General features: G+C 44.5%; 2 pseudogenes; one reads left to right on the forward strand and one right to left on the reverse strand.

Annotated features, from left to right (window-relative positions):
- Nucleotides 1–832: 832 nt before the first annotated feature.
- Nucleotides 833–6,930, forward strand: LOC110502042 (annotated as a pseudogene).
- Nucleotides 6,931–8,493: 1,563 nt separating this feature from the next.
- Nucleotides 8,494–57,780, reverse strand: LOC110502043 (annotated as a pseudogene).
- Between the last annotated feature and the right edge of the window lie 14,309 nt (nucleotides 57,781–72,089).

Raw genomic sequence — 72,089 nt, forward strand, 5'->3', positions numbered from 1 at the left:
TCTTTCTGGCTACATTTACATAGGCAGCCCAATTCTGATATTTTGCCAATTATAGGCCAAAGAGCTGAAAAAAAAGAACAGAATTGAGCTGCCTGTATAAATGCAGCCTAAGACAGCTTTCCGAGGTAGGCTACCTATCAATACAACCCTAGGGGCTGGATTCAATCTGCAGCGCAGAAGATCTGCATTGTAGAATGTTATAAATCACGCTATAACACTGACCTTCCACGCTACTGATTGATTTCAGCTCTAACAGTCAGACTCACTTCCACAGTGCAGTTCCCTCACTCATTCCACCACCACAGTATCAATTTTAACTCAGCTATCACCTGTCAGTTCTGTCAAATCACTGGACTGTTCTTAGTGACGGGGATATGAATCGTCAATTTACCATGTGCCACACATCAAGGATCAGAGGTTTATCATTGGCTCAGGTTTGAAAGTTCACCTTTGGTATAAACTGTGTATGGAGGACAACATTTATACAGTTAATATTTCTCTCTCTCTCTCTCTCTCTCTCTCTCTCTCTCTCTCTCTCTCTCTCTCTCTCTCTCTCTCTCTCTCTCTCTCTCTCTCTCTCTCTCTCTCTCTCTCTCTCTCTCTCTCTCTCTCTCTCTCTCTCTCTCTCTCTCTCTCTCTCTCTCTCTCTCTCTCTCTCTCTCTCTCTCCCTCTCTCTCTCTCTCTGCTGCTACTGTACTTACTGGATGGAAAAGTACCCCAGGCACACATGAACATTCAATTGAGAGAAGAAAAAAAACAACTACTTCAGACAGGCCCGTTTCTGTGGGTTGGATTTTCGGGTAAACGACCATCGACCGCGAAGGGGACATCATGGCTTCTCAGCGGCTTTATCAGAGGCTGGTGGAGCTCACTGCCCTGCTCACACTCCTGGCCCTCACAGGTGAGATAACTCTTTCTCTCTTCTTTTTGTCTCCCTCTCTCTCTTGCTCTCTTCTTATTCAAGTCTTTCTTTCAACTCTCCTTCTGTCTCGCTCTGCCCCCCCCCCCCCCCCCCCACACCTTCTACTCCACTAGATAATGCATACAGAAGGGAACAGAACATAGATGAACACAACCTCTGCAGTAACATCTGCTACACTGACATGTTAATTAATATAGTGAAGAACCTCGAGTTGGAAGGTTGGTGATATGTTTTAGGAAGTTTTATCAGGTATCTGGGTTACTTAGGGAAAGTGAAGAAAGCACAAAGTCCAGAAGAAAACAAATGGTAATATTTGCAGAACGCTTTGGCGTACACACATTATACACTGTGAACACTTGACATTCTACTCCCTTTACATGTCTCCTCTCCGCCTCTCCCCAGTGGTGGGTAACAGTAGCACTCCCTCTAAGTCTGGAGTGGCAGTCGCTCCCGCCAAGGCCAAAGAGTTCCTGGCCAAGCTACGAAGGCCCGAGAGGAACATCTGGGACCGCCGCAGGCCAGACGTGCAGCAGTGGATCATGCAGTTCACGTACATGAGCTTTGATGAGACAGTGAGTGGGGACAGTAGGGTTGGATGGGGTAGGACCTTGAGTTTATTCTGTCCCTGGGACCTGACTATGAAAAACTACAGGCTCTACTATGGGCCATTGTCATAGGCTATAGCCATGACAGGGAGTTCATCCTAGTCAGGTCTCAAGGTTGGAAAAACTCCTGGCGCTAGATACAGTATGGGACAGGGTAAAAATAATCCTTTAGCATGATTGTACATTATAATAACATTGATAGATAGAGGAAGGGAGGAAGGGATAATGCCCAGCCTAATTTGTAATCGTTATCAGACTAGATAAGAGCAGAAGGATGATTCTGTCACAGCAGGACCCAGAGACTCTTTTCAAAGGAGAGATAATTATCCTCCAACACTATGGACATCACTGGGCCTGAAACACTTTGAATACACACACATGCACGCGCATACACACACGCAAACATTCTCAAGCTTTCTCTTCTCTCTTGCTATGTTTCTTCCAGATCAATGGTTTCGATGGAGATTTTAAGAAACACCAGGACCAAGGAGAAAAGCTTTGGCAAAAACAAGTCAGAGAAAAAGACAGAGTGGGGGAAATGAGAGAGCATAATTCAATATTCAATATGGGGCCCTAAGCGATATTCAGTTGGGGGCCCCCCAACTTTCTGCAAAACATTTTAGTGGCCCCCCTCTTGATGGCAGAGAGAATTTTTGTTGTTTTGAAGTTAATTTCCTGCAATTCCATACATTTTGCCATGGGTGTAGACAGGCCCGGCACCAGGATAAAGTAACTAAGGGGGCAGTGTACATTTTTTGGGGGTTCTTGCATTGGAATGATATTGAATTACGCTTATATCACGCTATACCACAATAAAACATAGTTAAAATGCAGAGACTCCGAGACCATTGAGTGCCTTTGAAGTGATAATATGTAGCCTATTTCCGCTGTACTGTATCAGCACAATGGACAGCGCCCTAAACACTAAAGCATGGCCATTTTGGTAATGAATATAGGATTCAAGATAGGGTAATTCACCTATTACAAACATCCTATGTGAATGATTCCATACACACAGCCATCTTACCAAAATAATGCAAACTAAATGCTGAAAGTGGTAGCCTAGTTATTCATGCATGCAAACAAAAATGCTGAGTAGTAGTTTGGCTTAGAATACTGACACAACTGCGAATGCGAACAAATGAATAGGAACAGAACAAAACAACGGTACCCAGTAGGCCTAGTAAATACAATATCAGATCGGCGTGACACAATCTATATTTAGGCGAGATACATTAACAGTAAACAAAAGGCAAATGGAGATCCAAATAACCAAAACATAGCCTGCAGGCTACTACAGTGAGATGCAGCCATGCACAGCTGTCTTTCCAAACAAGTAGGCCTATAGGCCCGCTTCAAACATGGAAAACCATGCTGCTCAGCAACACCTTGTGATATGGCACAATACACTTCTGTGGATCAAACTTGACCCACGTAATCAATTAAGCAATACCAGCCTACCGTAATCACGTTTCCAATACGTACAGTTCCATTAACAACCACGAAAACCAATAGCCTACCAAAAAAAACCATCTAGAATGTATTTATTTCTATGATGAAACTATACCCAGGGGCATCATTTTGGTTCTTGCATTGGAATTATATTGAATTATGCTCACATCACACTATACCACACTAAACATAAAAGTTTGAATGCTGAGACCATTGAGTGCTTTTGACCAAGAAGTGACAGGCTGGCGCAAAATCTCTGCTGCAATCACGACTCCAACACCGTCATTAAGTTTGCCGACGACACAATGGTCGTTCTTCTCTGCAGATCCTCTCAAGCTCTGTCAGATTGGATGGGGAGCGTCGCTGCTCAGCTATTTTCAGGTCTCTCCAGAGATGTTCGATTGTGTTCTTCCTCGATCCTGACTAGTCTCCCAGACCCTGCCGCTGAATAACATCGCCACAGCATGATGCTGCCACCACCATGCTTCACCTTAAGGATGGTGCCAGGTTTCCTCCAGACGTTGACATTCAGGCCAAAGAGTTCAATCTTGGTTTCATCAGACCAGAGCATCTTGTTTCTCATGGTCTGAGTCCTTTAGGTGCCTTTTTGCAAACTCCAAGTGGGCTGTCATGTGTCATTCTGGCCACACTACCATAAAGGCCTGATTGGTGGAGTGCTGCAGAGATGGTTGTCCTTCTGGAAGGTTCTCTCATCTCCACAGAGGAACACTGAGGCTTCGTCAGAGTGATCATCTCTGACACCTCTCTGACCAAGGCCCTTCTCCCCTGATTGCTCAGTTTGGCCGGGCGGCCAGCTCTAGGAAGAGTCTTGGTGTTCCAAATTCCTTCTATTTAAGAATGATGGAGGCCACTGTGTTCTTGGGGACCTTCAATGCTGCAGAAATGTTTTGGTACACTTCCCAAGATCTGTGCCTCGACACAATCCTGACTCGGAGCTCTACTGAAAGTGTCTTCAACTGGATATGGTTTTTGCTCTGACATGCACTGTCAACTGTGGGACCTTATACAGACAGGTGTGTGACTTTCAAATCATGTCCAATCAATTGCATTTACCACGTGGACTCCAATCAAGTTGTATAAACATCTCAAGGACTATCAATGATAACAGGATGCCTGAGCTCAATTTCGAGTCTCAGGGCAAAGAGTCTGAATACTTATGTAAATAAGGTATGTTTATTTTATTTTTTTGCAAAACAATTCTAAAAACCTGTATTAATTTTGTTATTATGGGGTATTGTGTGTAGATTGTTGAGGATCCATTTTTTAAAATAATTTTAGAATAAGGCTGTAACGTAACAAAATGTGGAAAAAGGGAAGGGGTCTGAATACTTTCCAAATTGGGGGGGGGGGGGGGGGGGTCTGAGGCTGTCCCTGAGAGAGGTAGGAATTGAGAAAAAGATGTTAGGATTAAAGTAAGAAATGATGGAGAAAGTTGTTTCCTCCTCAGTTTTGCAGACAGTTGACAGCACTGGGAAGACTGGAGCAACATCACATGCACACTAGCGCACAGGGAGCAGCGACGACATCATCACGTCATCCAAAAACATAGCAGACATATTTCATATAAAGTGGTTATATCTTCGGATGTGAGTGATGAAAAATAAGTCTGCCTTAGTGACAATCATTTGAATAATTCAATGGATGTTTTGTGCACAAAGGTGATGACTAAAGTATCTTATTAGAAATGTTCAAATCTGACTTCTCTATGTGACCGTGTATAGAAATTGTCTTTCAGGCGCTAGTTAAACTGCAGTATAGAAACCGTGCCAGGCCCCTTGCTTGAAAGCTCCTGTAAGTCAGTTGGTAGGATTGCTTTAATGTCTTCCTGTGAATGTGTCATTTCCTGTTCCCTGGACTTGCCTCTCTGGCTGTTGGCTCCGACAGCCTTGGCAATTTAAACAATGTTGGTCTATACATAGTGTACCAGCCATCTTCTTTGAGTCATCTCCTCAACATCTGCTGAATCCCAAATCCACCCCATAGTGTCTTACCCACTAAGCCCTCTAGTAGATCTGAAAGGATCTGATGGGTATGAGAAACAAGTTAATTGCTTAACCCTCTAAAAGGCTGAGTATTTTCACCACTGGCGCCTTTCCAATGTTTATGATCTTTTGAGTTGAGGTTGCGTTCTAACTACAGTTGAAGTCAGAAGTTTACATACACCTCAGCCAAATACATTTAAACTCAGTGTTTCACAATTCCTGACATTTAATCCTAGTAAAAATTCCCTGTCTTAGGTCAGTTAGGATCACCACTTTATTTTAAGAATGTGAAATGTCAGACTAATAGTAGAGAGAATGATTTATTTCAGATTTAATTTCTTTCATCACATTCCCAGTGGGTCAGAAGTTTACATACACTCAATTAGTATTTGGTGACAATTCCTTTAAATTGTTTAACTTGGGTCAAATGTTTCAGGTAGCCTTCTACAAGCTTCCCACAATAAGTTGGGTGAGTTTTGGCCCATTCCTCCTGACACAGCTGGTGTAACTGAGTCAGGTTTGAAGGCCTCCTTGTTCGCACATGCTTTTTCAGTTCTGACCACAAATTTTCTTTGGGATTGAGGTCAGGGCTTTGTGATGGCCACTCCAATACCTTGACTTTGTTGTCTTTAAGCCATTTTGCCACAACTTTGGAAGTATGCTTGGGGTCATTGTCCATTTGGAAGACTCATTTGCGACCAAGCTATTCCTTCCTGACTGATGTCTTGAGATGTTGCTTCAATATATCCACATAATTTTATTTCCTCATGATGCCATCTATTTTGTGAAGCGCACCAGTCCCTCCTGCAGCAAAGCACCCTCACAACATGATGCTGCCACCCCTGCTCCTCACGGTGGGATGGTGTTCTTCGGCTTACAAGCCTCCCCCTTTAAACCTCTAAACATAACAATGGTCATTATGGCCAAACAGTTTATTTTTGCGATCTTTGTCCCCATGTGCAGTTGCAAACCGTAGTCTGGCTTTTTTATAGTAGTTTTGGAGCAGTGGCTTCTTCGTTGCTAAGTGGCCTTTCACGTTATGTCAATATCGGACTCGTTTTTACTGTGGATATAGATCATTTTGTACCTGTTTCCTCCAGCATCTTCACAAGGTCATTTGCTGTTGTTGATTTGCACTTTTCGCACCAAAGTACATTCATCTCTAGGAGACAGAACGTGTCTCCTTCCTGAGCAATATGACAGCTGTGTGGTTCCATGGTGTTTATACTTCCGTACTATTGTTTGTACAGATGAACGTGGTACCTTCAGGCGTTTGGAAATTGCTCCCAAGGATGAACCAGACTTGTGGAGGTCTTCAATTTTTTTTCTGAGGTCTTGGCTGATTTCTTTTGATTGTCCCATGATGTCAAGCAAAGAGGCACTGAGTTTAAAGGTAGGCCTTAAAATACATCCACAGATACATCTCCAATTGACTCAAATTATGCCAATTAGCCTATCAGAATTGTTTAAAGCCATGACATCACTTTCTGGAATTTTCCAACCTGTTAAAGGCAGTCAACTTAGTGTATGTAAACTTCTGACCCACTGGAATTGTGATACAGTGAATAATCTGTCTGTAAACAATTGTTGGGAAAATTACTTGTGTCATGTGACTTGGCAAAACTATAGTTTACTATCGAAATTTGTGGAGTGGTTGAAAAACTAGTTTTAATGACTCCAACCTAAGTGTATGTAAACTCCCGACCCCAACTGTAGGTCGTTGTGTTCTTTCCCTCCCCAGACACTGGAGATGGACCTGTCCTACTGAATGGACCACACACAGTCCAACGATCAGGGTCGTCAGCACCATTATGACGAGAAATCTCCCATCGGATCTAGAGACAGAGGGGCACACCGTCATGGAGCCAATGTCAACTATGACTACTACTAACTCCACAGGCTCGCAGTCTCACTCCCCAAACTGAACTTCTCTCTTTATCTCCCCTACCTCTAACAGCAACCTCTACCTTACACCTACTACCATAACCCCAATGAACCTCCCTCTCCTCCTCTACTAACCCCAATGAACCTCCCTCTCCTCCTCTACTAACCCCAATCAACCTCCCTCTCCTCCTCTACTAACCCCAATCAACCTCCTCCTCTACTAACCCTAATGAACCTCCCTCTCCTCCTCTACTAATCCCAATCAACCTCCCTCTCCTCCGCTACTAACCCCGATTAACCTCCTTCTCCTTTTCTACTAACCCCAATGAATCTCCCTCTCCTCCTCTACTAACCCCAATCAACCTCCCTCTACTCCTCTACTAACCCCGATGAACCTCCTTCTCCTTTTCTACTAACCCCAATGAACCTCCTTCTCCTCCTCTACTAACCCCAATGAACCCCCCTCTCCTCCTCTACTACCCCCAATGAACCTCCCTCTCCTCCTCTAACCCCAATGAACCTCCCTCTCCTCCTCTAACCCCAATGAACCTCCCTTTCCTCCTCTACTAACCCCAATGAACCTCCCTCTCCTCCTCTACTAACCCCAATCAACCTCCCTCTCCTCCTCTACTAACCCCAATGAACCTCCTCCTCTACTAAGCCCAATTAACCTCCCTCTCCTCCTCTACTAACCCCAATCAACCTCCCTCTCCTCCTCTACTAACCCCAATCAACCTCCCTCTCCTCCTCTACTAACCCCAATGAACCTCCTCCTCTACTAACCCTAATGAACCTCCCTCTCCTCCTCTACTAATTCCAATCAACCTCCCTCTCCTCCTCTACTAACCCAATGAACCTCCTTCTCCTTTTCTACTAACCCCAATGAACCTCCCTCTCCTCCTCTACTAACCCCAATGAACCTCCATCTCCTCCTCTACTAACCCCAATCAACCTCCCTCTTCTCCTCTACTAACCCCGATGAACCTCCTTCTCCTTTTCTACTAACCCCAATGAACCTCCTTCTCCTCCTCTACTAACCCCAATGAACCTCCCTCTCCTCCTCTAACCCCAATGAACCTCCCTCTCCTCCTCTACTAACCCCAATGAACCTCCATCTCCTCCTCTACTAACCCCAATCAACCTCCCTCTCCTCCTCTACTAACCCCGATGAACCTCCTTCTCCTTTTCTACTAACCCCAATGAACCTCCTTCTCCTCCTCTACTAACCCCAATGAACCTCCCTCTCCTCCTCTACTAACCCCAATGAACCTCCCTGTCCTCCTCTAACCCCAATGAACCTCCCTCTCCTCCTCTAACCCCAATGAACCTCCCTCTCCTCCTCTACTAACCCCAATCAACCTCCTCTCCTCCTCTACTAACCCCAATGTATATCCCTCTCCGCTACAAACTCCTTCTCCCACATCTCCCCAGCCTAACACTAATCTAATGACCCCAGAGTGCAAGACTGGATTCTGATCGTTGTCATGTTTGTGATTCCTATTCTTTCATTCAGGCAAGTCTATCTGCCTGAAAATAAATCTCCCACGGTAGTGTCTCTATGGTGGGACAGTTTGAGTTCTCATGTCACAAACGTCACAGCAAAAAACAACAGAAGATACAGGACATTTATATGTTGTCTTTGTCTTCACTCCTCTGAGGAGGAGAGTCCTGAGTCCTACAGTGACCCAGCAGCCTTTGGGGATGACGTGAACCTTGACCCCCCTTGTGCTTGAAGATGTACTGGTTGTTAGCCTGGTGCTCCAGCTCCCGGCTGAAGTACTGGATGGTCTTGTTCAGGCCTTCCTCCAACGGTACCTGGCAACACAGTAACATACACATGAACACACACATACATAGACACATACACTACATGACCAAAAGTATGTGGACACCTGCTCGTCAAACATCTCATTCTAAAATCATGGCCATTAATATGGAGTTGGTTTCCCCTCTGCTTCTATAACAGCTTCCACTCTTCTGGGAAGGCTTTCTATTAGATGTCGGAAACATTGTGGTGGGGACATGCTTCCATTCAGCCACAAGAACATTAGTGAGGTCGGACACTGATGTTGGCCGATTAGAACTGCCGTTCCAATTCATCCCAAAAGTGTTCGATGGGGCCAGTCAATTGTCTACTTCAGTTTATTTTAGTAAATACTTTAACATTTTTTTCCTTAAAACTGCATTGTTGGTTAAGGGCTTGTAATAAGCATTTCACTGTAAGGTCTACACCTGTTGTATTCAGCGCATGTGAAAAACAAAATTGGATTGATTGATAGTGAGTTTTGCAAAAAAGGACAGATGAGTTTTACGCACTACGAGCTTCAGCATTCGGCGCTCCCATTCTGTGAGCTTGTGTGGCCTACCACTTCACGTTTCCACTTCACAGTAACAGCACTTCACAGTAACAGCACAGGTGACTGGGGCAGATCTACAGTAGCAGGGCAGAAATGTTACGAACTGACTTGTTGGAAAGGTGGCATCCTATGACGGTGCCACATTGAAAGTCACTGAGCTCTTCAGTAAGGCCATTATACAGCCAATGTTTGTCTATGGAGATTGCATGTCTGTGTGCTCGATTGCATGCCTGTGTGCCCCCCACATCCAAGTGCACTTAAAACACAAACAATCATAGTAGTCTCAAAGAACATCACCTGGGGATCCCCTATATCCAACCCCCAGACAGTGTGAAACTACATCCCCCATAATGCACCACCCCTCAACCTCTCTGGGAAGTGTGATGTGACAGCAGTGCATTGAGTAAATGGTGAATCACTGGTGAGAGTGAGTGACAGGCATGTTTCAATATTGAGTGGTATTATACACTCACCAGACAGTTTATTAGGTATACCCATCAAGTACTGGGTCGGTACCCCCTTTGCCTCCAGAACAACCTGAATTATTTGGGGCATTCTACCTGGTGTTGCAAATGTTCCACAGGGATGTTGGTCCATGCTGACGCGATGGCATCACACAGTTGCTGCAGATTGGACGGCGGTACATTCATGCTGGGAACAGCCCGTTCCATTTCATCCCAAAGATGCTCTATTGGGTTGAGGTCTGGGGACTCCATAGGCCACTCAAGTAGACTGAACTCACCTTCATGTTCCAGGCAATGTTTTTCCACTCCTCAATTGTCCAGTGTTGGTGATCACGTGACCAATGGAGTCGCTTCTTCTTGTTTTTAGTGGACAGGAGTGGAACCCGGTGTGGTCGTTGGCATGTGTGCTTATGTACTGACCACAGGTTCCCAGCCTAGCATCATCTTGGCTTTGGGGATGTCGGGCCGTCGCCTCTGAGGGTCGTCCTGCCCCTCTGGAAGGAACTGGATCTGACTGCGGCTCACTGTGTGTGAGTGTGATTGTGTGTGGAGAAAAGTGGGAGGTAGAGAAGGGTACAGTTAGGTACAAGTCCAACCTAGAACAGCAGCAATCTATTATATTTTCAGAGAGAGGAAGAAAGCTTGAAAGAGAAAAAGTAAGAAAGATAAGGAGCAAGGGGAAGGATAAGGAAAAGCGTTGTTGCAGAGGGCTTGTCTGTTGATCTGACACTCACCCACCAGACTCCTGATGAGCTCAGCAAACTCCAATATGGTGTGTTCTTCTGGGTTCCCCTACAGGCAGATTACATGAATCAGCACAGAAAATCAACACAAACACAAGAAGATGCAAACACACACACATACACACACACACACACACACACACAGAAAGATGAAAGTGCACACACCCTTTCAAAAGCAATTTAGTGGAGTGCTGCACACCGACCTCCCAGTGTCAAAGCACAACAATTTGGTTGGTCAGAGCACAACCCTGGTGTGTCTGTTTCAATAATGTACGTCAGCAAGTCTCTTTCTACAAGACCTCTCCTGCTACTGTCACATCTCTAAACATTATGTCAGAGTGAAGTGGCTGAATAGCTACCATTCTGTAACATCCATTGCCTGACAGGTACTATAGAGAACCGTCTGAATAGCTACACAGCTCACAGTATGACTAATACAACAGTAGTCAGATATGTTAGTGTATTTTTTCTTTTTACTAATCATCATCCATTTGCTTTGACATGAGAGACAGAGAGATTCATATCATCAGGCTGTGCGAGTGAACACAGACGGGCAGCAGAGAACACACTCAGAACAAATGTTACACCAACTGCCATGGAGCTAAGATGACTACCTATATATACACTGGTCTACGTAGCCCCTGTCTCTTCCCCTGGGACCTGGTCTACGTATCCCCTGTCTCTTCCCCTGGGACCTGGTCTACGTAGCCCCTGTCTCTTCCCCTGGGACCTGGTCTACATAGCCCCTGTCTCTTTCCCTGGGACCTGGTCTACATAGCCCCTGTCTCTTTCCCTGGGACCTGGTCAGGATAGCCCCTGTCTCTTTCCCTGGGACCTGGTCTACGTAGCCCCTGTCTCTTTCCCTGGGACCTGGTCAGGATAGCCCCTGTCTCTTTCCCTGGGACCTGGTCTACGTAGCCCCTGTCTCTTCCCCTGGGACCTGGTCAGGATAGCCCCTGTCTCTTCCCCTGGGACCTGGTCTACGTAGCCCCTGTCTCTTTCCCTGGGACCTGGTCTACATAGCCCCTGTCTCTTCCCCTGGGACCTGGTCAGGATAGCCCCTGTCCCTTTCCCTGGGACCTGGTCTACGTAGCCCCTGTCTCTTCCCCTGGGACCTGGTCAGGATAGCCCATGTCTCTTTCCCTGGGACCTGGTCTACGTAGCCCCTGTCTCTTCCCCTGGGACCTGGTCTACGTAGCCCCTGTCTCTTTCCCTGGGACCTGGTCTACATAGCCCCTGTCTCTTCCCCTGGGACCTGGTCTACATAGCCCCTGTCTCTTCCCCTGGGACCTGGTCTACATAGCCCCTGTCTCTTCCCCTGGGACCTGGTCTACATAGCCCCTGTCTATTCCCCTGGGACCTGGTCTACGTAGCCCCTGTCTATTCCCCTGGTACCTGGTCTACATAGCCCCTGTCTCTTTCCCTGGGACCTGGTCTACGTAGCCCCTGTCTCTTCCCCTGGGACCTGGTCTACGTAGCCCCTGTCTCTTCCCCTGGGACCTGGTCTACATAGTCCCTGTCTCTTCCCCGGGGACCTGGTCTACGTAGCCCCTGTCTCTTTCCCTGGGACCTGGTCTACATAGCCCCTGTCTCTTCCCCTGGGACCTGGCCTACATAGCCCCTGTCTCTTCCCCTGGGACCTGGTCTACATAGCCCCTGTCTCTTCCCCTGGGACCTGGTCTACATAGCACCTGTCTCTTCCCCTGGGACCTGGTCTACATAGCCCCTGTCTCTTCCCCTGGGACCTGTCTTTTCCCCTGGGACCTGGTCTACGTAGCCCCTGTCTCTTCCCCTGGGACCTGGTCTACGTAGCCCCTGTCTCTTCCCCTGGGACCTGGTCTACGTTGCCCCTGTCTCTTCCCCTGGGACCTGGTCTGGATAGTCCCTATCTCTTTCCCTGGGACCTGGTCTGGATAGTCCCTATCTCTTTCCCTGGGACCTGGTCTGGATAGTCCCTATCTCTTTCCCTGGGACCTGGTCTGGATAGTCCCTGTCTCTTCCCCTGGGACCTGGTTAGTCCCTGTCTCTTTGCATGGATCACACATATTGATTACTACAACCATTTTGACTCAGAAGAAATGCTCTCCATTACCTTGTGTGTGTGTGTGTGTGAGTGAATGAGTGTGTGGACAAGGCATGTGTGCTGATGATCCTGAACAGACTGGTGATTAGGAAATTGTCACATTTGAATGGATGAGACAGAAGTGGAAACCAATGCGGGGTTAACACGTCTCAGAGTAATTAAGACTCATGAGCGCATTAGGCACGGCTTGTTAAGGACCCTGGTTTGCATATGAATTGAGAATGCTGACCTCTCATTTCCCCTCCTCCCCTCCCCTGCATCAATAATTTCCTTTATTCATTAGGCTACTCCCTCCCCTGCTCCAGACACAGCGGTTTATCATAGCGTCAGACATCGTTGTGGTGTGAGGAGGCCTGGTAGAGCTGTGATGCTGTTTCACCATACTGAGGAGTTTGTCTCTATCTCTCTCTCTGTCTAGATGCAGACAGCTAATCTCTGATTATAGTGTGTGTTTGTTATTGTGTGTCCACAGGAGTCATGTATTATCTTTAAACTAAGTTGCTGACATCTTCTCCCCTCAGCTCTCACGGGTCAGAGAGCCTATCTAGGTCTGGGTCTGGTGTTTGGGTCTGGTATCTGGGGCTTCAGTGGTCCATCAACAAAGCAGTCCACTGGCTGTTGTGCCAGAAGAGTCACAGGATGAGCTGAGTGTACGAGGGGAAGCAAGTCAGAGGTTTATTACGGCACTCCATAACACATTGTGAATCTCCTAGGCTCGCATTCTATTAACACAAACTCACTCCAACACACTGGTGCAAGCACGTACATGCTCTCTCTCTCTCTCTCTCTCTCTCTCGCACAGCCAGGGCTTATATACCATCTAGGGATTCAGAGAGGGATGGGATGGAGAAGGTGGAGGGAGAGAGCATATTGATGGGTTAAAATTGGGTTGCCATTGATGGCGCACACACACACACACACACACACACACACACACACACACACACACACACACACACACACACACACACACACACACACACACACACACACACACACACACACACACACACACACACACACACACACACACACACACACACACACACACACACACACACACACACACACACAAACTCTCACAACTAACACATTGGGGAAAAGGCAGCGCTCACTACAACGGCTTTCAACCAACTTTAATGTGGACATCTTTGCCAACCTCTGAGGGTTGTACGGAACACCATTAAAGCCAGAGTTATTAGCCTGGTTTGTGAAGTTCTACTGAGAGATATAAAACAGGATGGAACAGAGAAGCTAACATCACACAGATAATATACAGACAGACACGTCCATCAGAGAGATCCAACACAACACAAAGACACACAGAGGAAAGGAAGACCAAAGGACCATGCGGATGAGAAGAGTGAATGCTTGCATGTGGGGTTCTATAAATGTCAATATGTGTGAAAGAGAGAGAGAGAGAAAGGGAGAGCACACGTGTGTATTCTACTACAGTATCGTAAAGTGGGAGCGTGTGTGTGTGTGTGTGTAAGCCCCCAAGGCTAGGTTAATATATCACAAGCGGCCAAACACAGCATGTCTCGTCTGTCAGTTAGAAAAGCGAGTTGGTGGGCAGTCCCTATAGCACTGAAGAGGCTTTGGGTGGAATTAGAAGTCAGGGAACACAGTCTTTGTCGACAGGAGATTAAAACCCAGCCAGCAACAATCTAGCAAAACAACATTTACCTTTGTCTGCTTATTTATCCCAGGGCCAGAGAAGTACTGTCTGGAAACCAGGCTCACAATATGCACACCTTGTAGCCGGAAGGAGGATCAAAACCAGACCTAATGCAGCGAACATTTTAACACTCCCATTATATCAATGGTGAATGAATTTGAGGCTGTCTAAAACCATGCATCCCCTCCAGGTACACCAAACTGAACCAAACTCCACTAAAGAATCTACGTTTGTCGATTTCTCCTTCCCTACGTTTGTCTCCGAGTCTACAAGTGATGTTGGGAATTAGTCACGGGGAAACATTTACACAGTTACACATCTGGACATTCTTTTTTACGATATATCATATCGTTTTGACAATATCGCAATGTTATTTTTGCGCTAGTTGGCTGTACCTGAACAAAAACTCCAGTACCTTTCCTTCATAGCTTGTCCTCCATCTTCTTAAATAGAGAGACAATTTGTTTACAGCGATGCTTTTATTTCCATGACTGATCAGAACTCGTTCTCATCCAACTGCAGCAGACGTGTGCTGAACAACATGTTTGGAACATCGAGTCGCAGTGAAATCACAGCATCCAAACGCAATACATATAGAATCGTGAGAATCGCAATACATATCGTATCGGCGCCTAAGTATCATGATAATATCGTATCGTGAGGTCCCTGACAATTCCCAGCCCTATTGCTAATGCTGAATGCCTCCGGTGTTGTTCTCACAAACAGGTTTTAAAGAAGAGTCTAACATGATGAAACAATTGGATTGAATCTAGAGTCACCTACATTACAACGTTTTTAACTTACTGCTTCTGCACATTGATCTACAATCAATTTCTAAATGACTTCAAAGACAAGGTTGGGCTAGCTGCAGAGACAAGGTCTAGTGTGCCTGTGTGTGTTTGTGCGCAAGAGAGTGTGTGCCCGTGCCTGGAAGCATGAGCGCGAGCGTGTGAGTGTGTCCGTCTGTGCATGCGTCTGCTTGCACGTGTGTGTCTTGGCCACTGTGATCAGCAGCGTGAGGTCCCTGTAGCTTGCTGCATAAAGAGAAATGTAGTGTCGTGACCTTTGTGTTAATGCCACTGAAGTTCACCAGGCTGAGTCACTAACAACCACTATGCTCCTACTGGGAAGAGAATACAACTGGCTCCCTTCTCACCAGCCATCCATCAATATAGACCTTTTTCTCCACAGTTGTTCTTTCTTTCTTCTTTCTTTTACCAGAAAAGAGACGAGGGAAAGGCGTTGTCGTTTCCTCTCTCCCTCTCAACATCATCCACCTCCACAAGATGACATCAGTTTACCCCAAAGAGGACAGGGTAACAAAGTCTGGATCACTCGTTCTGTCATGTCCTCCAAACTAAATTACCTCAGAGAGAAATATTCTAAATCCCTCATACTAATGTCACAAGCCCAAGCCTAACTGCTGAATCATTGTGCTGTTAGTTTGAATGAAGACGTACCAAGACATGTCCACTTATTGTATTTCCAACTAAATGTATTTGTCTCTCCTTTTATTTTGTTTGGATTATTATCTTCCTTTTGGAGCAACTCAAACTCCTACTATCTTGTATATTCTTTCCCCATTACCACACTAAAGCTTGAGAGCTCGCTGACAAAATCTTTTTTTTCCTGTGCGATTGTGTCTGGAAGTTTGTACTGAGCAAAATACCAAATTGGCAATATAAAACAGATTCCAACAAAGAAAGAAATGATGCTAAAATAATTTGCAAATCGCTCCTGTGTTATTATTCAAAGTGTTTCCTACAGGGCAGTTGTAACTAACCGAGAGACTGAGGCCCTATAAATAAAGACAAAATAATAACAGAACTACGCTGGAGGCATGAATTCAGATTAAACCAAAAAAAACGCTTCAACAGATGAATACCTTCGGGTTCATTGATGAAATACACAGACAATGCTGTAAGCACCTGTATTGATGAGAAAACATTTCCCCACAGATCACAGTTAAACTAAGCAGGGCTAGAGGGCAAGACAACATTCATGGATTACACTGTCAAGTCACTCTTTAGTTTACTCCTGCAAGAAAAACTGGCCTTAAAGCAACAAGACAGCAGACTAGAGAGAGGAGAGACAGAGACAGTCCACAAAAATAAATAAAAGAAAGTGTGCCATGAGAAAAAGAGTGCCCATTCCATTCCATTGGCATAATCATATAAAAAGGTCCACATCTCCCCCTCAATTTCTCAGGGTGTCAATTGTTCCACTGAGAAGAGATATGAGTGACATCACCTCAACCGAATCAGCTCGGTCAGGTGCTAAAGTATCGGAGTTGTCGTTGTCTCCCTCCGGCCCTCTGAGGCCTCGGCCGTGTGGGTGAAATGCACCCTGGAAAGTGATGAGAGGTCTGCTGTCTTGACTTACTGCTAGACAGAGAGGAGGTGGTGATGATGTCCTCAACGTGGGATAGGCTCAGTAGCCGTTCAATCCCGAAAGGTGTTTGATGGAGTTGAGGTCAGGGTTCTGTGCAGGCCAGTCAAGTTCTTCCACACCGATCTCAACAAAAAACATTTCTGTATGGACCTCGCTTTGTGCACAGGGGCATTGACATGCTGAAACAGGAAAGGTCCTTCCCCAAACTGTTGCAACAAAGTTGGAACCTCTGCAATGTCATTGTATGCTGTTGCGTTAAGATTTCTCTTCACTAGAACTAAGGAGCCCGAACCATGAAAATCAACAAACATTACAGTTGGCACTATGCAAATCAAATCAAATTTTATTGGTCACATACACATGGTTAGCAGATGTTAATGCGAGTGTAGCGAAATGCTTGTGCTTTTAGTTCCGACCATGCAGTAATATCTAACAAGTCATCTAACAATTTCACAACAACAAAGGAATTAATAAGAATATGTACATAGAAATATATGGATGAGCGATGGCCGAACGGCATAGGCAAGATGCAGTAGATGGTATAGAGTACAGTATATACATAGGGGATGGGTAATGTAGGGTATGTAAACATTATTTAAAGTGGCATTGTACAAAGTGACGAGTGATACATTTATTACATCCAATTTTTTTATTATTAAAGTGGCTAAAGTTTTGAGTCAGTATGTTGGCAGCAGCCACTCAATGTTAGTGATTTAACAGTGATTTAACAGTCTGATGGCCTTGAGATAGAAGCTGCTTTTCAGTCTCTCGGTCCCAGCTTTGATGCACCTCTACTGACCTCGCCTTCTGGAGGATAACGGGGTGAACAGGCAGTGGCTCGGGTGGTTATTGTCCTTGATGATCTTTTTGGCCTTCCTGTGACATCGGGTGGTGTAGGTGTCCAGGAGGGAAGGTAGTTTGCCCCCGGTGATGCGTTGTGCAGACCTCACCACCCTCTGGAGAGCCTTACAGTTGTGGGCGGAGCAGTTGCCGTTCCAGGCGGCATATACAGCCCGACAGGATGCTCTCGATTGTGCATCTGTAAAAGTTTGTGAGTGTTTTTGGTGACAAGCCAAATTTCTTCAGCCTCCTGAGGTTGAAGAGGTGCTGGACCATTGGGGCAAGTAGTGTTCTCCTGGCATCCGCCAAACCCAGATTCATCCATCAGCCTGAAAGATGGTGAACAGTAATTCATCACTCAAGAGAAAGCGTTTCCACTGCTCCAGAGTCCAATGGCGGCAAGCTTTACACCATTCCAGCCGACGCTTGGCACTGCGCAAGCAAAAAAAGAAACATCCTCTCTGTCAAATGCATTTATTTTCAACTTAACATGTGTAAATATTTGTATGAACATAACAAGACTCAACAACTGAGACATAAATGAACAAGTTCCACAGACATGTGACTAACAGAAATTGGATGTGTCCCTGAACAAAGGGGGGGGGGGGGGTCAAAATCAAAAGTAACAGTCAGTATCTGGTGTGGCCACCGGCTGCATTAAGTACTGCAGTGCATCTCCTCCTCATGGACTGCACCAGATGTGCCAGTTCTTGCTGAGAGATGTTACCCCACTCTTCCACCAAGGCACCTGCAAGTTCCCAGACATTTCTGGGGGGAATGGCCCTAGCCCTCACCTTCCGATCCAACAGGTCCCAGACATGCTCAATGGGATTGAGATCCGGGCTCTTCGCTGGCCATGGCAGAACACTGACATTCCTGTCTTGCAGGAAATCACGAACAGAACGGGCCGTATGGCTGGTAGCATTGTCATGCTGGAGGGTCATATCAGGATGAGCCTGCAGGAAGGCTACCACATGAGGGAGAAGGATGTCTTCCCTGTAACTCACAGCGTTGAGATGCTGTGACACACCGCCCCAGACTATGACGGACCCTCCACCTCCAAATTGATCCCGCTCCATACTACAGTCCTCGGTGTAACGCTTATTCCTTCGAAGATAAGCGCAAATCCAACCATCACCCATGATGAGACAAAACCGCCACTCATCAGTGAAGAGCACTTTTTGCCAGTCCTTTCTGGTCCAGCGACGGTGGGTTTGTGCCCATAGACAACGTTGTTGCCGGTGATGTCTGGTGAGGACCTGCCTTACAATAGGCCTACAAGCCCGCAGTCCAGCCTCTCTCAGCCTATTGCAGACAGTCTGAGCATTCCTGGTGTTGCCATCCTGTACCTGTCCCGCAGGTGTGATGTTCGGATGTACCGATCCTGTGCAGGTATTGTTCCACGTGGTCTGCCACTGTGAGGACGATCAGCTGTCCGTCCTGTCTCCCTGTGGCGCTGTCTTAGGCGTCTCACAGTACAGACATTGCAATTTATTGCCGTGGCCACATCTACAGTCCTCATTCCTACTTGCAGCATGCCTAAGGCAAGTTCACGGAGATGAGCAGAGACCCTGGGCATCTTTCTTTTGGTATTTTTCAGAGTCAGTAGAAAGACCTCTTTAGTGTCCTGAGTTTTCATAACTGTGGCCTTAATTGCTTACCGTCTGTAAGCTGTTAGTGTCTTAACGACCGTTCCACAGGTGCATGTTCAGTCATTGTTCATGGGAAACAGTGTTTAAACCCTTTACAATGAAGATATTTGGATTTTTAAGAATTATCTTTGAAAGAAAAGGGTCTTGAAAAAGGGATGTTTCTTTTTTTGCTGAGTTTATAGTGTATGTCTGAGTGGGGTAAGTCTGTGAGGCATGTTTATGAGATAGGTCTGTGAGTTAAGTCTGTGAATTATGTGTATGGGGTAAGTCTGTGGTAAGTGTATGAGGTAAGTCTGTGGTAAGATAAGGTAGGTCTGTGAGGAAAGTCAGTCATGTGTAGTAACGGTGGGTGACTATATCATGCTTTTCCAAAAGATGGAACATGACTGATTTTGATGGTCATTTTATTCAATAACACCTTTTGAACAATTGCTGCATCCCTTTTTAAAAAATGTTAAGGCTATTTAGTGCAGTTCCTGTGTTATTTTAGAGGAATAAAATATCAACCTGTGTCTTGACCTGTGAACGGAACTCAAGAGGGTAGATCGAGTTTTGGTTGGTTCCGACCAAATCCACAAAATGTGCTGATTCACAGACTATGGAAGTAATTTAGCAAAGTCTTAGGAAGTGGATGAGAGAAGAGGAAACTTAGAAGAGAGGTCACGTGAAGGTCCTAGCTCCCCCACTGTTTATGCAAGCCTAATTAAAGCCATTCAGGTTCCAGGTAATGTTTGCTCAGAGGAGATAGGAGAGCTTCAAATACCCATCTGCCTCTGCATGTGTGTGTGTGTTGTGTTGTGAGATGATCAGATGGCACCGTCGATGAAAGCAGGCCTAATTAAATTATCCCCCCAAAATCATTCTCACACACAAGCACAGCAATCGGCAAAACCTCTTTGAAGACTGAGGATGTGGATGAGGTGGTGTATTTGTGATGAAAAGAGAGAGATAGCGGGGGTGTTAGTATTGTATTCCATGACCTTTGTAAGTAAAGCAAATCTAACTTATTTTTTCCCCTCCAAACACTCGTGGCCAGAGCTCACATGACCAGCCAGCCGCATGTCCATTGCCTCCAGATTCTTGCGAGCGTTACTACGTCGGCATATCCAGACCCCTACGCCCCTCCACCCAAGGCCGGGTCTGCGTTAGAAATACCTTGACCTTCATTCCTAGAAAGCATTAATAAGCCCATCAAAGCTTGGGGATGATTCCCTCCATGGTTATCCAACACTTCCTTAGAGGAGAGAGCATGCTTAAAGGTCTGGGCCTATAGAGCACATAATAAAATAACACTAACACATACTGCCACAATTTTTCCCTTACAGACAAACACCCTTTTCTACTGAGCAACATTTTGTTTCTTCAAGAGAAAGTGCCCTTTAAGCTACTCAGTGGGCAGTCTGTCTTCCGCCTTTATCCACTAAATACAGAACTTGAATAAACAATTCTTATGCAATCTGTCAAATACATTCACAGAAACAGCATGCAGAGATTCACAGACACAAACGGAGAGCAGAAATGGAGAGCAAATTAGAGACGAACAATGTGTGTGTGTGAAACGTTCAAATACCATTTCAAATATTTAAATTACTTTAACATACATTTCGAAGTATTCAGATATTTTTTTTTCATTTGAAAAGACAAGTAGTTGAATATTGGAATGTACTGTATGTGGAAATATAGTTGGAAAGTATTGGCATGTATCTGAAAATACTCACATGCATTCAACTCAGGTACTGTATTTGAAATAAATATTTGAAAATACTTGCAAATAGTAGGCTACTTCTAGGAAATGATTGAAAATACTTTCAAGTAGCCTACTTCCAATGGAAATACACATGAACCCAGGCATGGTGTGAAGTGTGTTCAGTCAGGCTTAGCTCACATATTGGAAAGCCCTCGTCTGGGATCCGCTACCATACACCTATAAAAAATAAGGTGAAATGAAACTTAATAAGAATGTTTTTGTCATGTCCACCATGTGCAGAGAAAAGTAGTAGATGCTGAATCATAGAGGGAGGGAGAGAGATTCAAGTCAGTCTGTCCATCTGTCAGACTGCCCAGAAAAAAATGAGTGAGAGTGAGCGAGTTGTTGAGAAGTGATAGTAACACTAAAAAGGGTAGAGTGTGTGAGAGCAGAAATATCGGTGAGGGACCAGTAGCGTCAGAGGAAAAGTGAGAGTGAGCGAGATAGTAACCGTGCTAGTAGTAGTGGACGTACGGTGAGGGCCTCTCCCTGTAGAGCCTGCAGTATGAAGTTTCTGACCACGCGGCCATCGTTCATGTGCATCTGGGAGCCAAAGGTGTTAAAGATGCGTGTCACCCTCACCTCCACTCCTTCCTGTGGGCACAGGGAGAGGAAATAGAGGGGTGAGATTAGAAGTACACAAATCCTACCATGGCACAGGACAAACGAGGGGGGTTATGGTTAGTGTCATAGGGCTACCCTAATGTACTGATGAAACAACTGGATAGGTTGAGGATATTAAGTCATTCATAAGTTATTGTCATGTAATTAACCATTTTACAGTACATTTCTAATACCAGGTGAAGAGCAGACCATGAAGTAAACCAATGTAACCAAATATACTGGAAGTCAGAGTTCAGTGTAAAACTACAGGCTCTATGGCTTATCTTCATCAGACTAGTCAAATACGGAATGGATATGGTGTATATGGAGGATTAAAACCACCAGGCACAAGATTCATACCCTTTCTGAACCTGTTTACAGAGCATTAAAGACAGGCACACACGATCAGATCATTAAGTCAGGATAAAACATCTTAAACTCTGATGGCATTTTCCAAATGACGCACAATATTGTATACTACTCTCATAACATACATTTTGGTTTCAAAACTATAAGTTCTACAAACACATGCTTAGTACTGAGAGAAAAGGTAAGAACTGTGGGATTCTAATAAAGGATAATGTGACTACTGCAGAGCCTGAGATACAACAGGCCAAAATGTGTTATTTCATAGTTTTCATGTCTTCAAATAGTAAAACTTAAGAAAAACCCTGGAATGAGTCGGTGTGTCCAAACTTTTGACTGGTACTGTATACAAGACCCAGACAGTTGAAGAAACTCCAAACTTCTTTTACCATTCCCTTTTCCTATCATGACATTGCCAGCAGTAAGATATGAGTGAGATTTTTAAAGAAAAGTCCTGCAGCTTTCAAATGATATGTCACTTTATATTTTCTAGAAAACATTTTTGGAATGGTGGGGTTCCACCCAAACACGCTGGACCCGGTACTGCGTCCAAAACAACCACTCAGAGTTGAACAGATTAGGAAAACATTTGTTTTACTGATCTAACATGCTAGTGCCATTTGGCATTTGTTTTTAAAGTCAATAGAAAAAAAGATGTCTTCACAGGATTTCCTCCAGAATCTGTTGTTCGCCATCTGATGCAAAGTCTATTGTGATCTGTGTACACCAGAGTATTTAATATACGTAAGCAGAGAACATCATATTCTGGGGATTGAGGGATTAGCAACATCGACTGTTGGGATTGGACGAGCGCTGGTGTGCGCACGCACGCACACACACACACACACACACACACACACAGCTCCATAGGACACCAGATGGGTATTCCAGAAAGATGGTTGAACAAATTCAGGATTTCCTGAACATATCCATCTTGTCTTAACCAGATGAGGGAGTCTTGGCTCCAGAGCGGCTGCTTCTCGATTAAATTAATAGGCTAAGCAAAGCGCAGATGACCTGTCAAATGGCGCGTGCACGTAACATTGAAAAAAGTCCTCATGTCGATGACAGAAAAAAAGATAGATGTGGAGTTAAAAGATATTGGGCTCTATCGAGAACAAGAAACAACTGAAAAAACACAATGAATATGTTCACGTATTTAACCAACAAAAAGTAAATCATCCACCGTTGGGAAAAAAAACAGAGAGAACCTGGCAGAAAATTTCAGACAGAGCTTGGCCAAGTGAAGTGACACAATTCCAATGTCTAATAGGCCTAGCTCACACACATGGCTGATTAGAAACAACACTTTCACTTTTATTGCACCTCTGGTGATGTCATTGTTGGAATTCCATTGACCACAGCCTACTGTACCTGCAATTCTGTAAAAGTCCTCCTTGATTATATGGACAGCTTGATGGCCAGGAAATGCAACAGACATAAAACCACCTCTTCAACGCGAGGCAGACTATTCTTACCGCTCTACACACTGTACAGGAAACTCCCAGAGGCAAAAGAAAAATGCAATACACAGAGTTTGTATAGCAGTCAAAGTGAAACTGCACTGGGAATACGTTTGCTATACGGTGCCTTCAGAAAGTATTGAGACCCCTTGACTTTCACATTAAGTTATGATACAGCCTTATTCTAAAATGTAATTTAAAAAATCATCAATCTACACACAATACCCCATAATGACAAAGCAAAAATTGGCTTTTAGAAATGTTTGCTAATTTATATATAAAAAAACTGAAATATCACATTTACATAAGCATTCAGACAATTTACGCAGTACTGTGTTGAAGCACCTTTGGCAATGATTACAGCCTCGAGTCTTTTTGGGTATGACGCTTGGCATACCTGCATTTGGGAAGTTTCTCCCTTTCTTCTCTGCAGATCCTCTCAAGCTCTGTCAGGTTGGATGAGGAGCGTTGCTGCACAGCTATTTTCCGGTCTCTTCAGAGATGTTTGATCGGGTTCAAGTCCGGGCTCTGGCTGGGCAACTCAAGGATATTCAGAGGCTTGTCCCGAAACCACACCTGCGTTGTCTTGGCTGTGTGCTTAGGGTCGTTATCCTGTTATAAGGTGAACCTTCACCCCCAGCCGGAGGTCCTGAGTGCTCTGGAGCAGGCTTTCATCAAGGACCTCTCTGTACTTTGCTCCGTTCATCTTTCCCTCAATCCTGACTAGTCTCTCAGTACCTGTCACTGAAAAACATCCCCACAGCATGCTGCTGTCACCACCATGGTCTGAGATTATTTTGTTGCCATTTGGCAAACTGCAAGCGAGCTGTCATGTGCCTTTTACTGAGGGTTGGCTTCCGTCTGGCCACTCTACAATAAAGGCCTGATTGGTGGAAAGCTGCAGAGATGGTTGTCCTTCTGGAAGGTTCTCTCATCTCCACAGAGGAACTCTAGCGCTCTTTCAGAGTGACCATCGGGTTGTTGGTCACCTTCCTGACCAAGGCCGTTCTCCCCTGGCTGCTCAGTTTGCCTGGGTGGTCAGCTCCAGGAAGAGTCTTGGTGTTTCAAAACTTCTTCCATTCAAGAATGATGGAGGCCACTGTGTTCTGGGGGACCTTCAATGCTGGAGGGATTTTTTGGTACTCTTCCCCAGATCTGTGCCTCGACACAATCCTGTCTCAGAGCTCTACGGACAATTCCTTTTGACCTCATGGCTTGGTTTGTGCTCTGACATGCACTGTCAACTGTGGGACCTTATACAGGCAGGTGTGTGCCTTTCCAAATAATGTCCAATCAATTGAATTTACCACAGGTGAACTCCAAGTTGTAGAAATATCTCAAGGATGATCAATGGAAACAGGATGCTTCTGAGCTCAATTTCGAGTCTCGTTGCGAAGGGTCTGAATACTTGTGTAAATACAGTATTTCTGTTTTTGCTTAGTCATTATGGGGTATTGTGTGTAGATTTGAGAAAAAAATTATTTAATCAATTTTAGAATAAGGCTGCAACGTAACAAAGTGTGGAAAAAGTCAAGGGTCTGAAAACTTTCCGAAGGCACAGTATATGCTTTGAGTAAATTGACCAGAAACATGAGTGATTGTGCAGAAAAACGTTTAAAAAAAAGTTTTATTCTGAATGATCTAAAGGATGTATTCGAAGTCCAATAATCTTTTCCTTTTGTAAAGCACGGCAATGTATGTTCTGATGTCAAGTGGATTTTCCAAGAAAGGACAGGCAATAGTGACAAAAAATAATCTGATTGGCCGAGATGTCCCGTATTTATTCGCTGCTATGATCAGGCTCTCTTTCCAGAGCCAGAGTTCTGGAAAAATCTCGGTAAATCACTAATCAAGCTTTCTGGAATACCCCTCTGGTGAGCAAACAGACAAAATGACTACAATCACACGCAAACAAAAACACATACACATTGAGCACACATACAGGTACTGTATGATTTCTCGGCCAGGTTTGGAGAGTTAGGCCTACTACAGGGCTTTGCACCATCCCAACACTAACACACCAGTCCTGGGCTAAAACAACATTCAGTAGCTCTTCAGGACCGGCATTGGACACCCCAATGGCCCACAATCTCAAACTATCCCTGCATGTAAAATGCTGACGTAATCTAATGGATGGATAGATCCTTCTGCAATCTTCCAATGGTGCATGAGTTGTTCCTAAGTGATAACCAATCGATCACACAACCCAGGTTGCACACAAAGTGAGTACATGTTGATCTGATGGTTGCTCTAACCAATCCACACAAAAGCTTCTACAAACTCTGTTTGGACTCTGGAGACCCTTCTATTGACCCTAGTACAACGGATGGGTCTAACCCTGAATACTGATTGGCTTGAATGCTGTTTTAACCAATGTCTATTCCACAAGTTACCACCGGCTAAATCTATGACGTTAAAATGCCTATCTATTCTGTTTCATCTGACTGCGCAATCATCTGTCTCATCAGCCCAGCCAGGCACTATATAAACTTGATCTCCACTATAAAAGGCATCTAGACATTATCTCACATTTCTTTTAGACTGAAATTGAGTTTTCAACTGCAGAGATTTGTATAAACCTTGCAGTCTGTCTCTCCGGCATTTGCAACGTTGTTTCAATATTCAAATCTGATCTACTGCCATCCCATAGTAACGAACGTGTCGGGAGTCAGGACGAAAAAGAAAGGCAGTCAGCATTTCTCAGCCAGTCGAAATCATGAATCAGCTTACATCATTTTTATGGATATATACAAAGAAATATCAATAGAATAGTGCAGCTAGTTTGCAGTCTTTCCAGCTTCAGTTTGAAGTGATTGTGTTAGCTGTGTTGTTGGCTAGCTCCTCTGAACAACAGTGTCCTGACGAGAGAACACATTTTCTTTGCCAGGCGAAATCGCACATCATTAGCTCATTGTTATGGATGTGTCCAAATAAATGTAACCAGAAAACAACAAAATGCAGCTACTATGCTGTTATTCTGGCTGCACGTGTCGTGGAAATATTCGGCCAATAATACTTCTCAGATACCGGAACTTGTGAATTCAAATAGACTTTATTACAAAGTAACAAGCCAAGCTGACCCATGGGCCAACTAATCTTTCCAGTCTCAGCACTCTCCTTTTATACAGTTATACCCTTACACAACACATAGTCACTCCACTTCATGTAAATTATTAATACAATCTAGCCTTATGCCACCATTATCTTTCAGTCTCACTTCTGAGTTATTTACGCCCAGATGATTGTGGACTACAGGAAAAGGAGGACCAAGCACGCCCCATTCTCATCGACGGGGCTGTAGCGGAGCAGGTTGAGAGCTTCAAGTTCCTTGGTGTCCACATCACCAACAAACTAGAATGGTTCAAACACACCAAGACAGTTGTGAAGAGTGCACGACAAAGCCTATTCCCCCTCAGGAAACTAAAAAGATTTGGCATGGGTCTTCAAATCCTCAAAAGGTTCTACAGCTGCAACATCGAGAGCATCCTGACTGGTTGCATCACTCCCCCAAAGAACTGGAAAATCCCCAAACACGTGACTGTAAGTTAGCCGTAGTTGGCTAGCTAACAAGCAAGGGTTAAGAACGTTTGCTTGTTAGTATGACCATGGAACATTTAGAACGTTTGACCATGGAATATTTAGAACGTTTCTCTGGCAACCGAACAGATAGAACGAACGACCAGCTGCCTTGGGTAGAGACCCTAGATTTGTGTCGGGACTATATCTTGTGGAAGGATGAAATAAACTCAGCAAAAAAATAAACGTCCCTTTTTCAGGACCCTGGCTTTCAAAGAGAATTTGTAAAAATCCAAATAACGTCACAGATCTTCATTTTAAAGGGTTTAAATACTGTTTCCCATGCTTGTTCAATGAACCATAACAAATGAATGAACATGCACCTGTGGAACAGTCGTTAAAACACTAACAGCTTACAGACGGTAGGCAATTAAGGTCACAGTTATGAAAACTTAGGACACTAAAAAGGCCTTTCTATTGACTCTGAAAAACACCAAAAGAAAGATGCCCAGGGTCCCTGCTCATCTGCGGGAAAGTGCCTTAGGCATGTCACCAAAGCACCATATACTACCCACCACTGCGACCTGTATGCGCTTGTTGGCTGGCGCTCGCTTCATATTCATTGCAAAACCCACTCGCTCCAGGTCATCTATAAGTCTTTGCTAGGTAAAGCCCTGCCTTATCTCAGCTCACTGGTCACCATAGCAGCACCCACCCGTAGCACGTGCTCCAGCAGGAATATTTCACTGGTCACCCCAAAGCCAATTCCTCCTTTGGTCGTCTTTCCTTACAGTTCTCTGCTGCGAATAACTGGAGCGAATTGCAAAAATCACTGAAGCTGGAGACTCATATCTCCCTCACTAACTTTAAGCACCAGCTGTCAGAGCAGCTCACAGATCACTGCACCTGTACATAGCCCATCTGTAAATAGCCCATCCAACTACCTCATCCCCATACTGCCATTTATTTTTTTGCTCCTTTGCACTCCAGTATCTCTACTTGCAAATTCATCTTCTGCACATCTATCACTCAAGTGTTTATTGCTAAATTGTCATTATTTCGCCACAATGGCCAATTTATTGCCTTACCTCCCTTATCTTACCTCATTTGCACACACTGTATATAGACTATTTTCCTACTGTGTTATTGACTGTATGTTTGTGTATTCCATGTGTAACTGTGTTGTTGTTTGTGTCCCACTTCTTTGCTTTATCTTGGCCAGGTCACAGTTGTAAATGAGAACTTGTTCTCAACTAGCCTACCTGGTTAAATAAAGGAGAAATAAAACAAATAAAAACAAATTCTGCAAGGAGGCATGAGGACTGCAGATGTGGCCAGGGCAATAAATTGCCATGTCCGTACTGTGAGACGCCTAATACAGCGCTACAGGGAGACAGGACGGACAGCTGATCGTCCTCACAGTGGCAGACCACGTGTAACAACACCTGCGCAGGATCGGTATCTCCGAACATCACACCTGCGGGACAGGTACAAGATGGCAACAACAACACCAGGAGCGCACAATCCCTCCATCAGTGCTCAGCCTGTCCGCAATAGGCTGAAAGATGCTGGACTGAGGGCTTGTAGGCCTGTTGTAAAGGCAGGTCTTCATCAGACATCACTGGCAACAACATCACCTATGGGCACAAACCCACCGTTGCTGGACTAGACAGGATTGGCAAAAAGTGCTCTTCACTGACGAGTCGCAGTTTTGTCTTACCAGGGGTGATGGTCGGATTCATGTTTATCGTCGAAGGAATGAGTGTTACAAACAAGGCCTGTACTCTGGAGTGAGATCGATTTGGAGGTGGAGGGTCCGTCATGGTCTGGGGCGGTGTGTCACAGCATCATCGGACTAAGCTTGTTGTCATTGCAGTCAATCTCAACGCTGTTTGTTACAGGGAAGACCTCCTCCTCCCTCATGTGGTACCCTTCCTGCAGACTCCACCTTGACATGACCCTCCAGCATGACAATGCCACCAGCCACACTGCTCGTTCTGTGCGTGATTTCCTGCAAGACAGGAATGTCAGTGTTCTGCCATGGCCAGGAAAGAGCCTGGATCTCAATCTGATTGAGCACGTCTGGGATCTGTTGGATCGGAGGGTGAGGGCTGGGGTCATTCCCCCAAGAAATGTCCGGGAACATGCAGGTGCCTTGGTGGAAGAGTGGGGTAACATCTCTCAGCAAGATCTGGCAAATCTGGTGCAGTCCATGAGGAGGAGATGCACTGCAGTACTTAATGCAGCTGGTGGCCACACCAGATACTGACGGTTCCTTTTGATTTTTACCCCCCTTTGTTCAGGGACACATTATTACATTTCTGTTAGTCACATGTCTGTGGAACTTGTTCAGTTTATGTCTCAGTTGATGAATCTTATGTTCATACAAATATTTACACATGTTAAGTTTGCTGAAAATAAACGCAGTTGAAAGTGAGAGGATTTTTTTTGTTGTTGCTGAGTTTGGTATGAATAAATTAATCCAAATAATGTTTTTAATGAAAATATGTCAATCATTATTTGAATATTTTGGTAACCTGTTGTATAAAAGTGATAATGCCCTCGAAGCCGGCTTCTCTGACATCGACCAATCGTCAAATGCAAATTAATTACTTAAAAATCATACAATATGATTTTCTTGATTTTTGTTTTAGATTCCGTCTCGCACAGTTGAAGTATACCTATGACAAAAATTACAGACCTGTACATGCTTTGTAAGTAGGGAAAACCTGCACAATCGGCAGTGTATCCAATACTTCTCCCCACTGTATGTGTCCTATAGAGAAAACAAACCAGATCCACACACATCGTTATCACCACCACAGACTGAACTTACACGATACACTAACTAAATATATATATTTTCTGATTACACAATTAAAAACAGTATAAAAACCACTCAAACACAAGGCCACACAACACACGCAAGATGCATACATGACCAAAAACGCACATCGGCTATCAATTATGCCTGGTTACATCACCTTTATAACAAGGACAGTCGCCCCCCTTTTCATCTCCAAAGCGACAACTTCAATGAGTCCTATTTTTAGTGTTAAAACATGAATAAAAACATGAAGACCTTATAAAACAGGCTATCTTGAAGATGTAGAACAGACTGTTAATATATATGGTAAACAAGGACATAATAAGGACAGAGTGATGGAGTGGACTTCCTGGAAAGGAAAACAGCTGAAATAGGAGGGGCAAGCGCTAAATAAGTTGGGTAAAAAATAAAATAAAGCATGGTAGGGTGTGTGTTCATTCACACGGCTGTTAATAGGGTATAATGAGACCTTGAAGTCAGAAAGAGTCATGTAGAGAGGTGCCTTAGAGAAAGTGTATGCCCTGGTTGCGGAGGGCTCTTTATCTCTCAACACAATAGATGAGGGAGATAATTGTGTTCTGCTCTGTGTTAGAAGAACGCCCTGGGTGATTCCTAATCTTCCTCATAATTACAAGTATCCTTTATGACGCACGCACGCGCACGCGCACACGCACAAACACAGGGGTATAATGGAAGCAAAGAAAGCGCTATTAAGATAGTCCATTCTTAATAACAAAAGAGGACCCAAGGCATCAGGGAGACTCACAGGATTAAAGGATGAACAGTGATGATTTACTTAGTGAATAATCCCAGCGCTAGTCAAGCGGGTTACAAAACAAAGGAAAAGCCCTCAAGGCGCTGAGGAGACAGTCATGACACCTTGGTCGAAACGTGACCCTTTCAACAGAGCTAAATTCTTACAATATCTACAAATAGCTGGGTAATTACTTAAAGGGGAAATCTGCAGTTGCTAAGCATTGACAAGCGTTGTCATTTTGAATTATGTAAAGTGAGTGTGGAAGAGGTGAAAAAAAATATTGTTTTCTGACAAGCCAAGTATGACAACATGGATGGAAAATGACTGAGGATAATAGCGGACGATATTGCCACTCCTATTTCCCAAATCTTCAATCTAAGCCTACTAGAGACCATGAGTCCTCAGGCCTGGAGGGAAGCAAAAGTCATTTCACTATGCCAAAATAGTAAAGCCCCTTTACTGGCTCAAATAGTCGAACAATCAGCCTGTTACCAACCCTTAGTAAACTTTTGGGAAAAATGGTGTTTGACCAGATACAATGCTATTTTACTGTAAAGAAATTGACAACAGACTTTCAGCACACTTATAGGGAAGGATATTCAACAAGCACGGCACTTACACAAATGACTGATGGTTGGCTGAGAGAAATTGATGATAAAAAGGTTTGTGGGGGCTGTTTTGGTAGATTTGAGTGCTGCTTTTGACATTATCAATCATAGTCTGCTGATGGAAAAAAGTATGTGTTATGGCTTTACACCCCCTGCTATATTATGGATAAAGAGTTACCTGTCTAACAGAACACAGAGGGTGTTCTTTAATGGAAGCCTCTCCAACATAATCCAGGTAGAATCAACAATTCCCCAGGGCAGCGTTCTAGGCCCCTTACTTTTTTCAGTCTTTACTAATGATATGCCACTGGCCTTGAGTAAAGCCAGTGTGTCTATGTACAGTGCCTTGCGAAAGTATTCGGCCCCCTTGAACTTTGCGACCTTTTGCCACATTTCAGGCTTCAAACATAAACAACAAGTGGGACACAATCATGAAGTGGAACAACATTTATTGGATATTTCAAACTTTTTTAACAAATCAAAAACTGAAAAATTGGGCGTGCAAAATTATTCAGCCCCTTTACTTTCAGTGCAGCAAACTCTCTCCAGAAGTTCAGTGAGGATCTCTGAATGATCCAATGTTGACCTAAATGACTAATGATGATAAATACAATCCACCTGTGTGTAATCAAGTCTCCGTATAAATGCACCTGCACTGTGATAGTCTCAGAGGTCCGTTAAAAGCGCAGAGAGCATCATGAAGAACAAGGAACACACCAGGCAGGTCCGAGATACTGTTGTGAAGAAGTTTAAAGCCGGATTTGGATACAAAAAGATTTCCCAAGCTTTAAACATCCCAAGGAGCACTGTGCAAGCAATAATATTGAAATGGAAGGAGTATCAGACCACTGCAAATCTACCAAGACCTGGCCGTCCCTCTAAACTTTCAGCTCATACAAGGAGAAGACTGATCAGAGATGCAGCCAAGAGGCCCATGATCACTCTGGATGAACTGCAGAGATCTACAGCTGAGGTGGGAGACTCTGTCCATAGGACAACAATCAGTCGTATATTGCACAAATCTGGCCTTTATGGAAGAGTGGCAAGAAGAAAGCCATTTCTTAAAGATATCCATAAAAAGTGTTGTTTAAAGTTTGCCACAAGCCACCTGGGAGACACACCAAACATGTGGAAGAAGGTGCTCTGGTCAGATGAAACCAAAATTGAACTTTTTGGCAACAATGCAAAACGTTATGTTTGGCCTAAAAGCAACACAGCTCATCACCCTGAACACACCATCCCCACTGTCAAACATGGTGGTGGCAGCATCATGGTTTGGGCCTGCTTTTCTTCAGCAGGGACAGGGAAGATGGTTAAAATTGATGGGAAGATGGATGGAGCCAAATACAGGACCATTCTGGAAGAAAACCTGATGGAGTCTGCAAAAGACCTGAGACTGGGACGGAGATTTGTCTTCCAACAAGACAATGATCCAAAACATAAAGCAAAATCTACAATGGAATGGTTCAAAAATAAACATATCCAGGTGTTAGAATGGCCAAGTCAAAGTCCAGACCTGAATCCAATCGAGAATCTGTGGAAAGAACTGAAAACTGCTGTTCACAAATGCTCTCCATCCAACCTCACTGAGCTCGAGCTGTTTTGCAAGGAGGAATGGGAAAAAATTTCAGTCTCTCGATGTGCAAAACTGATAGAGACATACCCCAAGCGACTTACAGCTGTAATCGCAGCAAAAGGTGGCGCTACAAAGTATTAACTTAAGGGGGCTGAATAATTTTGCACGCCCAATTTTTCAGTTTTTGATTTGTTAAAAAAGTTTGAAATATCCAATAAATGTCGTTCTACTTCATGATTGTGTCCCACTTGTTGTTGATTCTTCACAAAAAAATACAGTTTTATATCTTTATGTTTGAAGCCTGAAATGTGGCAAAAGGTCGCAAAGTTCAAGGGGGCCGAATACTTTCGCAAGGCACTGTATGCGGATGACTCAACACTATACACGTCAGCTACTACAGAAAGTGAAATGACTGCAACACTTAACAAAGAGCTGCAGTTAGTTTCAGAATGGGTGGCAAGGAATAAGACAAATATTTCAAAAACTAAAATAATTGTATTTGGGACAAATCATTCACCAAACCCTAAACTTCAACTTGTAACAAATAATGTGAAATCGAGCAAGTTGAGGTGACTAAACTGCTTGGAGTAACCCTGGATTGTAAACTGTCATGGTCAAAACATGTTGATACAACAGTAGCTAAGATGGGGAGAAGTCTGTCCATAATAAAGCGCTGTTCTGCATTTTTAACAACACTATCAACAAGGCAGGTCCTACAGGCTCTAGTTTTGTCGCACCTGGACTTCTGTTCAGTCGTGTGGTCGGATAGCCCTTAAATGTACACAAAGAGCTAACATTAATAATATGCATGTAAATCTCTCATGGCTCATAATGGGGGAGAGATTGACTTCATCGCTACTTGTTTTTGTAAGAAGTGTTGACATGCTGAATGCACTGAGGTGTCTGTTTAACTGCTAGCACACAGCTCGGACACCCATACATACCCCACAATACATGCCACCAAAGTTCTCATCCCAGTCCCCAAGTCAAGAACAGACTATGGGAGGTGCACAGTACTACATAGAGCCATGGCTACATGGAACTATTCCACATCAGGTAACTGATGCAAGCAGTAGAATCAGATTTAGCAATTATGGAACAGCACACACATACACATACGACACACACACACATGTACACATGGATGTTGTATTGTAAATATGTGATAGTGGAGTAGTTGCCTGAGGGAACACACTAAATACATTGGGTAACGTGTTATGAAATGTAATGTCATGTAACATTTTAAATTGTGTATATAACTGCCTTAAGTTGTTGAACCCCAGGAAGAGTAGCTGCTGCCTTTGCATCAGCAAATGGGGATCCTTAATACAAATACACACATATTTGGACTTATAAATGATATGTACCCATTGATTTTTGAAGAACATAACTTATGAGCTTAGATCAACAGTTATACCTCATCAGTGTCACGGCTGTTGAAAGAACTGGACCAAGGTGTAGCGTGGTGAGCGTACATATTCCCTTTTTATTTGGGTGACGCCGACAAAACAATACAAAATAAACCATGAAGCTTAAGGCTATGTTAACAAAGTTAACTTCCCACAAACACAGGTGGGAAAAAGGGTACCCAAGTATGGTTTCCAATCAGAGACAACAATAGACAGTTGTCCCTTATTGAGAACCATACCCGGCCAAAACCTAGAAATAGAAAATCATAGAAACACAAAACATAGAATGCCCACCCCAACTCACGCCCTGACGAAACCAAAATAGAGACACAGTATATCACAAAAGTGAGTACACCCCTCACATTTTTGTAAATATTTGAGTATATCTTTTCATGTGACAACACTGAAGAAATGACACTTTGCTACAATGTAATGTAGTGAGTGTACAGCTTTGTATAACAGTGTAAATTTGCTGTCCCCTCAAAATACCTCATCACACAGCCATTAATGTCTAAACCACTGGCAACAAAAGTGAGTACACCCGTAAGTGAAAATGTCCAAATTGGGCCCAAGGTGTCAATATTTTGTGTGGCCACCATCATTTTCCAGCACTGCCTTAACCCTCTTGGGCATGGAGTTCACCAGAGCTTCACAGGTTGCCACTGGAGTCCTCTTCCACTCCTCCATGACAACATCACAGAGCTGGTGGATGTTAGAGACCTTGCACTCCTCCACCTTCCGTTTGGGGATGCCCCACAGATGCTCAATAGGGTTTAGGTCTGGAGACATGCTTGGCCAGTCTATCACCTTTACCCTCAGCTTCTATAGCAAGGCAGTGGTCGTCTTGGAGGTGTGTTTGGGGTCGTTATCATGTTGGAATACTGCCCCGCGACCCAGTCTCCGAAGGGAGGGGATCATGCTCTGCTTCAGTATTTATTTATTTATTTATTTTTATTTTATTTTATTTTACCAGGTAGGCAAGTTGAGAACAAGTTCTCATTTACAATTGCGACCTGGCCAAGATAAAGCAAAGCAGTTCGACAGATACAACAACACAGAGTTACACATGGAGTAAAACAAACATACAGTCAATAATAAAGTATAAACAAGTCTATATACAATGTGAGCAAATGAGGTGAGAAGGGAGGTAAAGGCAAAAAAGGCCTTGGTGGCAAGGTAAATACAATATAGCAAGTAAAACACTGGAATGGTAGTTTTGCAATGGAAGAATGTGCAAAGTAGAAATAAAAATAATGGGGTGCAAAGGAGCAAAATAAATAAATTAATTAAATACAGTTGGGAAAGAGGTAGTTGATAGGGCTAAATTATAGGTGGGCTAAGTACAGGTGCAGTAATCTGTGAGCTGCTCTGACAGTTGGTGCTTAAAGCTAGTGAGGGAGATAAGTGTTTCCAGTTTCAGAGATTTTTGTAGTTCGTTCCAGTCATTGGCAGCAGAGAACTGGAAAGAGAGGCGGCCAAAGAAAGAATTGGTTTTGGGGGTGACTAGAGAGATATACTTGCTGGAGCGTGTGCTACAGGTGGGAGATGCTATGGTGACCAGCGAGCTGAGATAAGGGGGAACTTTACCTAGCAGGGTCTTGTAGATGACATGGAGCCAGTGGGTTTGGCGACGAGTATGAAGCGAGGGCCAGCCAACGAGAGCGTACAGGTCGCAATGGTGGGTAGTATATGGGGCTTTGGTGACAAAACGGATTGCACTGTGATAGACTGCATCCAATTTGTTGAGTAGGGTATTGGAGGCTATTTTGTAAATTACATCGCCAAAGTCGAGGATTGGTAGGATGGTCAGTTTTACAAGGGTATGTTTGGCAGCATGAGTGAAGGATGCTTTGTTGCGAAATAGGAAGCCAATTCTAGATTTAACTTTGGATTGGAGATGTTTGATATGGGTCTGGAAGGAGAGTTTACAGTCTAACCAGACACCTAAGTATTTGTAGTTGTCCACGTATTCACGTTGTCCACGTATTGTCCACGTATCCACGTTGTCCACGTATTGTCCACGTATTCACGTACTCTGACGTAGTCAGAGCCGTCCAGAGTAGTGATGTTGGACAGGCGGGCAGGTGCAGGTAGCGATCGGTTGAAGAGCATGCATTTAGTTTTACTTGTATTTAAGAGCAATTGGAGGCCACGGAAGGAGAGTTGTATGGCATTGAAGCTTGCCTGGAGGGTTGTTAACACAGTGTCCAAAGAAGGGCCGGAAGTATACAGAATGGTGTCGTCTGCGTAGAGGTGGATCAGAGACTTACCAGCAGCAAGAGCGACCACATTGATGTATACAGAGAAGAGAGTCGGTCCAAGAATTGAACCCTGTGGCACCCCCATAGAGACTGCCAGAGGTCCGGACAACAGACCCTCCGATTTGACACACTGAACTCTATCAGAGAAGTAGTTGGTGAACCAGGCGAGGCAATCATTTGAGAAACCAAGGCTGTTGAGTCTGCCGATGAGGATGTGGTGATTGACAGAGTCGAAAGCCTTGGCCAGATCAATGAATACGGCTGCACAGTAATGTTTCTTATCGATGGCGGTTAAGATATCGTTTAGGACCTTGAGCGTGGCTGAGGTGCACCCATGACCAGCTCTGAAACCAGATTGCATAGCAGAGAAGGTATGGTGAGATTCAAAATGGTCGGTAATCTGTTTGTTGACTTGGCTTTCGAAGACCTTAGAAAGGCATGGTAGGATAGATATAGGTCTGTAGCAGTTTGGGTCAAGAGTGTCCCCCCCTTTGAAGAGGGGGATGACCGCAGCTGCTTTCCAATCTTTGGGAATCTCAGACGACACGAAAGAGAGGTTGAACAGGCTAGTAATAGGGGTGGCAACAATTTCGGCAGATAATTTTAGAAAGAAAGGGTCCAGATTGTCTAGCCCGGCTGATTTGTAGGGGTCCAGATTTTGCAGCTCTTTCAGAACATCAGTTGAATGGATTTGGGAGAAGGAGAAATGGGGAAGGCTTGGGCGAGTTGCTGTTGGGGGTGCAGTGCTGTTGACAGGGGTAGGAGTAGCCAGGTGGAAAGCATGGCCAGCAGTAGAAAAATGCTTATTGAAATGTTCAATTATGGTGGATTTATCAGTGGTGACAGTGTTTCCTATCTTCAGTGCAGTGGGCAGCTGGGAGGAGGTGTTCTTATTCTCCATGGACTTTACAGTGTCCCAGAACTTTTTTGAGTTAGTGTTACAAGAAGCAAATTTCTGCTTGAAAAAGCTAGCCTTGGCTTTTCTAACTGCCTGTGTATAATGGTTTCTAGCTTCCCTGAACAGCTGCATATCACGGGGGCTGTTCGATGCTAATGCAGAACGCCATAGGATGTTTTTGTGTTGGTTAAGGGCAGTCAGGTCTGGGGAGAACCAAGGGCTATATCTGTTCCTGGTTCTAAATTTCTTGAATGGGGCATGTTTATTTAAGATGGTTAGGAAGGCATTTTAAAAAAATATCCAGGCATCCTCTACTGACGGGATGAGGTCAATATCCTTCCAGGATACCCCGGCCAGGTCGATTAGAAAGGCCTGCTCGCTGAAGTGTTTCAGGGAGCGTTTTACAGTGATGAGAGGAGGTTGTTTGACCGCTGACCCATTACGGATGCAGGCAATGAGGCAGTGATCGCTGAGATCTTGGTTGAAGACAGCAGAGGTGTATTTAGAGGGGAAGTTGGTTAGGATGATATCTATGAGGGTGCCCGTGTTTAAGGCTTTGGGGAGGTACCTGGTAGGTTCATTGATAATTTGTGTGAGATTGAGGGCATCAAGTTTAGATTGTAGGATGGCTGGGGTGTTAAGCATGTTCCAGTTTAGGTCGCCTAGCAGCACGAGCTCTGAAGATAGATGGGGGGCAATCAGTTCACATATGGTGTCCAGAGCACAGCTGGGGGCAGAGGGTGGTCTATAGCAGGCGGCAACAGTGAGAGACTTGTTTTTAGAGAGGTGGATTTTTAAAAGTAGAAGTTCAAATTGTTTGGGTACAGACCTGGATAGTAGGACAGAACTCTGCAGGCTATCTTTGCAGTAGATTGCAACACCGCCCCCTTTGGCAGTTCTATCTTGTCTGAAAATGTTGTAGTTTGGAATTAAAATGTCAGAATTTTAGGTGGTCTTCCTAAGCCAGGATTCAGACACAGCTAGAACATCCGGGTTGGCAGAGTGTGCTAAAGCAGTGAAAATAACAAACTTAGGGAGGAGGCTTCTAATGTTAACATGCATGAAACCAAGGCTATTACGGTTACAGAAGTCGTCAAAAGAGAGCGCCTGGGGAATAGGAGTGGAGCTAGGCACTGCAGGGCCTGGATTCACCTCTACATCGCCAGAGGAACATAGGAGGAGTAGAATAAGGGTGCGGCTAAAAGCAATAAGAATTGGTCGTCTAGAACGTCTGGAACAGAGAGTAAAAGGAGGTTTCTGGGGGCGATAAAATAGCATCAAGGTATAATGTACAGACAAAGGTAAGGTAGGATGTGAATACAGTGGAGGTAAACCTAGGTATTGAGTGATGAAGAGAGAGATATTGTCTCTAGAAACATCATTGAGACCAGGAGATGTCATTGCATGTGTGGGTGGTGGAACTAATAGGTTGGATAAGGTATAGTGAGCAGGACTAGAGGCTCTACAGTGAAATAAGCCAATAAACACTAACCAGAACAGCAATGGACAAGACATATTGACATTAAGGAGAGGCATGCTTAGTCGAGTGATCAAAAGGGTCCAGTGAGTGGAGAGGTTGGTTGAGGGTCACGGCGATTTAGACAGCTAGCCAGGCCAACCGGTAGCAAGCTAGCATAGGATGGAGTCTGTTGTTAGCCACCTCTTCCGTTCGGTCAGTAGATTAGTGGGGTTCCGTGTGGTAGAGGGGATTAATCCAAATCACACAACAACAACAAAAATAAGAACAATAGATATAGTTATAGAGGCCCGAGAAGAAAACATAATAATAATAAAAATAAATAAATTGTCCGATTGTCTATTCAGATAGCAGCCGGTAAGACAGCTAACGGTTAGCGGGCCGCAGATGGGCGTTCAGGTAACGTCGCGACAGAGGAGCCAGCCGGATCTCATTCAGGTAGATAACGTCGGCAGTCCAGTTGTGAAGGCCCGGTGGGGCTCCGCGTAGGCAGTGAAACGGGTCCGGATAGGTGACTGCAGCCCAGGAGTGAATGATGGAACTCAGGAGTGATTGACGGAGCTGGCTAGCACCGGAACAATCGATGTTTGCTCCGGAATCGACGAAAGCCGACTGTCACACGGATAGCAGCTAGCTAGCTGTGAGATCCGGGTATGAATGTCCAGAGAGCAGTTGAAATCCAGGGACATGGAGAGAAAAATTGGTCCGGTATGTTCCGTTCCGAGCCGCGCTGCGCCGTACAAAACTGGCGATAGATTTTCGATAGAATTTCGAGCTAAAGGATAGCTGATGACCACAAACCGTGGTTAGCTGAATACTAATGATTTGCCAGTAAAGAAGCTAACTAGCTTCTGGATTAGCTTCTGGGCTAGCTCCTGGCTAGCTTCTGGCTAGTTTCTGGCTAGCTTCTTGGAGTTTCTGGCTAGCTTCTTGGAGGATTACAGATCTGAGGTAAATAATACTTTTTTATAAATATAAATTGGTGAGGCTGGTTGCAGGAGAGTGTTTAGAAGATGAGTTGATGAAAAATAAAATGTATGTGAAAAAAGTTGTAAATATATATATATATACAGGACACGACAAGACGAGGACAAAAGACGTCTGAACTGCTATGCGATCTTGGAGAGAGAGGATGTCCCAGTACGTTAGCATTTATGGTTCCCTCAATGAACTGTAACTCCCCAGTGCCGGCAGCACTCATGCAGCCCCAGAACATGACACTCCCACCACCATGCTTGACTGTAGGCAAGACACACTTGTCTTTGTACTCCTCACCTGGATACCGCCACACACGCTTGACACCATCTGAACCAAATAAGTTTATCTTGGTCTCATCAGACCACAGGACATAACTTCTTTGGTCGACCATGGCGGGGCCTGTTCTGAGTGGAACCTGTCCAGTTAAACTGCTGTATGGTCTTGGCCAACGTGCTGCAGCTCAGTTTCAGGGTCTTGGCAATCTTCTTATAGCCCAGACCATCTTTATATAGAGCAACAATTATGTTTTTCAGATCCTCAGAGAGTTCTTTGCCATGAGGTACCATGTTGAACTTCCAGTGACCAGTCAGTATGAGGGAGTGTGAGAGCGATGACACAAAATTTAACACACCTGCTCCCCATTCACACCTGAGACCTTGTAACACTAATGAGTCACATGACACCGGGGAGGGAAAATGGCTAATTGGGCCCGATTTTGACATTTTCACTTAGGGGTGTTCTCACTTGTGTGGCCAGCGGTTTAGACATTAATGGCTGTGTGTTGAGGTATTTTGAGGGGACAGCAAATTTACACTGTTATACAAGCTGTACACTCACTACTTTACATTGTAGCAAAGTGTAATTTCTTCAGTGTTGTCACATGAAATGATATACTCAAATATTTACAAAAATGTGAGGGGTGTACTCACTTTTGTGATATACTGTAAAAAAGGATCTCCAAGGTCAGGGCGTGACAATCAGAACCCAAAATATAAGCTTGTTTTACTCCAAAGTAAGCAAACCAATAAAATGTAAGAAACCACTGTATATCCTCAAAACATGGTTAAAACTATCATTTTGAAATCATGGATGGTCAGTCCTTGCATCCATAACGGTCTATGAATTTGAGTGTGGATACATTTCTCCAGCACCATCCCTCAGCTTTTTACCGAAACAGTGGTGGGGAGAACGCTTTGTGATACATCATACTTTATATGGAGTGTTTTCCCTCCTTCATTTGTAAAACGGTTGGGTAGAGCTGGGCTTTACGTGCTGATAAAATCAACACAATTAAATTTCAAATCTAAACTCAATAAAAAAAGAAGCTTCCCTTTTTCAAGACCCTGTCTTTCAAAGATACGGACCCTGCTCATCTGCGTGAACGTGCCTTAGGCATGCTGCAAGGAGTCATGAGGACTGCAGATGTGGCCAGGGCAATAAATTGAAATGTCCGTACTGTGAGACGCCTAAGACAGCGCTACAGGGAGACAGGATGGACAGCTGATCGTCCTCACAGTGGCAGACCACGTGGAACAACACCTGCACAGGATCAGTACATCCAAACATCACACCTGCGGGACAGGTACAGGATGGCAACAACAACTGCCCGAGTTACACCAGGAATGCACAAAGCCTCCATCAGTGCTCAGACTGTCTGCAATAGGCTGAGAGAGGCTGGACTGAGGGCTTGCAGGCCTGTTGTACGGCAGGTCCTCACCAGACATCACCGGCAACAATGTCGCCTATGGGCACAAACCCACCGTCGCTGGACCAGAGAGGACTGGCAAAAAGTGCTCTTCACTGACTAGTCGCGGTTTTGTCTCTACAGGGGTGATGGTCGGATTCACGTTTATCGTCGAAGGAATGAGCGGAGGAGATGCACTGCAGTACTTAATGCAGCTGGTGGCCACACCAGATACTGACTGTTACTTTTGATTTTGACCCCCCTTTGTTCAGGGACACATTATTCCATTTCTGTTAGTCACATGTCTGTGGAACTTGTTCAGTTTATGTCTCACTTGTTGAATCTTGTTATGTTCATCCAAATATTTACACATGTTAAGTTTGCTGAAAATAAACGTAGTTGACAGTGAGAGGACGTTTCTTTTTTTGCTGAGTTTAGTTGCTCCTGCTGTCTTTATAGTATAGTTCCTGTATTTGATTGATAAGCACTATTTTTAGTTCCTCTGTGCCTGTCGTCTGTGTGATTGCTGCTTGCGGTCTCTACCCTGTGTATTTACAGTGTACAAAGCCAGGCGAAAGGCGCAGAACAATTCCCTTTGACACAACTAGAGAGAGGAGACTAGGAACACAGAGTACCAAGAAAAAACACAGAGTACCAAGAAAAAACACAGAGTACCAAAACAGATGGAAAAATTGTCTGATAGAGGTGCCTGTCATGCTGTGGCCTAAAAGCCTTCCTTTCCCAGTGACTCTAAGTACCATATTTGTCTGTCAGGGTCAACTCTGCCCTGGGTTTCACCATCACAGCACAAGGCATAGAGAGAGATACGTTTTTTCTCTAGGGGGAGGAGAGAATATTTCATTCTCTCAGAGAAATAGAAAGAGAGGAGTGGATGGGGTCATGACATGGATGAAAATATTTCGATTCACTTCTGTTAAAGTTTGTTTTGTTCCACAGCTTTTAGAACCTGTAGTCTGAAGTGGTGCAGTGTGTACACACACGGGCAAAACCCTGTCACGGTGGTAACAGCGATAAGGTCTGAGGTAACTACAGAGTTTTAATACCAGCCCACACAGAGCGAAAACACACACCCCGACCCCAATGTACCGGTGCTCACATCTGAGGAACGAAAATGAAGGGGCAACATTGAGAGAATATTCATAGAGAACTACAACGATAAAAGAACAATAAGAGCACAATCTGTCATTTATCACAATGCACAGCGTTTGGCAGTGATGGGGAATGAGTGAAGGCTTCTTGGCTTTTTTATTGGCGGTCTATTTACCTCGCTGTTTGTTTGCCTGATTGCCTCTATATGCAGAGTAATGATTGTGAGCCCAGACAGTAAAAGTATGTGAAAACACCACACAGACAGACTACAGGCTGTATATACAGACAGGAAATAAAGAGGTGGGCAGGAAAGAGACAGGGGGAGGAATAGAGAGGAATGGAAGTGGGAGGAGTTTAGGAGAGGGGATGAGGGACAGAGTGGAAAAGATGATTCCAGATCTGACAAAGAGGAAAGGAGGTCAGAGTGGGCAGAGAAAGAAAGTAAAAAATATAAAATGTTATGTTTTTCAAGATAGTAGATTAGAGGAGAGAACAGAAGGGAAGAGGAGAGTAGAGAAGGGAAGGGGAGAGAAGAGAAGGGAAGAGGAGAGGAAAGAAGGGAAGAGGAGAGAAGAGAAGGGAAGAGGAGAGTAGAGAAGGGAAGAGGAGAGGAAAGAGAAGGGAAGAGGAGAGTAGAGAAGGGAAGAGGAGAGAAGAGAAGGGAAGAGGAGAGTAGAGAAGGGAAGAGGAGAGGAAAGAAGGGAAGAGGAGAGTAGAGAAGGGAAGAGGAGAGAAGAGAAGGGAAGAGGAGAGTAGAGAAGGGAAGAGGAAAGAGAAGGGAAGAGGAGAGTAGAGAATGGAAGAGGAGAGAAGAGAAGGGAAGAGGAGAGTAGAGAAGGGAAGAGGAGAGGAAAGAAGAGGAGAGAAGGGAAGAGGAGAGTAGAGAAGGGAAGAGGAGAGAAGAGAAGAGAAGAGAAGGGAAGAGGAGAGTAGAGAAGGGAAGAGGAGAGGAGAGAAGGGAAGAGGAGAGTAGAGAAGGGAAGAGGAGAGAAGTAAAGAGGAGAGAAGAGGAGAGAAGGGAAGATGAGAGAGGCTCAGCTGGGTGTGATGTGGACTGATGGTAAGACAATCTGACAGGCCAGAGGGGGGTCTGGATAGCAGCATGTCTGTCACCATGTGATTTCATTCAGTTTATTGAAGGCTGGATATCAGTGGCGATGTGTGTGTGCGTCTGTGTGAGTGTATGAGAGGCCTGTAGACATGAATAGCATATGGATAGTGATACAGATTGCTTATAAACCACCCACAGCATTTATAATATGATGGCAGGATATGAGGGAAGAGAGAAAAAAAGAGGGGGGAGGTGGTGAGAAAGGGGGTTTAGTTTCAGGGTTTATGTGCATATTTATTCAAGCATGTAAAACAAGGAGGTGAAAAACAACACCAGGCAATTGAAAGCATTACTAGTTGACGGGTATAGAGAAAAAAATATTATTAAGGACATTCTGTAAATAAATAAAATACATCCAACAAATTAACTCTGATTAATTAGCACGCAAACCCCTTACGGATACTCTCCCTTTATATCACACATCACATACAATAAATGTTTAAAATAAATCATGTTTGATTCAAATCAACTGCTCTCTATCCATCCCTACTGCACAGCTTCTGTTTTTTCTGTGAGAGCAAAATTGTAAGATTTCTATAAATACTGTCATTATTATTGCATCAAATGGTTATTTTATACAACAGAAGAGGGGGGGGGGGGTTCTTAAACACTCATCTGTGTATTTTTCTGAGAATGGGCCTCTGGAAGATGTAATGCTGACAGAAGATTTACGATGTCTTTGGTTGATTAACCTAACAAGACCGCATTCCATAGCATGAATTGGTGTTTCTGTACTGAGGTACCAGGGTGGAGATGGCTCCAGTATGGAGTAGGGGGTCAGACCCTGGTTTCTACACAATGAGAACAGTCTTTACAGCAGATACTGTTTGCTGTGCATTATTAGTATCTTTCATATGAATCTTACCCTTGTGACCCATACATCTGTTGTTTGTCATGAACATCCAGGAGGATGGACTTTACTATTAAATGCTGTGGCTCAAAACCGCTCATTGGGCTCTCAACTAATCACCTACAGGAGGGTCGTTGACAAGCTCCATTACCGCTGTAATTAAATAATAAAGTTTACTTGTTTTTAAGAAATGTAAGTCTCCTTTTGATTAGAATAACTCCACTACATTTCTCTCCCTCTCCGTCTCTGCCCCACACAGACCAGACAAGTAGAAGCGCAAGGGTACAACTAGCACAGTTTGGGCTAGATCTGATTTATCTCTAGAGAATGTGATTGGAGCTTACAGGAAAAAAAGAAAGAAATAGCTCACCGTGGCACAGGTCGGCCTGGCTCACCACACATTTTCATTGGTTGAAGTGCATTAGCATTCCACCAGGCTCGACACAACGTATCCTGCGTGATGATACGTTAGCACGTACATGTAACAGATCAGCTAGCTAGCCACTCTACCTAGCTAGTTAGCTGGCTAACATTATAGGTTTAGTGTCACGTCTAACATTGTCACGTTCTGACCTTTATTTCTGTTTTGTATTTATGTAGTATGGTCAGGGCGTGAGTTGGGTGGGCAGTCTATGTTTGTTTTTCTATGTTTTGGGGCAGTTCTATGTTTTCGGCCTAGTATGGTTCTCAATCAGAGGCAGGTGTCATTAGTTGTCTCTGATTGAGAATCATACTTAGGTAGCCTGGGTTGCACTGTTTGTTTGTGGGTGATTGTCTATGTTAGTGGCTTGTGTCAGCACAGGTCTCATTTTGTAGCTTCACGGTCGAATTTGGTTTATTGTTTTTGTTACTCGTTTGTATAGTGTTCAGTCTTTCTTTATTAAAGATTTTACCATGGACACTTACCACGCCGCATATTGGTCCTCTGATCCTTCTCGCCTCTCCTCTTCAGACGAAGAGGAGGACGACCGTGACAGAATCACCCACCAACCAAGGACCAAGCGGCGTGGTAGAAAACAGCGACGACAGCAGCAGCAGCAGCGGCAGCAACAACAACAGCGGCCGGCTTCACAGGACTACACAACTTGGGAGGAGATAGACAGATGGGCCATCGACCCAGGGAGAGTGCCGGAGCCCGCCTGGGATTCGATGGAGCAGTGCAAGGAAGGTTACAGGAGAATGAGGTTGGCGAAGGCAGCACGGCAGTGCGACAGGTACGAGAGACAGCCCCAAATTTTTTGGGGGGGGGGGCACACGAGGGGTGGAGCTAAGCCAGGTAGCAGACCTGCGCTCACTCCTCGTGCTTATTATAAGCAGCAAGATACTGGGCAGGCACCGTGTTATGCGGTTAAGCGCACGGTGTCGCCAGTACGTGTCCATAGCCCGGTGCGCTATAGGACAGCCCCCCGAGAGTGTCATGCGAGTGCGGGCATCGAGCCAGGGCGTATGGTGCCTGCTCAGCGGGTCTGGTCGCCGGTACGCAGTTTTGGCCCAGGGTATCCTGCGCCGGCTCTGCGTGCTGTGTCTCCGGGGCGCTGGGAGGGTGCAGTGCGTCCTCTGCCTGCGCTCCGCTCGTGCCGGGCGAATGTGGGAATGGAGCCGAAGGGAGAGGTGCGTGTAGTAAGCACTAGATCTCCCGTGCTTACCCACAGCCCGGTTCAACCTGTGCCTGCACTCTGGACGGTCCGGGCTAGAGTGGTTATCCAGCCTGGGGAAGTGGTGCCAAGGTTGCGCACCAGAGCTCCAGTGCTCCCCCACAGCCCGGTCTTTCAGGTGCCTCCTCTTAACCCCAAGCCTCCTGAAGGTCTTCCCAGCCTGGTGGTTCCTGTGGCAGCCCCACGCACCAGGCTGTCTCTCTGTCTCCTCCCTGCAGGTGGTCCTGTCTGTCCGGCGCCGCTGCCGGAGTCTCCCGCCTGTCCGGCGCCTCTGCCGGAGTCTCCCGCCTGTCCGGCGCCTCTGCCGGAGTCTCCCGCCTGTCCGGCGCCTCTGCCGGAGTCTCCCGCCTGTCCGGCGCCTCTGCCGGAGTCTCCCGCCTGTCCGGCGCCTCTGCCGGAGTCTCCCGCCTGTCCGGCGCCTCTGCCGGAGTCTCCCGCCTGTCCGGCGCCTCTGCCGGAGCCTCCCGCCTGTCCGGCGCCTCTGCCGGAGCCTCCCGCCTGTCCGGCGCCTCTGCCGGAGCCCCCCGCCTGTCCGGCGCCGCTGCCGGAGCCCCCCGCCTGTCCGGCGCCGCTGCCGGAGCCCCCCGCCTGCCCGGCGCCGCTGCCGGAGCCCCCCGCCTGTCCGGCGCCGCTGCCGGAGCCCCTCTGCCCAGAGCCCCTCTGTCCCGAGCAGCTGCCCCTCTGTCCCGAGCAGCTGCCCCTCTGTCCCGAGCAGCTGCCCCTCTGTCCCGAGCAGCTGCCCCTCTGTCCCGAGCAGCTGCCCCTCTGTCCCGAGCAGCTGCCTCTCTGTCCCGAGCAGCTGTCCCTCTGTCCCGAGCTGCCCCTCTGTCCAGTGGGGTCATTGAGAGGGGTGGTCATGCTGAGAAAGCCACGGAGGCGGACAATAAGGCGGACTAAGACAATGATGAGGTGGGGTCCGCGTCCCGCGCCAGAGCCGCCACCGCGGACAGACGCCCACCCAGACCCTCCCCTATAGGTCAAGGTTTTGCGGCCGGAGTCCGCACCTTTGGGGGGGGGTACTGTCACGTTCTGACCTTTATTTCTGTTTTGTATTTATGTAGTATGGTCAGGGCGTGAGTTGGGTGGGCAGTCTATGTTTGTTTTTCTATGTTTTGGGGCAGTTCTATGTTTTCGGCCTAGTATGGTTCTCAATCAGAGGCAGGTGTCATTAGTTGTCTCTGATTGAGAATCATACTTAGGTAGCCTGGGTTGCACTGTTTGTTTGTGGGTGATTGTCTATGTTAGTGGCTTGTGTCAGCACAGGTCTCATTTTGTAGCTTCACGGTCGAATTTGGTTTATTGTTTTTGTTACTCGTTTGTATAGTGTTCAGTCTTTCTTTATTAAAGATTTTACCATGGACACTTACCACGCCGCATATTGGTCCTCTGATCCTTCTCGCCTCTTCAGACGAAGAGGAGGACGACCGTGACAAACATAAAAAATCTTTGTTTTTCTGTTCATAATTTCTGTTGCCTGAAAATAGTTTTTATGCATGCTAGTGCATGGTTATTTTTCGGTTTTTAATCAACTAATTGACCGACATCGGTTCAATTATTTGAAAGCGGTACTTGAAACGGTAGGGGTCCAACCAATAAAAAAAACACACTGCTCCTATTCAATGTTTGGTCAGAGTTTAACCACCACCTAATCTAACCAATAGAGACCACCCGGCGACCTCCCAGAGACATGCGTCTTGCCAATCATCCTCTACTATGTGGTATGGAGGTAGAGAAACATGCCTCCCCCTCTTCCCAACCTATACTCAACTTGTTTTAAATGTCGACGCATTTCAATGAAAGGGGGTCAGTTGACAGATGCAATTTGCGATATTAAAATTCCACCTACCTCCATGATGGACAGCTGCCTAATGAGAGACGGGCTCTTTCTTTGAATTTTCCAGAGTTAGCGATGAGATGGATGGCGGGACGAGATAAAAAATACCACCAGCCGGAGATGAAAGGCAAGAACAAACAATGGAATGAGATTGCCAAAAGCTGGTGTCAGCCAGGAGGGAGAGAAAGTGGAATATTCATCTATTAATCTAAAAGAAGGTGTGCAAATAGCAGAGTAAGAATGAGGGTCCATCTGTCCATCCATCACACCGTAAATAGCACATGTGGATCAAATTGAGGAAATAGTAGATGTATGTGTCAAGTCACCCAGACAACGGAGCACAGTCAGTATACATCTAACACACAACCACATCTCTTTTACACACCCTTTCACTTACACACACACAAACCTTGTGTGATTGAGTTCATGAGGGTTGGTGGTGTGAGAGACTTTTCATCTCCACAGTGTTGTTCTCCTGGCCTCAGTGATCTGCCTCGGTGACCTGTTTGGTTTAGTCCACTCACTCTGCCCTCAGATCGACTTATCCTCTCTGGATTACACTTTCCCGCTCTTTCTCCCTTCTTCCCTACTTCCTCCAGCTGATTCGGCCTGTTTACGGTGTTAGAGTTAGCTTCCATTCATGGAGGTAGGGCTGACTGAGCTAACACTAAAAGAACTGATGAGAGACAGAGATGTGACAAACAGAGAGGGAGGAGGAAGAGGACGGGGAATATGAAGAGGGAGAGAGGAAGGAGGAATAGGAAGACAAAGAAATAGAAGAGAGAAGTAGCCCTCAGAGAGGATGGTAGAGGAGGATGGGTCTATTACAGCCCTTTCATCCTAGAATGTGCCTGTCCCTTTTTCGATTTGTCCAGCACTTCAGATAGCTCTGCAGGGACATCCCCAACTCAAATCATACACAGTGACGCAAACTCATCTGAATGTCACTCAAAAATGTGGATGGTGAAGTCATGCAAGGAGAGAATTTTGTCTGCGGAAAAACAAAACTTTAAAAGCAGAAGGAAATAACTTAAAATGATTGCCTCCTGTAGGTCTGTCAGCTCAATGTATAGTACAATACACTTCCATCACAATTCATCAAATGCATTTACAAAATAACCATACATTTCATAGCCTGGGTGGTTTACTGCACAGTTTATGCAACAACAAATCATGGGAAAGCCGTCCAGCACTCACACACACAAAAACCTGGATAGGGGCAGGCGGGATGTGTGCAGTAGCTGGTAAAGGAACCAGCTGGTAAAGGAACTACAGTAATACCAGCCACAGGCTAACACATGAATGAGAATGGAGTATAGACTGGGGATACCATTCTACAAACAAAACATGTTTAAATAAGGAGAGAGAGCTTTTAATTAAGCAGATAGAGGGAGACAGATAGAAAGATAGAGAGTCACAGCAATATCTTTTGTATGATCTCTTATACACTATTTCAGGCCCGGCTGTTGGAACTTTGGCTTTCCTGGATATAGCCACTACATTGTGATCACTGCATCCAATGGGTACAGATACAGCTTTAGAACAAAGTTCTACGGTATTAGTAAAAATGTCATCTATACATGTGGATGATCTTGTTCCTGTAGTGTTTGTAAACACCCTGGTAGGTTGATTAATAACCTGAACCAGATTACAGGCACTGGTTACAGTGAAAAGCTTCCTCTTGAGCGGACAGCTTGATGAAAACCACTTAATATTCAGGTCCCCAAGAAAGTAGACCTCTCTGTTTTCATCACATACACTAAACATACACTAAGCATTTCACACATATTATTTAGATACTAACTGTTAGCACTTGGTGGCCTATAGCAACACCCCAAAATAAAAGGCTTTAGATGTACCAAGTGAACCATTGCCCCCCCACCTCCACCCCCTTCCCTCTGGAAGGCTGCTGATCCTCTGTTGTTATTTTCGCTTAGTCACTTAAAATAACTCTACCTACATGTACATATTACCTCAATTACCTCGACACCGGTGCCCCCTGTATATAGCCCCACTATTGTTATTTACTGCTGCTCTATAATTATTTGTTATTCTTATCTCTTACTTTTTTGGTGGGTATTTTCTTAAAACTGCATTGTTGGTTAAGGGCTTGTAAGTAAGCATTTCACTGTGAAAAATACAATTTGATTTGATGCATACGAAAACACGATAACATTCGCACTACACACATGGATTTTGTATTGTAGATACAGTACCAGTCAAAAGTTTGGACACACCTACTCATTCCAGGGAGACTGCGTGAATCAGGCCTTCATGGTCGAATTGCTGCAAAGAAACCACTACTAAAGGACACCAACAAGAAGAAGAGACTTGCTTGGGCCAAGAAACACGAGCAATGGATATTAGACTGGTGGAAATCTGTCCTTGGGTCTGAGTCCAAATTTGAGATTGTGTAATTCCCACCGTGAAGCATGGGGGAGAAGGTGTGATGGTGCTTTGCTTGTGTCAGTGATTTATTTAGAATTCAAGGCACACTTAACCAGCATGGCTACCACAGCATTCTGCAGCAATACACCTTCCCATTTAGTTTGCGCTTAGTGGAACTATCATTTGTTTTTCCAACAGGACAATGACCCAACACACCTCTGGGCTGTGTAAGGGCTATTTGACCGAGAACAAGGGTAATGAGGGCTGCATCAGATGACCTGGCCTCCACAATCAACCGACCTCAACCCAACTGACATGGTTTGGGATGAGTTGGACCACAGAGTGAAGGAAAAGCAGCCAACAAGTGCTCAGCATATGTGGGAACTCCTTCAAGACTGTTGGAAAAGCATTCCATGCTTCAATGCTAGTTGAGAGAATTCCAAGAGTGTGCAAAGCTGTCAAGGCAATCGGGTGGCTACTTTGAAGAATCTCAAATATAAAACATATTTTGATTTGTTTAGCACTGTTTTGGTTACTACATGATTCCATATGTGTTCTTTCATAGTGTTGATGTCTTCACCATTATTCTACAATATAGAAAATAGTAAAAATAAAGAAAAACCCTGGAATGAGTAGGTGTGTCCAAATCTTTGACTGGCACTTGATATGCGTGTATGTCTCCCGTACCTGTTTCAGGTAGGCATAGCACATGGTATCAGCGACGCGTTTGCCCTCGTCATAGCAGGCCCGGGGGCCGATGGGGTTCACATGACCCCATTCTGGGGGTGCACCTCGGGGTCTGAGTCGGGGGGAAAGACAGACAGACAGACAGACAGACAGACAGACAGACAGACAGACAGACAGACAGGGGTAAGTCACCAAGAATATAGCCACCTGTTCTGTATAATGCTAATTCCACTGAAACAGAATCCACTCATATTCATTACACAGGCAATGAGTAGTCGTTGTTCAGGATGTAAAATGAAATCATTCTTGCAACCGTCTGTAATGTACTCCACATAAACAGTAAACTAAATAATGTACATCGACTAAAGGCCATGCTTAGAGAAAATAGTAATTTTGTGAGAAACGGCACACACATACACAGTTAAGTGAGAAGGGTTTACCAAGAAAAACTTAGTGTGTGTGTAGCTCAATACTGTGCGGTGTGCACAGCTAACCTTTTTCACTACAAGTCAACAAACTAAAACACACACTCAGACCAACTAAAACACACACTCAGACCAACTAAAACACACACTCAGACCAACTAAAACACACACTCAGACCAACTAAAACACACACTCAGACCAACTAAAACACACACTCAGACCAACTAAAACACACACTCAGACCAACTAAAACACACACTCAGACCAACTAAAACACACACTCAGACCAACTAAAACACACACTCAGATCAACTAAAACACACACTCAGACCAACTAAAACACACACTCAGACCAACTAAAACACACACTCAGACCAACTAAAACACACACTCAGACCAACTAAAACACACACTCAGACCAACTAAAACACACACTCAGACCAACTAAAACACACACTCAGACCAACTACAACACACACTCAGACCAACTACAACACACACTCAGACCAACTACAACACACACTCAGACCAACTACAACACACACTCAGACCACTCGGGGGAGAAAATGAATGGGAGTTTGTGGGTGCGTTACAGTAAATTAGGTCAGTCTTACTGATGTGCTTTTGTGTCAAACTGTAGCCCAAATCTAAGCGATGAGGGACAGAGAGAGACACTATGCTCAGGTCCCTCTGGAGAGTCTCTCTCTCACACACACACGCGCATACTTTTATTTTATTTTTATTTCACCTTTATTTAACCAGGTAGGCTAGTTGAGAACACCTTTATTTAACCAGGTAGGCTAGTTGAGAACACCTTTATTTAACCAGGTAGGCTAGTTGAGAACACCTTTATTTAACCAGGTAGGCTAGTTGAGAACACCTTTATTTAACCAGGTAGGCTAGTTGAGAACACCTTTATTTAACCAGGTAGGCTAGTTGAGAACACCTTTATTTAACCAGGTAGGCTAGTTGAGAACACCTTTATTTAACCAGGTAGGCTAGTTGAGAACACCTTTATTTAACCAGGTAGGCTAGTTGAGAACACCTTTATTTAACCAGGTAGGCTAGTTGAGAACAAGTTCTCATTTACAATTGTGACCTGGCCAAGATAAAGCATAGCGGTGTGAGCAGACAACACAGAGTTACACATGGAGTAAACAATTAACAAGTCAATAACACAGTAGAAAACAAAGGGGGAGTCTATATACAATGTGTGCAAAAGGCATGAGGAGGTAGGCGAATAATTACAATTTTGCAGATTAACACTGGAGTGATAAATGATCAGATGGTCATGTACAGGTAGAGATATTGGTGTGCAAAAGAGCAGAAAAGTAAATAAATAAAAACAGTATGGGGATGAGGTAGGTGAAAATGGGTGGGCTATTTACCAATAGACAATGTACAGCTGCAGCGATCGGTTAGCTGCTCAGATAGCTGATGTTTGAAGTTGGTGAGGGAGATAAAAGTCTCCAACTTCAGCGATTTTTGCAATTCGTTCCAGTCACAGGCAGCAGAGTACTGGAACGAAAGGCGGCCAAATGAGGTGTTGGCTTTAGGGATGATCAGTGAGATACACCTGCTGGAGCGCGTGCTACGGATGGGTGTTGCCATCGTGACCAGTGAGCTGAGATAAGGCGGAGCTTACACAGAGAGAGAGAGAGAGAGAGAGAGAGAGAGAGAGAGAGAGAGAGAGAGAGAGAGAGAGAGAGAGAGAGAGAGAGAGAGAGAGAGAGAGAGAGAGAGAGAGAGAGAGAGAGAGAGAGAGAGAGAGAGAGAGAGAGAGAGAGAGAGAGAGAGAGAGAGAGAGAGAGAGACACATACACACTTAAAAGCATCTTAAAAGCAATACAGTAATTGGTTCCTCACTGTTATCTTTATCCAGAGACATGGCGAGTGGAGCTGTGCATAGTTACAAAGAAATACCATGCAAGCAAAAACCACACAGCTTCAACATTCCTGGGTACAGTCACTAAAAGTTACTGTTACTACTGTGGCTAAAGTTACAACAAAACAAACAAAGTTAATTTGCATAAGAAAGTGACATGTTGACGAACTTTAACTGGGTCTTAAGGGGATTCACAGTCACCATAACTCCATGACTAAAATTAGCATTGCTGTTAACGTTACAGTACGTTTTTATCAAAGCTCCTTGGACGTGATTTACACTTATATCAGTACACTCGTAACAACCTAAGCATGATGAAACTTCTACTCGATCAAATAAGCTTCACCTATCAAAATAGCAGTTCACTTTTATCCGGACCAAATTTGACACACTCATTGCACCCCATACAAAAACTCCTCACTTGGTCTGCTATTTTTGCGAGGACAGATTTTGGACGGAGTCGACCTTCTTGCTTCACCTCTTCCTCTCTGGCATAGCGTACTGTAGCCTAGAGATCAATAAGGGGCCAGGCGGAAGGCTCTGGCAATAAGTGGTCAACTCTCTAGGCTACACTGTCTATTGCATCTCAGCCGCTCTGTCACTGCTCATCCATGTATTTTATACTTATATATTCTCATCTCATTCCTTTACTAGATTGTGTGTATTAGATTATATTACCTGTTAGATACTGCTGCACTGTTGGATCTAGAAGCATAAGAATTTTGCATACACTCGCAATAACATCTGCTAACCATGTGTATGTGACCAATAAAACTTGATTTTATTTGATTTTTTAAATGTATATATGTATAATGTAGATGTGGCCCCAGGAAGACCATCACCCACCCCTCACTAACTCTGCCACTGCTGCTAAAAAAATCCTTGGGGAAACACCGTCAGGTAGACAGAGAGGGAGAAGAGGGGGATATAGTGAGAGAGTGCATCGGAGGATTGACAAAATCAATCATTTCCTTTGTGTATGTATGCTCATGCATGCGTACAGTTGAAGTCGGAAGTTTACATACACCTTAGCCAAATACATTTAAACTCAGTTTTTCACAATTCCTGACATTTAAAGTAAAAATTCCCTGTTTTAGGTCAGTTAGGATCACCACATTCATTTTAAGAATGTGAAATGTCAGAATAATAGCAGAGAGAATTATGTATTTCAGCTTTTATTTCTTTCATCACATTCCCAGTGGGTTAGACACTTACTCTATTAGTATTTGGTAGCATTGCCTTCATTTTGGCCCATTCCTCCTGACAGAGCTGGTGTAACAAAGTCAGGTTTGTAGGCCTCCTTGCTCGCACATGCTTTTTTAGTTCTGCCCACACATTTTATATAGGATTGAGGTCAGGGCTTTGTGATGGCCACTCCAATACCTTGACGTTGTTGTCCTTAAGCCATTTTGCCACAACTTTGGAAGTTTGCTTGGGGTCATAGTCCATTTGGAAGACCCATTTGCGACCAAGCTTTAACTTCCTGACTGATGTCTTGAGATGTTGCTTCAGTATATCCACATAATTTTATAGTTTTGTCGATATAGGACTCGTTTTACTGTGGATATAGATAATTTTGTACCCGTTTCCACCAGCATCTTCACAAGGTCCTTTGATGCTGTTCTGGGATTGATTTGCACTTTTCACACCAAAGTACGTTCATCTCTATGAGACAGAACGCGTCTCCTTCCTGAGCGGTATGATGGCTGCGTGGTCCCATGGTGTTTATACTTGCGTACTACAGTTTGTACAGATGAACGTGGTACCTTCAGCCGTTTGGAAATTGCTCCCAAGGATGAACCAGACTTGTGGAGGTCTACAATGTTTTTTTCTGAGGCCTTGGCTGATTTATTTTGATTGTCCCATGATGTCAAGCAAAGAGGCACTGAGTTTAAAGGTAGACCTTGAAATTCATCCACAGGTACACAGGTAAATTAGCCTATCAGAAGCGTCTAAAGCCATGACATAATTTTCTGGTATTTTCCAAGCTGTTAGGCACAGTCAACTTAGTGTATGTAAACTTCTGACCCACTGGAATTGTGATACAGTGAATTATAAGTGAAATAATCTGTCTGTAAACAATTGTTGGAAAAATGACTTGTGTCTTGCACAAAGTAGATGTCCTAACCGACTTTCCAAAACTATAGTTTGTTAACAAGACATTTGTGGAGTGGTTGAAAAAGGAGTTTTAATGACTCTAACCTAAGTGTATGTAAACTTCCGACTTCAACTGTACATGCGTATGTATTCAGGGTTTTTGTGGAGATAGCCAGGTAGCCTGGAGACCCGTTTACCCTGCTGACCTTGCTCTGGCTCAGGCCAGGAATGGACAGGGCTGATATAGCAGGCAGCAGGCGCAGCACAGCCCAGACACAGCACAGCCCAGACACATTATCTTACCTCCCCAGAGACATCTCTCTGACCTGTGGCTTGAACTAAACTTGCCACAACAACAATAGACGCTGCCTCACCACTTAACGCCCTGTGAAATATGGTGTTACACTGCTCTGGCCATGTCTAGTAAAGCCCTGTGAAATTTGTGAAATGGACCTGGCACTCACTTTACATGCTGGGTAAACCGTGTATGTGTGTGTGTCTTACCTCCATACACCTCAGACGTAGAAGCCAGCAGTAGACAGGCTCCCACGTGCTTCGCCAACCCTGGGGACACATAAGACAAAGGCAATAAGACCCAGAGCCAAAAAACCTGGAGAGGGGCAGAATAGATCAATCAAACCCAGAGCTCGTCCCGGGGAGAGTCACAGACTAGATCAATCAAAGCTAGCGTGGAGCCTGGGGAGAGAGTCAGGCCGGAGTAATCAAGCCAGTCATCACATCTGTGGAGAGGCAGACAAGATCAATTCAACTCAGAGTGGATACTGTGGTGGGACAAAGCAGAGAGATAGGAGCAGAATTAGTATGGGAGGAGAAGTTGGGAGGGGTAATCAGACCAGAGCAGTGGGACTGGAACCAGATACACTTTCTCATACACTTACACACAGTGTCCCAGATCTGTATATGCCAACTCCTCAAACTATACAAGTTGGCGAAAGCACAGCCGAGCACAGACCGAGCTGGCACCGGGCTTTCACTTGGAAAGAAAGACTTCAAAGTCTGTGGAGAGAGGAACCTAGGCATATGTACAGTGCATTCAGAAAGTATTCAGACCACTTGACTTTGTCCACATTATTTTACCTTATTCTAAAACTGATGAAATGAAAAAAATTCCATATCAATTTACACACACAATACTCCATAATGACAAAGCGAAAACAGGTTTTTAGATTTTTTTCTCTCTCAAATGTATGATAATTTTTTTTTTTTAAATATCACAAGTATTCAGACCCTTTATTCAAGACTTTGTTGAAGCACCTTTGGCAGCGATTACAGCCTGAAGTTTTCTTGAGTATGATGCTACAAGCTTGGCACACCTGTATTTGGGGAGTTTCTCCCATTCTTCTCTGCAAAGGCAAGCCTAAATCAGTTCAGAAGTAAAATGTGGCTTAACAAGTCATCTAATAAGTTATATGGACTCCCTCTGTGTAAAATAAGGGTTAACATGATAATAAGGGTTGACATGATTTTTGAATGACTACCCCTTCCTCTGTCCCCAATACACACAACATATAGTATGTAAGGTCGCTCAGTCAAGTATTGAATTAAGCACAGATTCAACTACAAAGACGAGGGATATTTTCAAAACTCTCAAAGAAGGGCAGTGATTGGTAGATGAGTAATAATAACAAAACAGACATTGAATATATATATCAACAACACAATAATGACCTAAATGACAAAGTAAAAAATAAAATAAAAACCATACGGAAAACATGCATATGTATGCAACATGGTATTAAAGTAATATTGCAACAAAAGAAACATGGCAAAGAAATACACATTTTGGTCTAAATGTAAAGCCTTATGTTTGGAGCAAATCCAACAGCACGTCACTGAGTAACTTGCCTCCTTATTTTCAAGCATGGCGGTGGCAGCATCATGGAACAGTATGGGTAGGCATGACATTGGCAAAGACTGGGGAGTTTTTCAGGATGAAAAGAAAAGGGATGGAGCTAAGCACAGGCAAAATCATTGAGGAAAACCTGCTTCAGTCTGCATTACACCAGACACTGGGAGAGGAATTCACCTTTCAGCAGGACATTAACCTACAACACAAAGCCAAATCTACACTGGAGTTGCAAAGTTAGCGGCCAAGTTACAGTTGAAGTTTTACTTAAATTTGCTTCAAAATCTATGGCAAGACTTGACGAATTTTGAAAAGAATAATGGCCAAATATTGCACAAAACAGTTGAGACTTTCCCAAGAAGACTCACAGCTATAATCGCTGCCAAAGATGTTTCTAACATGTATTGACTCAGGGGTGAATACTTATCTACTTCAGGTATATTAGTGTTATATCTTTCATTCATCTTTAAAAATATATATTACTTATCTTCCACTTAGATATTACAGTATTTTGTGTAGATGATTGACAAAAAATTAGAAATCTATCTACTCAAAATAACCCCTTCTTTAGCTGACTGTCTGTCTGTACACATTGACGAGCTGACAGTTGTACCTGCGGGGCCCATGCTGGTAGTCTAGTCTTTAATGATCTTGCTATCAGAGTGAATAGAATGCAACCTTATCAGTCAGTTTCAAATGTCACACTTACGCATTGAAAGAGCAAACCGGCACATGTTGGGTTGAGAAGGAATGTGAGGAGAATGTTGGGTCATTGAGTCAATCAGACGCCATTGCCGTGGGTGACGGTATGAACCCCCCCTCTCTGTTGACCCCCACATGACACCTGGGTTCTCCTTCTCCGTGGCCGAAGTAAGATATTTGAGCATGTTAACCCTCGCAAGGCTGCAGGCCCAGACAGCATCCATAGCCGTGTCCTCAGAGCATGAGCAGACCAGCTGGCTGGAATATTTACAGATATATTCAATCTCTCCCTACCCCAGTCTGTTAGCACCACATGCTTCAAGATGGCCACCATTGTTCCTGTACCCAAGAAAGCAAAGATAACTGAACTAAATTACTATCGCCCCGTAGCACTCACTTCTGTCATCATGAAGTGCTTTGAGAGATGAATCAAGGATTATGAATCCCCTCTACCTTACCAGACAACCTATGCCCACTTGTTTACCACCCCAATAGATCCACAGACGATGCAATCACCATCGCACTGTACACTGCCCTATCCCATCTGGACAAGAGGAATACCTATGTAAGAATGCTGTTCATTGACAATAACTCAGCATTCAACCTGATAGTACTCTCCAAGCTCATCATTAAGCTCGAGGCCCTGGGTCTGAACCCACCCTGTGCAACTGGGTCCTGGACTTCCTGACGGGCCACCGCCAGGTGGTGAAGGTAAGCAATAGCACCTTCACATCGCTGATCCTCAACACTGGGGCCCCACAAGGATGCGTGCTCAGCCCCTCCTGTACTCCTTGTTCACCCATGACTGCGTGGCCACACACGCCTCCAACACAAATCATCAATTTTGCAGACGACACAACAGTAGTAGGCCTGATTACTAACAATGACGAGACAGCCTACAGGGAGGAGGTGAGGGCCCTGTGAGTGTGGTGCCAGGAAAATAACCTCTCACCCAATGTCAACAAATCAAAGAAACTGATCGTAGACAGGAAACAGCAGAGGGAGCACCCCCTTATCTACATCGACGGGACCGCAGTGGAAAGCTTCAAGTTCCTCGGCGTACACATCACTGACAAACTGAAATGGTCCACCCACACAGACCGTGTGGTTAAGAAGGCGCAACAGGGCCTCTTCAAGCTCAGGAGGTTGAAGAAATTTGACTTGGCACCTAAAACCCTAAAACTTTTACAGATTCTGTAAAAGTCGAGCTGTATCACTGACTGGTACGGCAACTGCACCACTCACAGCGGCAGGGCTCTCCAGAGGGTGGTGCGGTCTGCCCAACGCATCACCGGGGGCAAACTACCTGCATTCAAAGACACCTTCAGCACCCGATGTCACAGGAAGGCCAAAAAGATCAAGGACAGCAACCACCCGAGCCACTGCCTGTTCACCCCGCTATTATCCAGAAGGCGAGGTCAGTACAGGTGCATCAAAGCTGGGACCGAGAGACTGAAAAATAGCTGCCTTATATACATAGACTTGAAATCACTGGCCACTTTAATAATTGGAACACTAGTCACATTAAAAATGTTTACATATTTTGCATTACTTACAGTGCCTTGCGAAAGTATTCGGCCCCCTTGAACTTTGCGACCTTTTGCCACATTTCAGGCTTCAAACATAAAGATATAAAACTGTATTTTTTGTGAAGAATCAACAACAAGTGGGACACAATCATGAAGTGGAACGACATTTATTGGATATTTCTAACATTGTTAACAAATCAAAAACTGAAAAATTGGGCGTGCAAAATTATTCAGCCCCCTTAAGTTAATACTTTGTAGCGCCACCTTTTGCTGCGATTACAGCTGTAAGTCGCTTGGGGTATGTCTCTATCAGTTTTGCACATCGAGAGACTGACATTTTTTCCCATTCCTCCTTGCAAAACAGCTCGAGCTCAGTGAGGTTGGATGGAGAGCATTTGTGAACAGCAGTTTTCAGTTCTTTCCACAGATTCTCGATTGGATTCAGGTCTGGACTTTGACTTGGCCATTCTAACACCTGGATATGTCTATTTTTGAACCATTCCATTGTATATTTTGCTTTATGTTTTGGATCATTGTCTTGTTGGAAGACAAATCTCCGTCCCAGTCTCAGGTCTTTTGCAGACTCCATCAGGTTTTCTTCCAGAATGGTCCTGTATTTGGCTCCATCCATCTTCCCATCAATTTTAACCATCTTCCCTGTCCATGCTGAAGAAAAGCAGGCCCAAACCATGATGCTGCCACCACCATGTTTGACAGTGGGGATGGTGTGTTCAGGGTGTTGCTTTTACGCCAAACATAACGTTTTGCATTGTTGCCAAAAGGTTCAATTTTGGTTTCATCTGACCAGAGCACCTTCTTCCACATGTTTGGTGTGTCTCCCAGGTGGCTTGTGGCAAACTTTAAACAACACTTTTTATGGATATCTTTAAGAAATGGCTTTCTTCTTGCCACTCTTCCATAAAGGCCAGATTTGTGCAATATACGACTGATTGTTGTCCTATGGACAGAGTCTCCAACCTCAGCTGTAGATCTCTGCAGTTCATCCAGAGTGATCATGGGCCTCTTGGCTGCATCTCTGATCAGTCTTCTCCATGTATGAGCTGAAAGTTTAGAGGGACGGCCAGGTCTTGGTAGATTTGCAGTGGTCTGATACTCCTTCCATTTCAATATTATCGCTTGCACAGTGCTCCTTGGGATGTTTAAAGCTTGGGAAATATTTTTGTATCCAAATCCAGCTTTAAACTTCTTCACAACAGTATCTCGGACCTGCCTGGTGTGTTCCTTGTTCTTCATGATGCTCTCTGCGCTTTTAACGGACCTCTGAGACTATCACAGTGCAGGTGCATTTATACGGAGACTTGATTACACACAGGTGGATTGTATTTATCATCATTAGTCATTTAGGTCAACATTGGATCATTCAGAGATCCTCACTGAACTTCTGGAGAGAGTTTGCTGCACTGAAAGTAAAGGGGCTGAATAATTTTGCACGCCCAATTTTTCAGTTTTTGATTTGTTAAAAAAGTTTGAAATATCCAATAAATGTCGTTCCACTTCATGATTGTGTCCCACTTGTTGTTGATTCTTCACAAAAAAATACAGTTTTATATCTTTATGTTTGAAGCCTGAAATGTGCCAAAAGGTCGCAAAGTTCAAGGGGGCCGAATACTTTTGCAAGGCACTGTATCTCATGTATATACTATATTCTATTCTACTGTATCTTAGTCTATGCCGTTCTGACATTGCACATCCAAATATTTATATATTCTTCCTATACTTTAGATTGTGTGTATTGTTAGAGATAACTGCACTGTTGGCGCTAGAAACACAAGCTTTTAGCTACACCCGCATTAACATCTGCTAAACACGTGGATGTAAAAATAAAATTTGATTTGATCTGATGACCTCTGTGGAAGGGGTTACCAACCCTTGTCCTGTAAGCTAACTGGTGACCTTGAGCTGCTCTCATGTCTCTACTCTGCTGTGTGTTCGGAGAATGTGAGCTCAATTCAACCACTAGCACACAGGCAAACAGAGGAGGAAGATTGTCTGCACTTTGTGGAGGAGGGTGCCTAATAGAGAGGGAGGAAGAGATGTGTTATATGTACATTTTCTACCCCCTTTTTTTGTAATCCGTGACAAACAACTGTCAGAGAAACCTGCCTCGTTGCCCAGCCCATTAATTATAGCAATTATCAGCCAATCACATTTGCCTGTCAGACGCTGGCTGGCTGGCTGGCTGGCTGTCTGTCACACAGACAGATAAGACAGACAGACAGACAGACAGACAGACAGACAGACAGACAGACAGACAGACAGAAGCGTCTCCTTCCTGAGCGGTATGACGGCTGCGTGGTCCCATGGTGTTTATACTTGCGTACTATTGTTTGTACAGATGAACATGGTACCTTCAAGCGTTTGGAAATTGCTCCCAATGTTGTACCTTCAGGCTTTTGAACCAGACTTGTGGAGGTCTACAATTATTTTTCCTAGGTCTTGGCTGATTTCTTTTGATTTTCCCATGATGTCAAGCAAAGAGGCACTGAGTTTGAAAGTAGGCCTTGAAATATACAAGTACACCTCCAATTGACTCAAATGGCTTGGCACCTAAAAGGTTTTAGGTGCCAAGCCAAATTGTTGGAAACAATTGTTGGAAAAATTACTTGTGTCATGCACAAAGTAGATGTCCTAACCAACTTGCCAAAACCATAGTTTGTTAACAAGAAGTTTGTGGAGTGGTTGAAAAAGACTTCAACTGAATGTATGCACTACCACGCACACCTATAGAGAGAGAGAATCAGTTAATGACAACAATAAAATAAAAGTGTATTTGTCAAGATCGCCCGAATACAACAGGTATACAGTGATAAGCTTACTTACAAGCCCTAACCAACAGTGCAATTTTTAAGTAAAAAATAGGTATTAGGTAAACAATAGATAAGTAAGGAAATACAAAATAAAAATAAAACAGTAAAATGACAGTGAAAATAACAGGAGCGAGGCTAAATACAGGTGGTACCGTAGGTATAGTTGAAGTGACGATGCTTAGATGATAAACAGAGAGTAGCAGCAGTATAAAAGAGGGGGTTGGCGGGTGGTGGGACACAATGCAAATAGTCCGGGTAGCCATTTGATGAACTGTTCAGGATTCTTATGGCTTGGGGGTCAAAAGCAGTTGAGATGCCCTTTTGTCCTAGACTTGGCGCTCCGGTACTGCTTACCATGCGGTAGCAGAGAGAACAGTCTCTGACTGGGGTGGCTGGAGTCATTGACAATCTTTAGGGCCTTCCTCTGACACCGCCTGGAGTAGAGGTCCTGGATGGCAGGCAGCTTAGGCCCAGTGATGTACTGGGCCGTACGCACTACCCTCTGTAGTGCCTTGTGGTCGGAGGCCCGAGCAGTTGCCGTACCAGGCAGTGATGCAATCCGTCAGGATGCTCTTGATGTTGCAGCTGTAGAACCTTTTGAGGATCTGAGGACCCATGCCAAATCGTTTTAGTTTCCTGAGGGGGAATAGGCTTTGTCGTGCCCTCTTCACGACAGTCTTGGTGTGTTTGGACCATTCTAGTTTGTTGGTGATGTGGACACCAAGGAACTTGAAGCTCTCAACCTGCTCCACTACAGCCCTGTCGATGAGAATGGGGGCGTGCTCGGTCCTCCTTTACCTGTAGTCCACAATCATCTTCCTTGTCTTGATTACGTTGAGGGATAGGTTGTTATTCTGGCACCACCCGGCCAGGTCTCTGACCTCATCCCTATAGGCTGTCTCAGTGGTATCGGTGATCAGGCTAACAACTGTTGTGTCGTCTACAAACTTAATGATGCTGTTGGAGTCGTGCCTGGCCTTACAGTCGTGGGTGAACAGGGAGTCCAGGAGGCGACTGAGCACGAACCCCTGAGAAGCTCCAGTGTTGAGGATCAGCGTGGCAGATGTATTGCTACCTACCCTCACCACCTGGGGGCAGCCCGTCAGGAAGTCCAGGATCCAGTTGCAGAGGGAGGTGTTTAGTCCCAGGGTCCTTAGCTTATTGATGAGCTTTGAGGGCTCTATGGTGTTGAACGCTGAGCTGCAGTCAATGAATAGCATTCTCACATTGGTGTTCATTTAGTCCAGGTTGGAAACGGAAGTGTGGAGTGCAATAGAAATTGCATCATCTGTGGATCTGTTTGAGTGGTATGCAAATTAGGGTGGGTCTAGGGTTTCTGGGATAATGGTGTTAATGTGAGCCATTGCCAGCCTTTCAAAGCAGTTAATGGATACGGACGTGAGTGCTACGGGTGTGTAGTCATTTAGGCAGTGCTCTTAGTGCTCTTGGGCACAGGGACTATGGTGGTCTGCTTGAAGCATGTTGGTATTACAGACTCAATCAAGGACATGTTGAAAATGTCAGTGAAGACACCTGCCAGTTGGTCAGCACATGCCCGGAGCACACGCCCTGGTAATCTGTCTGGCCCTGCGGCCTTGTGAATGTTAACCTGTTTAAAGGTCTTACTCACGTCGGCTATGGAGAGCGTGATCACACAGTCTTCCGGAACAGCTGATGCTCTCATGCATGCCTCAGTTTTCCTTGCCTCGAAGCGAGCATAGAAGTGATTTAGCTCACCTGGTAGACTCATGTCACTGGGCAGCTCGCGGCTGTGCTTCCCTTTGTAGTCTATAATAGTTTGCAGAACCTGCCACATCCGACGAGCATCGGAGCCGGTGTAGTACAATTTAATCTTAGTCCTGTATTGGCGCTTTGCCTGTTTGATGGTTCATCTGAGGGCATTGCGGGATTTCTTATAATCTTCGGGGTTAGAGACCAGCACCTTGAAAGTGGCAGTTCTAACCTTTAGCTCAGTTTGAATGTTGCCTGTAATCCATGGCTTCTGGTTGGGGTATGTACATGCAGCCACTATGGGGACAATGTCCTCGATGCACTTATTGATAAAGCCAATGACTGGTGTGGTGTACTCCTCAATGCCATCGGAAGAATCCCGGAACATATTCCACTCTGTGCTAGCAAAAAAGTCCTTTAGTTTAGCATCTGCTTCATCTGACCACTTTTGTATAGACAGAGTCACTGGTGCTTCCTGCTTTAATTTTTGCTTGTAAGCAGGAATCAGGAGGATAGAATTATGGTCAGATTTGCCAAATGGAGGGTGAAGAAGAGCTTTGAACGTGTCTCTGTGTGTGGAGTAAAGGTGATCTAGAATTTTTTTTCACTCTGGTTGCGCATTTAACATGGTGATAGAAATTAGGTAAAACTGATTTAAGTTTCCCTGCATTAAAGTCCCCGGCCACCAGGAGCGCCACCTCTGGGTGAGCGGTTAGGTTATTTCCTTATACAGCTAACTCAGTGCGGTCTTAGTGCCACCGTCCGTCTGTGGTGGTAAATAGTAGCAGCAGCGTAAAAGAGGGGGTTGGCAGGTGGTGGGACACAATGCAAATAGTCCGGGTAGCCAATTGATTACCTGTTCAGGAGTCTTATGGCTTGGGGGTCAAAAGCTGTTGAGAAGGCTGGGTTTATGTACAGCACTTTGAGATATCAGCTGATGTAAGAAGGGCTTTATAAATACATTTGATTTGATGAGATACTCTACTTCATGTGAGCAAAATCGCGAGACTTCCTTAGATTTCCTGCACTAGCTGTTGTTTACAAATATGCACAGACTGCCCCCCCTCGTCTTACCGGAGTGTGCTGTTTTATCTAGCCGGTGCAGCGTATATCCTGCAAGCTGAATATTTTCCATGTCGTCATTCAGCCACGATTCGGTGAAACATAAGATGTTACAGTTTTTGATGTCCCGTTGGTAGGATAATCTTGACCGTACCTCGTCTAATTTATTGTCCAACGATTGTACGTTGGCAGGCAAGTAATATTGATGGTAAGGGCAGATTTCACACTCGCCGTCGGCCGATCCCTACGAGGCACCCTCTTGCCAATGACGGGGATTTCGGCCTTGTCGGGTGTCTGAAGAACATCCTGTTTCTAGTAGAAAAGAACATCTTAGTGAAGGATGTTGCTACTACACTGGAAGGATGTTATGACCAGGCGCTACTGCACTGGAAGGATGTTATGACCAGCTGCTACTGCACTGGAAGGATGTTATGACCAGCTGGTACTGCACTGGAAGGATGTTATGACCAGCGCACTGGAAGGATGTTATGACCAGCTGCTACTGCACTGGAAGGATGTTATGACCCGATGCTACCGCACTGGAAGGATGTTATGACCAGGCGCTACTGCACTGGAAGGATGTTATGACCAGGCGCTACTGTACTGGATGGATGTTATGACCAGGCGCTACTGTACTGGATGGATGTTACGACCAGGCGCTACTGTACTGGATGGATGTTACGACCAGCACACTGGAAGGATGTTATGACCAGGCGCTACTGCACTGGAAGGATGTTATGACCAGGCGCTACTGTACTGGATGGATGTTATGACCAGGTGCTACTGTACTGGATGGATGTTATGACCAGGCGCTACTGTACTGGATGGATGTTATGACCAGGCGCTACTGTACTGGATGGATGTTACGACCAGCGCACTGGAAGGATGTTATGACCAGGTGGTACTGCACTGGAAGGATGTTATGACCAGCTGGTACTGCACTGGAAGGATGTTATGACCAGCTGGTACTGCACTGGAAGGATGTTATGACCAGCTGCTACTGCACTGGAAGGATGTTATGACCAGCTGGTACTGCACTGGAAGGATGTTATGACCAGCTGGTACTGCACTGGAAGGATGTTATGACCAGCTGGTACTGCACTGGAAGGATGTTATGACCAGCTGGTACTGCACTGGAAGGATGTTATGACCAGCTGGTACTGCACTGGAAGGATGTTATGACCAGCTGGTACTGCACTGGAAGGATGTTATGACCAGCTGGTACTGCACTGGAAGGATGTTATGACCAGCTGGTACTGCACTGGAAGGATGTTATGACCAGCTGGTACTGCACTGGAAGGATGTTATGACCAGCTGGTACTGCACTGGAAGGATGTTATGACCAGCTGGTACTGCACTGGAAGGATGTTATGACCAGCTGGTACTGCACTGGAAGGATGTTATGACCAGCTGGTACTGCACTGGAAGGATGTTATGACCAGCTGGTACTGCACTGGAAGGATGTTATGACCAGCTGGTACTGCACTGGAAGGATGTTATGACCAGCTGGTACTGCACTGGAATTCTTCAGTCACAAGATACAATATTGCCTTAGATTCCACCAGGCCAACCTATTCTCAAAGGCATGCAGACATTATGTGTGGGGGTTTACCTAGGGGTCATGATAGGTGCTGTACCAAATGTTTGATGTATTTTAATAATTCATTATGTTTATGTTGTATTAATAGAATGGGAGGGGTTATAAGACCTTAGGGTCCTAGACTACAGATTAACAACATATATACATTATGAGGTTTAATATTGTTCCACAGTATTTTTTTAGGCTCTCTGCCTCTTATGAAGAAACTGTCTGAGAAATGTGTGACTGTGAAGACAGAACTCTGCAGGGGAGTGTAAGAGATTAGTCAGACATTCACTATAAATCAACTTGGACATTTTCTGCTAAGCTTTTACACAGCTATATAAACAAGAGTTTTAGTGTTGAGTAGGCATGGTTTTGGTCTCATAAGTAGAAGATAATGACGTAGGCAGTGACATCAGTGACATCCGTAGGACTGGACTTCAGGTTTAATAAAATAAAAACCTTTTATTTGATGCAGAACTTACTCGGAAACATGCTTTATGTTCCTGTTGTCAACTTCTGTCTGCAACTGCATTAATAAAGGTTGTTGAATGATTTAATTAAAGATATTGTTATAATGATAATTTCACCAATGAGCCAATGATTGACAAGGAACAAGGAAACTAACCCCAACATGAGTCAACAGAGAAGAGGGACACAGAGAGGGGAGGGAGAGAGAGAAAGCGAGGGGAAGACCATGAGGGTGAATTCTAATTCTGTGAAAGAGAGAGGGATGACAGGGATGACCAAATACACAAATACACACACACACACAAACGCGCAAACACAAACACACAGCTTCAGACTCCACCAGCTACTGTGTTACTAATTACTCTTTACTATTGATTCCAGAATCAGAATAGAGAACAAGCTCCGGAATAAACACACTTACTTAAAGTAGAATTGTCAGGAGTACTAGCGAAGGGGCAGAGACTGGAAGAGGTGGGCGGTTTTAATGAGAGGAAGGCTGCGGTGCTGGAGAGAAAGAGACCTATATATAGATACTGTATCTGTTCATACAGCAGGTACAGTAAGATCATTAAGCTACTTTATGTGATAGATACAAGACAAAAGGTTGGTATTTGAGTAGAAGGGTGTCAAATTCTACAGATGTATCATATGAAATACTTACAAATGTATTCCATGTAAAGTAGCCCATATCCCGCATAGCAGTTTCTCTAGAGGCTTGGGCTGTCATGTGTCATGGCGATATCTGAGAGTTGAGTATAATGAAGACAAAAGCAAGGAGATGTGAGGTATGCACAGAGGAGGCTGAACAGAAAAGTAGCATGAGAGAGAGAAGGCCATGCAGCATTGAAAGAGAATGTTTACGCATATCTTAAGTTGAATAAGATAATAATAAAATAAGTTTAATACCCAAGCAAAGGAGCATGACTAATTAATAACTTAATAACTTAAAACTAGGGTTGCATAATTCTGGGAACATTCAATAAATTCCCTGGTTTTCCAGAAATCCTGGTTGGAGGATTCTGGATTTCCTGCTTATTCCCTCCTGATTCCGGGAATACTCCAACCAGGATTTCGTGGAAAACAGGGAATTTATTGAAAGTTCACAGTATTTTACATCCTTAAGTAAAACTATAGAAAGGTAATGTCCACTCAATGTTTTCAGCTCCCAAGATCTATACACTCACAGGTATATGCAGAGATGAAATCACACACGCACATCCATATCCCTGTGAGGTCTGTCACCTGACAAAGGCCGAAGATGTTTTTCCATTATAATCCACCAAAACAAATATGAGACATTGTTTGAGATTTGCGGTCTCTGCCTTTCAGGAGACTTGACGTCACCTGTGTCTATCACTGTTCCCTACACCAAAACCTCTCTCTGCCCTCGCTCAAAACCCCCAATAAACCTTTGATCCGGTTAACACTTTTTTGGTTGCTACATGACTCCATATGTGTTACTTCATAGTTTTGATGTCTTCACTATTATTCCACAATGTAGAAACTAGTGCAAATAAAGAAAAACCCTGGAATGAGTAGGTGTGTCAAAACTTGACTGGTACTGTATATATATATATATTTTTATTTTATTTTAAATACTACCTCTCATCTCCTTTGTCCTCACTCTATATTCTTTCATTCCATCCCTTCCCTTCTCCACCTTGCCTTTCATCTCCAACCCCTCTGGCCCCTCTCAACATCCCCACAACAGTGGCCGAAACTGGTTGCAATGACGTTAAGATTTATTGGTTAGGTTGCGTAAGGACGATTTATCAACGTATTTTTAGCAACATGAAAAATATGTATTTATCTGGTTAAAAAGCAAATCTGACCAGATAACAGCACCATTCCAGTAGGATAGACCTGCCTTGAATCGTACGCACAATCTCCAGTGTGCCTTCAAGCTAGTTGCTGCTAGTTGTCCATCAAAGAGGATGTGTAATGTGTTTGGATAAGGGTCTAGCATCCAACCAACCAGACAGACACTACAGACCTGTCATAAAGTTGAAGTGTCAGCTGGTTGGCTGACTGAGGGCAGGAAGAAAGAAGGAGAGGAATAAAGGATGAGTAGAGGAGGGGGAGAGGGTCCTGTGGAACAGATTCATGCTTTAAGTCCAGGAGTGGGATCTCTGAAATAAGAGAGGAATGTTTGTGTTTGTGTGTGTGTTCAGTATTCGTGCATGTGTGCATGCGTTTGGAAACACTCACCAAAATCCTTTTCCAATCCTTCTCCGAAAGGAACTTCGCAAGGGGGTATTTCTGAGAGAAACTGGAAATCAAAAGAACGATTCTAGGAACGAAAGCTTTAATAGGAAGATGGTACATTAATGCAAATCAAAGCCATGGAATCCATCTAGAAGTAACGTGTGAGCATCATGTTGATTGTGCTGATGAGAGCTGTAAGGCTATTGGGCATATTATACGGAGAGCAGAGTCACATTACAGAACAGTAGAGGACTTCATTAAGGATATCATTGGGGCTTATTCTCATGCTTGGTCCATCTGGCCTGTGGGTTTACACTGTGTGATTATGGCAGGGAGTAGTATGTGTCACGCATGGGAAGGGCAGCAACGTTGTTGCCCTCCATATCCCTTAAGAAGTAAGACTGTGTTGTGTTGTGGCAGTTGGAAAAACCACATAACCAGTGTGACAAGGCATCCTTGGAAACTATCAACCGCCTTTTCCCCTCAGAAGAGAGGGAGACACATTCCCTATTTCACCATAATTAGACAGCCTATACAAGGCCATTGGTGGCGGGGCCGATCTGTTCTGTAACAGAACTGGAATCCTTTCCTCCTCTGGGGAATGCTAATGGATGATTGAGTTGGAAGTGGGATTGCAAGATCAAACAGTTTCCCTCTTTCACACACACACACCACATTGTAAATATTGATTGAGTGATTAAACAAGCAAAGTATATGATCCAAATTGTATTCCTTTAATTTACTAATCCAAGATGGCGTAGCATTAAGACGTGTTTGTTTTCGTCCCATGTAAATATTGTCTTTTTCTGGGGTTTTTGTATACATCGTAATCTCTTTTTTTCCATTTTCGAATTAAATATACCTTCCTGCAACCCGCCTCACCCAATGTGGTACGGATCAGCATTTTTTTTTTAGACCTTATAACTGGAACCTCCATCAGCAGCTAGCCAGCTAATTAGCTACTAGCTACAGTGCCTTGCGAAAGTATTCGGCCCCCTTGAACTTTGCAACCTTTTGCCACATTTCAGGCTTCAAACATAAAGATATACAACTGTATTTTTTTGTGAAGAATCAACAACAAGTGGGACACAATCATTGGGTGGAACGACATTTATTGGATATTTCAAACTTTTTTAACAAATCAAAAACTGAAAAATTGGGCGTGCAAAATTATTCAGCCCCTTTACTTTTAGTGCAGCAAACTCTCTCCAGAAGTTCAGTGAGGATCTCTGAATGATCCAATGTTGACCTAAATGACTAATGATGATAAATACAATCCACCTGTGTGTAATCAAGTCTCCGTATAAATGCACCTGCACTGTGATAGTCTCAGAGGTCCGTTAAAAGCGCAGAGAGCATCATGAAGAACAAGGAACACACCAGGCAGGTCCGAGATACTGTTGTGAAGAAGTTTAAAGCCGGATTTGGATACAAAATGATTTCCCAAACTTTAAACATCCCAAGGAGCACTGTGCAAGCGATAATATTGAAATGGAAGGAGTATCAGACCACTGCAAATCTACCAAGACCTGGCCGTCCCTCTAAACTTTCAGCTCATACAAGGAGAAGACTGATCAGAGATGCAGCCAAGAGGCCCATGATCACTCTGGATGAACTGCAGAGATCTACAGCTGAGGTGGGAGACTCTGTCCATAGGACAACAATCAGTCGTATATTGCACAAATCTGGCCTTTATGGAAGAGTGGCAAGAAGAAAGCCATTTCTTAAAGATATCCATAAAAAGTGTCGTTTAAAGTTTGCCACAAGCCACCTGGGAGACACACCAAACATGTGGAAGAAGGTGCTCTGGTCAGATGAAACCAAAATTGAACTTTTTGGCAACAATGCAAAACGTTATGTTTGGCGTAAAAGCAACACCCTGAACACACCATCCCCACTGTCAAACATGGTGGTGGCAGCATCATGGTCTGGGCCTGCTTTTCTTCAGCAGGGACAGGGAAGATGGTTAAAATTGATGGGAAGATGGATGGAGCCAAATACAGGACCATTCTGGAAGATGATGGAGTCTGCAAAAGACCTGAGACTGGGACGGAGATTTGTCTTCCAACAAGACAATGATCCAAAACATAAAGTAAAATCTACAATGGAATGGTTCAAAAATAAACATATCCAGGTGTTAGAATGGCCAAGTCAAAGTCCAGACCTGAATCCAATCGAGAATCTGTGGAAAGAACTGAAAACTGCTGTTCACAAATGCTCTCCATCCAACCTCACTGAGCTTGAGCTGTTTGCAAGGAGGAATGGGAAAAAAATTCAGTCTCTCGATGTGCAAAACTGATAGAGACATACCCCAAGCGACTTACAGCTGTAATCGCAGCAAAAGGTGGCGCTACAAAGTATTAACTTAAGGGGGCTGAATAATTTTGCACGCCCAATTTTTCAGTTTTTGATTTGTTAAAAAAGTTTGAAATATCCAATAAATGTCGTTCCACTTCATGATTGTGTCCCACTTGTTGTTGATTCTTCACAAAGAAATACAGTTTTATATCTTTATGTTTGAAGCCTGAAATGTGGCAAAAGGTCGCAAAGTTCAAGGGGGCCGAATACTTTCGCAAGGCACTGTATTTAGTCATTGTTAGCCTCTACTAGCAAATCAAATCAAATGTATTTATATCACCCTTCGTACATCAGCTGATATCTCAAAGTGCTGTACAGAAACCCAGCCTAAAACCCCAAACAGCAAGCAATGCAGGTGTAGAAGCACGGTGGCTAGGAAAAACTCCCTAGAAAGGCCAAAACCTAGGAAGAAACCTAGAGAGGAACCAGGCTATGTGGGGTGGCCAGTCCTCTTCTGGCTGTGCCGG

Source organism: Oncorhynchus mykiss, chromosome 22 (assembly GCF_013265735.2).
Source record: "Oncorhynchus mykiss isolate Arlee chromosome 22, USDA_OmykA_1.1, whole genome shotgun sequence".
Lineage (NCBI taxonomy): Eukaryota > Metazoa > Chordata > Actinopteri > Salmoniformes > Salmonidae > Oncorhynchus > Oncorhynchus mykiss.